The following is a 72,089-nucleotide window of genomic DNA, read 5'->3' on the forward strand; positions in this document are numbered from 1 at the left end:
TTAATAACCAATGAATCCATTGAAACCCTTCAAATGTTAGTGGGTTAGTAATAAACACATGTTGCATTTTACTCTTAAGTTTATCCATAACAGACTCCATATATGGCATTGTTAGTAATGTTAAAACAACATTCCCCTGGAACAGATTTACAGCTTACATGATCTTTTAACAGCAAATAATCGATAGCTGCTCGGTTTAAGAGTACTCCTGAAATAACTTGATCCAATTTTTTAGCTATATTGGATAGCGCAGTAGCAGTAAGATTGATTGTTTTGGTCATCAAACGTGTAAGCCTTCGTAGTCCACAATTATTTCCATAAGCCAATCCAGGAACTCCCACTAGCTGCATAGTCATGGTGAAAGCAGGTCTCCAATTAAGATGACACCATCATCACAGTTCTCAGGTAATGAGCGTCACTGTTGTGCCTTTGGAAATACAGATGTTAGCATTGGGGCCACACGGCCCAATGAGCAGTTGTGAAAATCATTAGGGGCTAACAATGTAAAAGCAAATTGGTTGCATAAAAATACCCATCCCTTAAGAGCCCATGTCCCATACCAGTACTTGATCAGGTCCATTCCATTGATTGGTGATAGGATCCTTTCATTTTACCATTGTTCTTACCCCAGCTGTTTCTGGATGCCACTGTTGAATAGCTGCAAGACGACCATCTTTATCCAATGTGAAAAAATTTAAAATGAATAAAGCACGTGAGAGCCATTTGTTAGGAGAATGGGCAAGAACCCTAAACTCCCCCTTTTGTTTATATTATTAAAATATTGTTTTAAAGTGTTATGTGTATATAGAATATTGTCTTGACCCTGAGGATTATAAGGAATGTCAGTAACATGAGATAGAAAGTTACACAAAAATTTCTAAAAGAGGCAGAAATATAAGCAGGTCCATTATCCGTTTTAATCTGCTTTGGAGTTCCTAGGGAAGCAAAAGCTTGTAAGCAACGGGCAATAACATGTCTTGTAGCTTTACCTGTATGTAAGGAAGCAAAAATAAATTTAAAACAAGCATCAATAGACACATGTATATATGTTTGTTTACCAAATTCCATGAAGTGGGTGATATCCATTTGCCATAGTTGATTGGGGGAATAAATTACGAGGATTAATTCGAAAGTGAGGTACTGGTAACTGGATGGAGCAAGTAGAACAGAATTTTACAATTTGTCAAGCTTGTTCTTGAGTAATATGTTTTAAGCGTAATGTATGAGCATTTAAATGATGTAAAACGTGATCTTTTGTTGCTGTAGCAATAGAATATATTTATAGAGCAGAATCTGCCAAATGATTACCCTCTACCAAAGGTCCAGGAAGGTTGGAATGTGCTTGAATATGACCTATAAAGAAAGGACAGGTATGCTGTCGAATGACAGTGCAAATGCGAGAAAACCTAGGAGAAGCAGCTGAGGATCCAGGAAGGAATGAACAAGTGTCCAATTGAGGCACTGATAGGAACACATATTTGCTATTGGTATATATGTTAACCGCTACATCCAAAGTAGACCGCAATGCAAGTGCAACAGCAACTAATTCAACTAGCTGTAGAGATGAAAAAGAGGTGTTAATAACCGTACGGTGACCATCACAAATTACAGAAGCTTGACCTCCTTTTAGGATATTGAATAAAGGTTTAAGGTCTCCTGTTGTGAGGTGGAGATGTGCAGAAAGCGAATTAATATTCCCTAGAAGTTTTTGAAACTTATATAAAGTCTGTAAAGAATCCAATTGTAAGGTGACTTTTTGTGGAAGTATTTTTCATGGGTACAATTGGAAGCCTAGATATTGATAAGGATATTGAAGTTGCATTTTCTCAGGGGCTATGATAAGACCAAAAGCAGATTTGCTCTCTTATTACTGTATCACCGAAAATTCCTCGGGTCCAGCTATCAAAATATCATTCATATAGTGTATAATACATAAATTGTTATACTTTTTGTAAATATTTTGAAGAGCAGCATCAATGAATTGTTGGCACAAAGTAGGGCTATTAGCCATTTTTTGAGGTAAGATCCTCCATTGGCATCTTTGTATAGGTTTTTTTAAAATTTACTGATGGAACACTGAAAGCAAATCGGGGACAGTTTTCTGGATGTAAAGGTATAGTATAAAAATAATCTTTTAAATCTATTATTGTAATATAAGAGTCCTTTGGAATTGCAGTAGGCAATGGTAAACTTGGTTGTAAAGCCCCCATAATTTCCACAGTAGCATTAACAGCCCTAAGGCCTGGAAGCAATCGCTATCTCCCAGATTTTTTTTCTGATAACAAAAATAGGACTATTCCAAGGAAAATTAGAAGGAACTATATGTCCTGCTGTTAATTGTTCTTTCACCAATATCTGTGCAGCAGTTATCTTTTCCTGTAGTAAAGGCCACTGATCCACCCTCACGGGATTATCTGATTTTTATTTTATTTAATTTTTTGCATGGGGCACAGGCTGACCAGTAGCCATCAAGGGAAACCCAAGCCTCTCTGGTCATGATTGACAGTTACAGTAACTGGAGATGTGATGCTTTGTTGTTGTTTGTCTAAACCCTTACCTGGCAAATGACCTTGTTGAAGTATGTTAATGGTAACAATCTTACTTGGACTATGTATGAAAGCCCCCATTTGAGTTAGAATATCACGTCTCCAGAGATTAACAAGTAATGCAGCCAAAATATAGGAGCGACAGGCTCCAGCATTACCTGCTTCATCCTCCATTGCAGCAATTTAGAACTTTGTGTTAATCTTTGACTCCGACCAATACCTTGCAATTGAGTTATGGTAATTTTCTTTTTTTCCAATTTGTGGGCCAGCTTGCTGCTGAAATAACAGAGACATCAGCTCCAGTATCTAAAAGACCACTGAATAACTTTTTATTTAATTTTAAGAAAAATTTGGGTTGGTCCTTAGTTATGGGTTGTATTCAATAAGCATTAGAAGATCCAAAACCGTTATTTTCTCCTTTATTTAAAAAAGACCTACCAATTGAAGAGAAGGGGAACAGAATCAAGTGAGCAATGCATTGTCCTGGAGGTAAAGTTACATTATTGGCTTGAGTCATAATTTTTATCTCACCAGTAAAGTCAGTGTTTATAACTCCAGGAAAAACCTGTAACCCTTTCATAGTTATACTACTTCTGCCCAGTAGGAGACCAAAAATCCCAGTTGGCAAAGGACCAAAAATCCCAGTAGGGAGGCCTTGTGGGCCCATCTCAGGGGTCAATACTGTATAGGAGGTGGCACTGAGGTCCAGTCCTGCACTACCCTCTGTGACTCCGTGGAGGAAATTGACAGATTTAGGGTGTTCTGTTGAGGAACAAATGTCATGGCCCCCAAAATCTGTTGGGATGGGGCCTAGGGCCAGCCCCACTTTTAGTTTTCTGAACTTTATTTATTTAAGGAATTATCGTTTTAATCAGTTTTGGAGTGACATTTATTGGTCCAATGCCTTTCCCTTTAGCACCAGGGGCAAATCCCAGGAGGAGGGGCTTTTTTGATGTTTGACTTTTGGACAATATTTGTACATGTCCCTGTTGCCCACATTGATAGCACCCTCATTTATCAGGCATAGTCCTCCTTGTTGATTTTTGTAATGACATACCAAGCAGAGTGGCAGGTCCTGAATGTTCTGTTTTTTAAATTAATTTATTTTGTTAATTTTTTATTAAAGGGACTGTTACAGAACACCTCAGCCACAATAGCCAATCGATTCATATCTGTGTTGTACTTATGTTTTGTAGAATTTACAGTACTATGGGCATTACTAGGCAATCTTTACACAGCACCAGAAAAGGATCCATACTGAGAATCAAACATTATTAGTAATCATCACGAGCACGTTTAACGTTCAGCTTGACTGCGTGTTCCCCCGGGATGAAACAGCAGCAGCAGAGGCTTGCTCCGGCTCCTCCTTAAAGCCCCCAAGGACAAGGGTGGCTCATTGCCAAGATCTTAGGCAAGCAGTGCGTCCCATCCCGGATCTTGGCCAGAGAGCCGAGACACGAAGCATGCCCACCTGTTTATCAGAAAACATTCCTTTATCCCCTCCCCAGGAGCTGGCCAGGCTCCCAAGGAGCAGGAGAAGGTCATCCGGCAGACAAGTTACTTGTTTATCAGAGCCAAACAAAGACACAAGCCTCTCCATCCCAAAAATCTGTCCTTACACTTGGCCCTAGAGTTGCACCAAGGTATAGGCATAATTAACATATCATACAAATATAATACAAATTTTCTATACAAATATACATCCAGCAATCAAACACAATAATATTCAATATGTTTCAAGGATAAATTGAAACATATCTGAGGGAACTAGCCTCTTATTATCTGTAATTATTACATTTCTACAGGTGTGTGGAATCTTAACTACTTGTGGCATATTTTGACTGACATTTTTTTTTTGTAAAGCAAACCAAGCATAATCTGCTCAAGCATTCCTATCAATAATAGGGGTAGAGTTAGTACATAAAACAAAAACAAAATGGGTAGTCCGGACACTTTGTCACCACAATTTCTTATTGCACATAGTAATATTAACTTTATAACAGAGAACATTTACTTCAAATGAAATATTTAAATGCAAGGTGAGGGCTGTCCAGTGTACACTGATCTATATTTTTTACTCCCAGTGTTTCTTATCCACAACACCCTCTTCAGCAAACCAAGGACTAATTGTTTCAACAGCACTGATAAGCTGCTCTACGGTTTGTTTCTTTAACCCTATTCTCTATATCTGCAACAAAGTTTTCACAGCCTTTGTCACGGCTTGCTTTGTTTCTTTAAATGCACATTTAAGTTTTTTCTGAGGAAATCCCAATGTTGCTTATTCACGACTCCTTTTGCGAACCAAGGACTGACTATTTTTATAGCATTAATGAACTGTTCTATGGCTTGCCTTGTTTAACCCTATTCCCTGTATCTGTAATGGAGTCTTTATAGTCTTTTTTTTTTTTTTCTTTTTTTTTTTCTAGGAGCCGATTTAGGGAGAGTCAATGGACGATACCGCGGCGGCAGTTCGTCCTCTAAGGACAAATTTGCTAGCCTAGTCAAACTGAGATATAAATGAGATGGCCCCCTCGAGCGCAGGGGCACACTCGATGGGGGATGGTCCTTCACTGAATTTTTCTCTGTCTCATCCGGTGGCTGGTCCCTACAGGGACCTTTGTCCGTCTGTTTCCTGTCCCACTGACTACCACAGTCACTAGACTGACTATCATGCCGAGACTCCTCCTGAACCTTCTCTAGGAGCTCGCATCCTTCATCAAGTGAAAGCCCTATGCTCTCAGTGGGGTTCTGAAGTGTCTGTTCAATGAGTTGCCATAATCTAAGTATTTCTGCCAGCTCTCCGGCTGCTCTCAACTGTCCCCCTACTCTCCGCCACTGTTGCTCATCTAACTCACCACCTTCCACAAACCGTGGTGAAGTCTTGGCAACAGCCCTAGTGAATGCACATACTGTGGCCGCCTTAACGGGCGTCCCCGCAGCTTTTAACAAGCAGCTCAACAGCATGTGCAAACTAGTGGTGGACGGAGAATAGTCCATTTGGAGGTAAAAAGGAAGTTTCTGAGTATTGTCCATTTCGAGGTAAAAAGGAAGTTTCCGCCTATTTCCTGGCGTTTCATAACATTTTGTACTCCCGCCTTTTAAGGGATTCCTTTACCCTTTTTTCTGGCGCTTAATTTCCCCGTCTTTCCTCGACGGAACCGCGGTTTCTATTCTTTCCCCAGCTGGATTTCAGTGCACTCGCACGCTTACCTTTTGTTCCTTACCTATTCCTGCGTGGAGAAAGTGGTCCGGATCCGAGTCACGGCACCACTTGCCGCTCCCTTGCCCGCAAAGGAACGACACTGTTCGCAGCTCATCGGTCTTCAGCAGACTTTTAATGGGAAAATAACAGGGACAGTGAAAGAATGAAAGGAGGAGAGTGGACAGGAAAGCCCCCTCCTTCCTCAGCACATAGCTTATATACAAAATCTGGCCAATTGCAAGCGGGCTCAAGTCCATGCATGGAACACTCCAATCCGCTGTCTGTTCACGCAGTGTGCACGTGTTCTCGGGCCAATCAGATGAGGTGTCACGCAGCAGGCAGGCTCACTGCGCGGTCCTCGGCGCCATCTTGTTGTTTACAACAGTCTCAACTCCTCTGGAACGTCCTGACCGTGGGAAAGCATTGCCCTAACTGAAACTAGCAACATTCGCCTTGTGATAAAGACACAGCAACAGCTATCAGACCGACCTTGACGTGGGGGCTCCATGGCTGCGCATCCCATGGAGCCCCACATCTTTTGACTTTGATTGACTGTGCTTCTGGAGTCTTTTCCAATATGTTTTTGCCTATTCCAACACATTACAGAGTTTCACCAAAGTTCTTCCCTAGTAATTTGATGTTATCAGGTCATAAATTCAGATCCTTGATCTATTTTGAGGGGATTTTTGTACAAGGTATAAGATAAAGGGGACTTCTTTCATACTTCTGCATGCATAGATCCAATTTTCCCATCACAGTTTGTTGAAGACTTTTATGCAGGGATTGATTTTAGCTCATTTGTCAAAGATTATTTGATTGTAGATTAGTAGATTGATTTCTGGACTTTCTACTCCATTCCATTGTCTACATATCCATTTTTGTACCAAATTGAGGCTGTTTTGATTATAATTGTCCTGCAGTAAGTCTTGAAATCTGGTATTATGGTGCCTCCAGCTTTTTTTGTTGTTGTTGTATAAGATTGCTTTAGTTATTCGGGGTCTCTTGTGTTTCCATACATATTTTAGAATTATTTTTTCTAAATGTGAGAATAATAATGTTGGCATTTTGATTGGCATTATATCAAACCTGTCTATATTAATTAGTTTCCACAGAGTGTTTCTCCCCTAAGGGCTGCATAATGTAGGTATATAATTGGCTTCCATTGATACTCCCTTGGGATAAGAACCTTTTTATTTATGATAAACCATCAAATACCCTCTTCCCCATGTGCCAACCTTTTAGCCTCAAACATGCTGTTTTGGAATAGTGGTAGTAGGAATGGTTAGCTTGGAAGGATTATCACATTTTCAGACTCCCAAGATCAATTCCCCTGTTTGGTCGTGTTGTCTGCCATATTGCTTTCTTGGTTTGCAGTGGATCCATCCTTTTAGTGTCCCTTAAACTAAACAACTACCACCTGTTAAGGATGTTGAAGTGCCTCTAAAAATAAGATCAAGTTTTATGTTTTATACGGTAATTTTTTCCTTAAAATGATATTTATTTATTTGAAAGTGAGAGTTAGAGAGAGGAGGAGGAAGAGAAGGAGAGAGAGAGAAAGAGAGAGAGAGAGGGAGAGAGAGATTTTCCATCTGATGGTTTACTCCCTAGATGGCCTAGCTGGGCCAGGCTAAAGCCAAGAGCCAGGAGCTTCAAACAGTTCTCCCACTTATGTGACAGGGACCCACAAACTTGAACCATTTTCTGTTGTTTTTTTTCCATGAGCATAAACAGGGAGCTGGATTGGAAATGGAGCAACTGGGACTTGAACCGGTGCCCACATGGGATGTTGGTGTTGTACATGGTGGCTTTACTCACCATGCCACAATTTCATCCACATTGTGGGCATTATCAGCTGATAACGTTCTCTCTTCCTTTCATATAGTGGCATGGGCATACTGTTTCAGAAATCTGTAACTTAAGTCATTGTACATATTATTTTACTTTTACCCAATTATTATGCCCAAATTTGTGCTATCAATTCTACTTTTTGGGCTGAAGTTTGAGATGGAATACTCCTGCCTTTATAGTGTCAATTTAAATTCACCACAGTGTAGCCTGCCCTCTGAACTCCTCTCTCCATAAAACTACTACTGTCAATGTTCAATTTAGCACCCAGACTGTCAAGGGCTCATCCTGGAGGTCAGGCTTGCTATAGTAGGCTTTTTCTGTAGTTTCTCAAAGCACTGGTGGTATAGGGCTTCTTTGTCTGCAGCTAGAAGGAGAGTGGCTGGGTTTAGAATTTGACAGACTTCTAAGGTAACGTCATGAATATCTAGCAGTAGAATTTGGTATTTGCTAAGTTTTCCTCCTGTTAGCCAATTATGTACTCTGAGCTCTCACACTGCACCTGGTGAGCAGTTTATACCACTACATGTTATCCCACAATAATTTAAAGATCCTATTTACAAACAAAGTGGTATCAGCTACTGCTCTGTGACAACTGAGCCATCCTTGAGCCAGAGGATAAAATCATTTTGAAAAGTAGGCCCTAGCCTTTTAGTCAGAACTCCAAAAGGAATTCCCAGCCTTTCAAAGACATAAAGAGTGAATGGTTTTTTTCTACATTTAGGATTCCCAGAGTTGGGGCATGATCCAGTTCTGTGAGACCCCAAAGACCAGATGACATTCTGGTTTCCAGAATAGAAATTTTCACTCTTTGCCCTTTACAGCCTCAAATAGGGGTTTTGTCATTATCCCACAACTTGTGATCCAAATGTAGCAAAAACCTGCCATTGCCAAAAATCTCTGAAGTTATTTTCTGGTTTGGCACTTATGAAGAATAAATACTTTGTTTCCAGTCAACAACCTGGGCATGAGATTCTTGGGTCAACAAAAAAGCCAGGTATTAGACTCTTTGTGGGGAAATCTGGGCTTTTGTTGGGGTATTTTGAATCCGTATTCGGCTAGAAAACTTATGGTTTTTATAGTGTTGTAACTGAAATTTCACTGACAGGAGACGGTAATCAACAAATCTACATATTATAAGAGGATGCATGTTTAAGGCTGAGTTCTCTTAATATCATTTTGGGAATTTCCAAATTAAGCCTATTTCTGAAACCTGGTGGAGCACAATCTAGGTGTATTATGTGGCTTCCTGAACATCTGAGTTTCTCCATTCAAAGGCAAAGAAAGCATCAGGACTCTGGGAGAAGGAAATAAAAATAGGCATCTTTTAAATCCAAGATAGTTTTTTGTTTTTACTTTTATTTAATGAATATAAATTTCCAAAGTACAGAATATGGATTACAATGGCTTCCCCACCATAACGTCCCTCCCACCTGCAACCCTCCCCTTTCCCACTCCCTCTCCCCTTCCATTCACATCAAGATTCATTTTCGATTCTCTTTATATACAGAAGATCAGTTTAGCATACATTAAGTAAAGATTTCAACAGCTTGCTCCCACACAGAAACATAAAGTGAAAAATACTGTTTGAGTACTAGTTATAGCATTAAATCTCAATGTACAGCACACTAAGGACAGAGATCCTACATGAGGAGTAAGTGCACAGTGACTCCTGTTGTTGACTTAACAAATTGACACTCTTGTTTATGGCATCAGTAATCACCCTAGGCTCTTGTCATGAGCTGCCAAGGCTATGGAAGCCCCCTGAGTTCACTGACTCTGATCATATTTAGACAAGGCCATGGTCAAAGTGGAAGTTCTCTCCTCCCTTCAGAGAAAGGTACCTCCTTCTTTGAAGACCTGTTCTTTCCACTGGGATCTCACTTGCGGAGATCTTTCAGTTAGTTTTTTTTTTTCCCCCAGAGTGTCTTGGCTTTCCATGCCTGAAATACTCTCATGGGCTTTTCAGCCGGATCCGCAAGCCGTAAGGGCTGATTCTGAGTCCAGAGTGCTGTTTAGGACAGCTGCCATTCTATGGGTCTGCTGTGTATCTCACTTCCCATGTTGGATCGTTCTCTCCCTTTTTGATTCTATCAGCTAGTATTTGCAGACACTATTCTTGTTTATGTGATCCCTTTGGCTCTTAGTCCTATCATTATGATCAATTGTGAACAGAAATTGATCACTGGGACTAGTGAGATGGCATTGGTACATGCCACCTTGATGGGATTGAATTGGAATCCCCTGGTATGTTTCTAACTCTACCATTTGAGGTAAGTCAGCTTGAGCATGTCCCGAATTGCACATCTCTTCCCTCTCTTATTCCCACTCTTATATTTAACAGTGCTCACTTTTCAGTTAAGTTTCAGCACTTAAGAATAATTGTGTATTGATTATAGTATTCAACCAACAGTATTAAGTAGAACAAACAAAAATATACTAAGAGGGATAACATATTTAGTTGTTCATCAACAGTCAGGGCGAGGGCTAATCAAGTCACCATTTCTCATAGTGTTTATTTCACTTTAACAGGTTTCCTTTTTGGTGCTCAGTTAGTTGTCACCTATCAGGGAGAACATGTGGTATTTGTCCCTTTGGGATTGGCTTATTTCACTCAGCATAATGATTTCCAAATTCCTAACAGGGATCACTTTTCAGTTAAAATCCAAAATAGTTTAATATTGAGTCTCTTCAGGTGTCTGAGTAGAGGGTATGGGCTAAGGACCATAGAACAGGTGTGGTAAACTGCTTTGTTTATTGCCTATAGGTCCTGTGCAAATCATTACTGCTCATTTGGCTTTTTTTTTAAGATTTATTTTACTTATTTGAAAGACAAAGCTACAGAGAGAAGTAGAGACAGAGATAGAAGTCTTCCATTGTTGCTGTGGATTCATTTCTGAGAGGAGGAGCATGGTGGGGGCAAGAAGTACAGAGTCACCACACATCCTGGTAGTCAGGTGAAAGAAGGCCTAAGGCAAGCAGCCTGCAGACTCCTTTCTCTCAGTTGCTGCAGCTGCTTATATAGCCAAAGCAGCCAATCCGGTCAAGGGGCAGTCTATGCCCTAACCAATCACAGCCTGTTGCCAGGAAGTTTCCAAAGCCATCCAATCACAGCCTGTTGCCAGTCAGGCTCTGTTATCAAGCAGTTTCTGAAACCGTCCAATCACAGCCTGTTGTCGGTCAGGCTCTGTTGTCATGTGGTTTCCGAAGTCACACAATCATGACCTGTTGTCAGGCTCTGTTGTGTGTTTTCCGAAGCCATCCAATCATGGCCTGTTGCCAGGCAGTTTCTGTTGTCAGCGACCATCTTGTCATGATCTTCTCATTCTACCACATTTCCCCCTTTTTGTTTATTTTTGAGCAATAAGAGGCATGATTTTTGGCCATACCATTGTTGACCCTGTTTCCATGTGGTCTCCATACACAGCTGTGCCTGACTTAGGTTGTCCCCCAGGGGATCTTACCCATCATTGAGTAACCAGCGCTCAAAACAGGAGACCCCAGCAGTGCTTGCTCAGATGGGGGTGGGAATGAGGAACAGTGGTAATCAGGAATGGCATGACCACACGCAGGCTGTGGGCCATTTGAGTGGCTGACCAGAGCTAGTGGGGTATAAAGCAGTAATGGATGTGGCTATGGGCAGTTTCTTGGGGTAGGATGATAGGGCAGGTGCATCTGCTAACAAGGCAGGCTCTCAGTCTTGTTCAGCTGGTTCTGATTGGCTGTCAGTTGCAGGCTTGCTGTTTCAGGCTGCTACCCAAATGGGCTGTCCCACATTCTCTGGAAAGACAAAAGCATATCCTCAACCCTTGGTTAGCAGAGGGTGTGGTCCCTTCCATTCTCCTGTCAGGGGGTCTTTCCACCTAACCATAGGAGCTGGGGTCTGGGATGGAAAGGATCCCCAGTGTTTATAAGCTGGGCTGATCCCTTGGGAATCAAAAGTAAGAAAATTGATAGTGAAAAGGACCTCAGTCAAAGCAAGCTGTGGTTCTGGGGGCATATGATTGTTTTTCTGTCTTTGTAAGAGATCTTTAATCGTCCTATGACTTCTTTCAATGATTGCCTATCCCTGTGGGTTGTATGGGATACCTGTGGCAGACTGTATGTTCCAGGATTTCAGGAAGGAATTAAATTCCTGTGATGTATACGCTGGCCCGTTTTCAGTCTTTATGGTCCAGGGGACACCAAGGAACAGCATGGCTGATTTAACCACCTTTATCACATTACTAGCCTTTTCTCTGGATTGGGCTGTTGCAAATACAGCCTTTGAATAAGTATCTACCACCACATGCACAAACTTAAGTTTACCAAAGGAGTTAATGTGGGTGACGTCCACTTGCCAGAGCTTATTAGGAGCAAGGCCTCACGGGTTCACTCCTGCTTGTTGCAGTGGGCCTAAGAGGGTGAGGGGTGCACAATTCTTGCAAGAGTGCACTAGGTGTTTGCATTGGCTCATTGTTAGCTCCAGGAAAAGCAATTTTATGTTGCTTGCTGACATATAAAATTTTTGGTGTAGAATATGGGCTTCTTCTAAGTGTCCAATGGAAGCCATGTTGCAAGAGATAAGACGATCAACCTTTTTGTTGCCCTGGGGAAAATAAAGCCAGGTAACCCAGTATGTGATAATATGTGTGAGATATACCATGGGTGTTTTCTGTTCTCAGTTAGCTCTTTATGTGTTGTGAACATCTGGTCAGTTGGCTTATTGGTCAGGCTAAAGACTGAAAAAGGGATCATCTTTGCTGCCTGTACTGAGTATTTGCTGTCCGAAAATATATTTATCAGCCCATCCTGGCTAAGGAGTAGCACCTTGAATATTGCCCTTATTTCTACCAACTGTACTTATCCCCTGTGGGGTTCTACATGTATCTTATCTTTTTCTGTTGAGGATTTGATCACTATCCAAACAGTGACTTGTTGGCATCCATAAATGCACACGGTGCCATGGGTATAGGTTGATTAGCAGGGAAAGCATGTGTTGGATCATTAATATGGGGATCCTCACTGGGAGTGGATGGGATGACCTCGGATGGGTTATTGCCTCGAGGTCATCTAAGTTCATCCTATGGGTACTTGGTGGGTGGCTGACTAGGCATTGCTGCATTGTCTGCTGTCATGTCATTTTCACCGTCAAAGCTCTCTCTCCCTAAGTCATCAACTGTTGTCTGTGAGACAGGGACCTGGAGTGTCAGGCTCTTAACACTCACAGGTTCACTATGTTTGGTAATCTGTGTGGGATTCTGAGAGGGGGCTGTCTTTCCCATGTTTGAGCGCTTAAGAGGGGCACGACACGCCAACTCTAGCCAAAGGAAAGACATGCACAGAACTGCTGCCATAACAATGCAAATTGCTAGCATCTCAGGTATTGATGGCATTCTGCAGGGATTCCCTACCTTAGACAAACAGACAGTGGTGTATCAGATCATATGTATGTCCTGTGCTTAGTGGGGGACTTCCTTGATTCGTTAGGTCAAGGCCGTATGCCCACACGGTGTCTCCTCACCTCTCTCGAGTGAGGGAAGATGACTTGGTTCCGAATTCTGGGATGATCAGACCCTTATGTGAATTTGCCAGGCGAACCGAAAGTAAAAGGAGGAGCCGAGAAGCAGCGTACACTTCTGGGCCGTGTGTGCCTAACCTGGGGTCACTTAGACCGAGGACAAGGACAAGGAAAGGGGCATAGGAGAGGGTTCTGTGCTTACCCTCACAGAACCAAACAGCACACAAAACACCGAGGGGCCTTCTTGCCGAAATCCAGGGGGGACCTTGCCGAGTCCAACACGCTGTCTCTCTCTCTATCTCTCTCTCTGTCATGTTGGCACACCAGATATTGAAGTTAATTTGTTTCTGAGAGGAGGAGCATGGTGGGGGCAAGAGGTGCGGAGTCACCACACAGACCCCGGGAGTCGGGTGAAAGCAGGCCTGAGGCAAGCAGCCTGCAGACTTGTTTCTTTCAGTTGCTGCAGCTGCTTATTATATAGCCAAAGCAGCCAATCCGGTCAAGGGGCGGTCTATGCCCTAACCAATCACAGCCTGTTGCCAGGAAGTTTCCAAAACCATCCAATCACAGCCTGTTGCCAGTCAGGCTCTGTTGCCAGGCAGTTTCTGTTGTCAGCGGCCATCTCGTCATGACCTTCTCATTCCACCACATTCCATCTGCTGGTTCACTCACCAGATGGCCAAAACAGCCGGAACTGCACCGATCCTAAGCCAGGAGCTAGGAGCTTCTTCTGGGCCTCCCACACGGGTGCAGAGGCCCAAAGACTTGGGCCATCTTCCACTGCTTTCCCAGGCCATAGCAGAGAGCTGGATTGGAAAAGGAGCAACTGGGACCACAGGCCAGGGCGTTAGCCCACTGTGCCACAGCACCGGCCCCTCATTAGGCTTTTTGACCAGGAGAACTGGGGTGATACAAGAAGACTGACAAGGCTTAATAAACTTGTGTTCCAAGAACTTCTGTAAGAGGGGCTGAATTCCTTTTAAGGCCTCTGGTTTGGTGTGATACTGGCTCTTCCATGGATATCCTGCCCCAATCTTAACTTTATTTCTAGAGATAGAACATTATAAGCTAGCCCTTGGATTGAAATGCCCCATACATGTGGGTATACTTGATTTTTTAAATATTCTTTGGATATTGGCAGGATCCAAGTTTAGAGGTTGAGAAGTACAAATAGATGGATGCCTTAGTCAGGAATCAGCATCACCTGTACCTGGTCTCTTTCTCAGGAGACAATGCTCTGAGTTTTCTTAACAGATCTCTACCCAGAAGTGGGGTAGGACATTCAGGAACATATAAAAATGAATGAGTTATAGAGTTAATCCATTCTTATAAGCAAGAGGGAATGTAGACTATATTACCACAGCTGGGCCATCATTGCCCATTATCAGACAAGGAGGCTGACAGCAGTCAGGACAGAATAGGCACCTTTGGTGTTCACCACAAGCATAATTCCTCTCCCTGCAACTTCTAGAGTGACCATAGGCACTGCCTGAGTGATGAAGATAGATCATACTGAAATCAGAGCCAAACGGGCTCCTGGGGCCTATCACTGAGCAACTTCCTTATGAAAGGTAGCTGAGGAGGAGTCTCGCCAGGGTTGTCCAGTTTCCCTTGCCCAGGGTGATCAGAGCACCCCCCCATTAACCCTCTCTACTACCAGGTACACTGGTTGTGTCCAAAGATATTGTGCTCTCTCTGGGTTTTCCCAAAGTGACTGATTCATCAAATCAGCTAAAAACTGTGCCTCTTCAGTCAATCTCTTATCTTTGCTCAGCTTTCTGCCCTGTTGGCTGAAGATCTTGAAGGGCTCCTTTACCAAGGTCAACAATGGGGTTCTGAGGCCCTGTCACTAGTTTGTGACTTTCTTCTAATTTCTTGGGCTGACTGAGTATGAAAATGCAGAAGCAAGTAAGGTTCAGGCCTCGGTAGAGTTATGATCTATGTTAGTGTCTTTCCTAAACGCTTCAGTAAGCTGGCCAAGTGAGACAGCTGGTTCTATTCCATTTCCTGAGTTATCTGCTTAATCTGATCATAATTAATAGATTTTACCACATACTTTTTTTTACTTGCTCTGTTGTACAGGTAATAAAGTGTGCCATCTTAATGGGCTTCATCATCCCATTGAGATTTTGGATCTGGAACCACTTCCATCTCCACCTGGTATACACAATGTTGGGAGTGAGTTGCAAAATAAATAATTGCCTTTCCCATTTGTTACTTCTCTTAAGGAAAACAACCTGAGATTAAAAGGGATGCATAAGTGGAGGAGAGAGACGATTTTACACCTGAGTGGAGACTCACTGGGGAGTGCTCCTGTTGTTCCTTTGATACGCGTTTGGATATGGTGAAGGGTTTGCAGAGGTTGGTGTCTGAAATGTCAAAAGGGATTAGGAGAAGGAGATAGAAGTCCATGTGGGTTGGTGTAATGAGGTTCTGAAGATGGAATCAGTAGGAAGGTCAGGGTCAGGGTCAGGACCTGGGTGCCAGAGTGACTGAGGAATGTCAGCCATGCAAACTCAGCAGGAATTGTGAGACTTGCAGTCCTGATACAGCTTTCTGAAACCCTGAATATAGGGGTTCTCTCACCATTTTCCTTTACATTTGCTATACAAATAAATTGGAGAATAATGTTGCTATTTAGTGACAGTTCATGAATGCTACAATAATAAAAAAAAAAACTTTTTTTTTTCTTTTTCATGCCTCCAATTGAAAAATTTTCTCAATTTCTTGAGTCCCTGGAAATACCTGGGAGTTCCCCATTATGAGCCCTTTGATGGAGTTAGTGGCCTACAGTTAAAAGCGCAGGAGCTGGGTCCATACCCCATAAATAGTCAGCCATACATGTACATGAATGCTTTAGACCCACCTGCAGATAGAAAGTGGCAGGAAGAAAGAGAGGCAAAATCTGAGAGGGAAAACACAGGGTTATTGACAGGTTTGTTCCAGGGATGAAAAGCAGACCTCAAAGACAACTCTGTGGACTCCTACACAGCGTGAGTTTGGTCCACTGAAGTTTCTCAGTGACCACTGTAGCTACCTGTGGTTTGAATCTGGAGCGCTTAAAAGCAGCCTCTAGACACCTCTGTTATTAAGGAGAACCATGACTAGTAGAAAGGATCAAGGTGATATCCTGGGAGGCAGGATGATAGAGTAAATATATGAGGAATGAGGGGTTTTCAGAAAGGAATAAATAAAAAACCCGAATCAAAAGCTGCAGTTCAGGAGTCGGTCATTTCAGTCCATCCCTCTGTGGATGTCTACTGCCAAACCAACGAACCCAAGCTATCGAGCCTGAGGAGTTAACAAAGAAAAGGGTAGAGACAAGTGCCATCTGGGTGGTGGTGGACATGGCTCCCAGAGGACAGAGAACGCACCTGTCACAAAGACACTGAAACAAAGGATCAGGTGGTTCCTCAGCCACTGGTAGAGGGGTTCCTACCATCAGTCCTACCAATCTTCATTTTCCATGAGGGGAAATATCCCCTTTTGAAAGTCTTTGTGACCAAGAAGAGTATGACACCAATCCCAGGTTCTTTGTCTCCCTTGCAATGGAAATTGACAGGAGGGCAACTGTACAACCTAGTAAAGTTTATTGGGGCTTAAGTCCAAATGCAACAGAAATAGCATGCCAAGAAAAGGTTCCACTGACTGGCTCAGTAAATGGAGCGGGGGTGGGGGGGGTTATTCGTGAGGAGGAGGCATGGCGGTGCCCTCAACACACAGCTCTTTGAATTGCACCAGGCCCTGTGTTCTGACACTGTCCCTAGTCACACAATACCTCAGTTTGCACTGGTGCAGTGTTCTGCATAGGCGATTTTTTCTTGCACATGATTTGCTGAAAATGGTAATGTTGCTCATTATTGCCATACCGGAAAGCACTATATGGGTCACTTTGGGTTACTCTGGGCATGTTTGCAGCATGTAGCTGGCCTTTTGCAATTACAGTGTGGACTTTCTTTGCTCCTTATTGTTTTGAAGCTGAGTTGATCAACTTTCAGTCAGAGATGAATAGCGTGCAGGTGGGGGATTGGATAAGTGTCAGATCGGAAGGGGCTTGATTTTGTGAGTCCTGTAGCTAATAAGGATACAGCTCAAATTTTCTGTTAAGAACAGTGTCCTCATAAGCAGAGAGAGAGAGAACTAGAGATGTCTGCGTGCATGCATATAAAGGCACGGCTGTGTGTGAGGCTCAGTAAGAAGGGCACTATCTGCAAGCCAGGAAGTGAGACCTCATCAGTACCAAGTTTACTGGCACTTTGGCCTTGTACTTGGTGTCTTCACAACTGCCATCCAGGATGTGGTATTTTATTAGAGAAGTTGGAGCAGGCTATAATAAAGTGACCTAATTTACTTATGTCATGTTTTAGAGTCAAAACTCTAAGGCATATGAAACAAAAAAAATTAAAGAAATTTGGGGAAGGGAGTAAAGAAATGCAAAAGCATTTTATACCATGACAACATATTTAATAGTCAGCAGTGTCTTAACAGCCAGTTTTAATAGGCACAAATGCCATATTGTGGATCTTGGCTTCATGCTTTTATGGTTTAACCTTGTATGTTATTTAGCCTTTTGGTGTCACTATGTGAGGCCACTTGAAAAAAATACAGTTCAATTTTTTTTTACACTGTAGAATGGTTAAAAAGTCAGTTGGTAGCTTTGTCAATTTCAGCTCTTTGCAAGCTTTCAACATGTGTGGGCTGCTATTTTAAGTAGATATTTATTACCATGTTTAGGAACCCTTTGACCTTAAGGTGAAAAGATATTATTTATTTCGTTTAAATCTGCACAACTGTCATGAATCCACAGGAGATGTTACTTATAGAGCTTAGGAGAGATAAGAAAATAATCACTCATTACTCTGCCATCCAGCAGCTGTGACCTCAGTGGTGGGTGTTTGTATGTGTGCCTGTGTGTTTAAATTTGCTAAAGGAATGGAACAGTAAATCACCAACAATAACAGGAGGATCAATACTCTCCCTCACTTCTTTTGTGAGATCTGGAGCATGGCCTGAATCTGTCAGATGGAATTAGAGGACTCAGGGTGTCAGGGAGGATGCCAACAAATAGACCTGCCATGCTGTCCATTAACAAAAGCCCCAGATCTCTGCCGTGGCCATTGTTATCACATTAAAAGGAAGACATTTGGGACCTGCCATGTTTTAAAAAGAAGGTAGTCTGGTTATTTACAGCAGAGATTACTCTCATTTATAACCAATAAAGTGTTCACTACTTCAGTGATAACATTGAATAACTCCACGGAAAAGCAGAATCATTGTGTTTTACTGTGATGGAGAAAATAACATTTGATCTAAAAAACAGATAAGGGGGTTACTGTGAGACAGAGCCCATGGCTTCCTTGAAAGTTTCCATCACGTGCACAATTTTTCCTTTGGCAAAGGCTAATGCCTACGGCTCTCTGGGTTCTTTTGTCTTTGTACAACAACAACAGCACATCATGCATCTGGCCGATTGTGCAGTGGGACACCACGGGGAGGATTTCCATCCCAGCACCAGCTGGTGATGATTTTATGGCTACCAGCAAGAGGATTGATAGCTTCCATAAATTCACATCTAGCTCATGCATCCACAGATGCCATTCTTATTCCTATCTTGAAACTTTACTAAATTTTAGCCTGAGAAATATCCTGCAGCAGTGAATTCTGAAAGCTGATTATGCACCACATAAAAAAGTCTTTTTATCCATTTTCAATCTGCTGCTTTTTGAATTCCATCCAGTTTGTGCTCGTTCTCAAATTAAGGTGAATGGGAGTATGGTATATAATTAGGCCATGTTATACTACTCATTACTTCATTCACCTTAATCTTATTATCTCCACAGACACGCTAGGTCAATTCCAGCTGCATTTGAACAGAAGATGTGGTTAATTTTAAATGAACTGAATATAACTAATAATATATTTGATTGAGATAAACTCTAAATCGAAAGAAACTGTCATAGGAACTTTATTAACACTGGCAGGCAATTCATGGGCACAGTGCTGGTGGCATGGTATTTTTCAGTATTTGTGAAGAGCTACACAGATGTGGGAAAATACAGAAAGCCATCCATTTTGTTTTAGTTGTACGTGAATAATAGATTGCAAATTTTCAATTGTTTGTAATTGCATGCCTTCCAAATGATGAATCTGTAACAGACATTTGTAATATCAAATATGTAACAAATCAAAATTCTATTGCAAGCCAGTTCTAATACTTGGCATTTCTAGAATAAAATACTTTAAAGAAAATAAGTATTTTAAAGAACTGTGATGTGAAGAACTTAACAAATGCCTATACATTTCCATAATGGAAATCAAGTATAGTTTGCTCTTCTCCAGAAAAATAAAATCAATATTTTGAAGGTAATAAGCACTGTGTTTACTATACACACTAAACACAAATAATTTGGGGTTTAATGTAATTCTTTCTTTTATAGCAGTTTAGATCATATATTCGTGAATACATTCTACTGTAGATTAACAGTGATCCACGTACTGTGTTTTGTATTGGTTTATCCTTTATCCAGAAATTTTTGGGAATTTTTAACCCCAGATTCCTTCTCTGTTTCTCCCTCTCTCCTTCTATTTCTGTCTTCCTTTCTTGTTTGTCAACTGCTATCACAAAATACTATGCACTGGGGGCTGGGAGGCCCAAGATTATGACCCTGAAAGATTTTGCTATCTGGTGAGAGGAAAATTCCTGCTTTTCACAGTACACGGTGAAAGGATTTCAGGATTTCTCTGGGGTCTTCTTTGTAAGGGCATTTAATTCCTCACATGAGGACTCCTCCCTGTGACCTAATGGTCTTCCACAGCCCCCATATCCTAATTCTGTGACCTTGAGAGGAATTTAGGGGAACCAGTACACTCAATCATTCCCCCTCTGTCTGTCTCCTTCCTCGCCTTCTTTATTGTCAACTACACAAGAGATTACAGAAATCCATGCTTCATCTTTACACATTTCTTGCCAGATTTGCTGATTCATTTGTTTTCCTCCACGGATTCTGAACTGCACAAATCCTCAGATCGGTTTCTATTCTAAAAGTGTACATTAAAGCTTCCTGAAGAGGGAACTCACCCTCAAAATTTCCTTGCTTTCAGTAATGCCATTTTTATTCTTTCTTGGTTTCTTTCTACTTGAGTATTTGACCCCTTACTTTGTTTTGTTCTTCAACACCTGTGTCCATCTTACTGTCCTTTGCTTATGTTCCTCTGCTGACTGCTTGTCAATTTTCTGATTCTCCTACCTGAATCTTACGTATCTTTACTCTTGCATTACTAGCTATGTATGCTTTGTTTTTTTGACTCTCTGTCTAGTCTCTGACCCACCAGTTCACCTTAAGTCCAAATTTCTATTTACTACCCAGTATTTCAGCTGTAAACTACAGCTGGACACAATCTTCGTTTCTCCAGTCCTGATTCATGTCCCCAAACGGTTGCAACAGCTGGGGCTCAGCTCGATCAAAGCCAGGAGGCTAAACTCAATGCTGATCTCCTGTGTGGGTGTCAGACGCCCAAACACTTGGGCCAATCTCCCTTGCCTTCCCAGGGTATTGGCTGAGAGCTGGATTGAAAGTGAAGTAGCCAAGACTTGAACCAGGATACCAGCATGGTTAAGTGTTGACATAAACAACTACACCACAACATTGGCCCCATAAATAAAACTCTTATACATATCCTTGCATATAAATATTTAGCTACATCTCATGCACATCTTTTAAACTGAGGCAATCAAATAAAATTATTATTTCAAAGCATATAGTTGTTTTAGAATCCTTTTAAATATATAGCTATATTGTACTATATGAATCAAACAGAATAAGCATTGGAGAACTATGTTTCTTACACAGAAGAGAATACATTTGTGGTTGTGGGAGTGGAGTAAGTGGAGAGCAAAGGCCTTTTTCTATTATTCCATATTATGGGAGAAACAGGTGGTATAAATTCAAACTCAGACTTGACTCTCTAATAACTGATGTGCCATGATATTTTTCCTAGTGTCATGACAAATTTCTTTCCTGTATCCCCTTTTTTAAAGATTTATTTATTTACTTGAAAGTCAGAGTTACACAGAGAGAAGGAGAGGCAGAGAGAGAGAGAGGTGTCTTCCATCTCCTGGTTCACTCCCCAATTGGACACAACAGCTGGAGCTGCACCAATCCAAAGCCAGTAGTCAGGAGCTTCTTCCAGGTCTCCCACATGGGTGCAGGGGCCCAAGGACTTAGGTCATCTTTTACTGCTTTCCCAGACATTAGCAGAGAGCTGGTTTGGAAGTGGAGCAGCTGGATCTTGAACCAGTGCCCACATGGGATGCCAGTACTGCAGGTGGCAGCTTTACTGGCTAGGGCATAGTGCCAACCCCCTGGATTCCTTTTTGTCTAACGTTTGGCTGCATCATATAATCTTGATTTTCCAATATTTTTTCCATTTTCACTTCTTTGTCTCTATTAAATTATTGTGTTGCTTCTTTCCTCTCCTTTATGATCCATCTTTAACTCTGAAGTTCTTACACTACATAACCATTCCTTGATCATCTTTTGCAAATGGTCAGCTGTCCCTGGGTCTCAAGTGTTTCTGATAAGAAATCAGAGTTAAGTTGAAGTTTTATTTTCTTAAAAGAAAATGTGTCACTTTTCTCTGTCTTCTTTTTTCAAGATTTTTGCTTCATATTTGACTCTTAGAAGTTTGAATGGTATTCTTAGAGACATTCCTTGGTACTTATTCTGATCAGGTTTATAAATCTTTATAAATTAATGTGTTTTCTAACTGATAGAATTAAAAAGGAGAGAACGATCCAACATGGAAAGCGGGATACACAGCAGGCTCATACAATGGCAGATGTCCTAAACAGCACTCTGGCCTCAGAATCAGCCTTTAAGGCATTCATTGGCTAAAAAGCCAATGAGAGTATTTCAGGTATGGAAAGCCAAGACACTCTGGCAAAAAAAAAAAAAAAAAAAAGGCAAAACAAAACAAAAACCTAAATGAAAGATCTCTGCGAGTGAGATCCCAGCAGAAAGAACGGGCCATCAAAGAAGAGGTACCTCTTTCTCTGAAGGGAGGAGAGAACTTCCACTTTGACTATGACCTTGTCTAAATAAGATCAGAGTTGGCGAACTCAAGAGGCTTCCATAGCCTTGACAACTCAGGACAAGAGCCTCGGTTGATTACTGACGCCATAAGCAAAAGTGTCAATTTTTAAATCAACAACAGAAGTCACTGTGCAGTTACTCCCCATGTAGGATCTCTGTCCTTAATGTGTTGGTGTTGTACAATGTGAATTAATGCTATAACTAGTGCTCAAACAGTACTTTACACTTTTGTTTCTGTTTGGGTGCAAATTGTTGAAATCTTTACTTAATATATACTAAATTGATCTTCTGTTTATAAAGATAATTGAAAATGAATCTTGATGTGAATGGGATGGGAGAGGGAGAGGGGAATGGAAGGGTTGCAGGTGGGAGGGAAGTTACGGGGAGGAAAAAGCCACTATAATCCAAAGTTGTACTTTGGAAATTTATATTTATTAAATAATAGTTAAAAAAATAAATTAATGTGTTTTGCCAAATTTGCGAGATAATTGGCCCCTATGTCTTCAAATACCTGTTCTGAACTCCACGATCCCAATGACATATATTCATGTCTTTTGGTATTGTCTGACAGGATTCCTGATACACTATTAATTTTGTAGACTTTTTTTTCTCTTATACTTCTAGAGATGGGATTTCTAGTGGTGTATCTTTTGACTATCCAATTATATGTTTGGAGATTTCAATTTTACTATTAAGTACATCCATTTCTTTTAAAAATTAACTAACATGATATACATGTTTGTTGTTATGGGACACAATACAATATTTCAACACATGCCCATTGTATATACTGAACAAATCAGGCCATCAATGTTGCCATCTTCCTATCCTTACTTCAGACCAACCAGCTCCTCTCTTCCAGATCTTTATACAGTGTATGGTACATTATAGTGAAGTATAGTCACCCCACTGTGCTATACAGATACTAGAGTTCTAGTATCTAATTGTGCTTTGGTACCCATTTTCCAAGCCCTATCTACCTCCAGCACCCTTCCCAGGTTCTAGTAATCACTGTCCTATGTTCAGATGGACTTTTTAAAACTTCCACATATCAGTGAAAACATATGCTATTTGTTTTTCTGTGTTTGGATTATTTCAGTTAACAGAATGACCTCCAGTTCCATTCATTTTGCTGCAAATGTCAGGAGTTCATTTTTTATAGTTGGATAATATGAAATTGTATATAAAACACAATTTCTTTATCCATTCATCCATTCAAAGTGTCTAGGTTTATTCCATAACTTGCCTATCTTGAATAGTGCTGTAATGCATTTATCCCTTTGATAAATACAACAAAAACCAAACACTTCAATTAAAAATGGACAAAGAGAGGCTCGGTGCTGAGCCCGGGGAGGGCCGGGTGGCTGCCCTAACACCGAGCCAACCCTGTGCTCCTTGGCTCCTCTCCGCCCACGAGGGGAATGCAGCTCCCGCAAAAAAAAATGAAGTTCTAATAACTTGCAATGAACTGGAATAAAGGAATAGTTTAATTTTTGGTGTTAAAAACTTCTCAGATAGAATTGCCTGATTTTTCTTTTTAAGAAAAGGTGAATCATACTTTGTTGTACTACAGATTGTATACTACGGATGGGAACTATTCAGATTTATGATGTCAAACACTTTTCTTAGACCAAAGGTATCTTCCACAAAGGTAACAGACTGGGTAGACCCATCATTCGATGATTGTTTGGAGAATTCAGGCATTTCCACTATTCCTGCCACATCATTAGGTGTGAATAACTCAACTCGTAGAAGAAAAAATGTGTCTCCCACATTAGAAAGTAGCAAATTTCCAGCTAGAAGAAAAGGAAAGCTGTCTTCCTTAGAACTGATTTATGGTCTAGAAAATTCAAAGGAATATCTATCTGAAAATGAGTCATGGGTGGACAAATACAAACCAGAAACTCAGCATGAACTTGCTGTGCATAAAAAGAAAATTGAAGAAGTTGAAACCTGGTTAAAAGCTCAAGTTTTAGAAAGGCAACCAAAACAGGGTGGATCTTTTTTATTAATAACAGGTCCTCCTGGATGTGGCAAGATGGCTACTATAAAAATACTGTCAAAGGAGCATGGTATACATGTACAAGAGTGGATTAATCCAGTTTTATCAGACTTCCAAAAAGATGATTTCAAAGAGATGTTTAATCCTGAATCAAGCTTCCCTCTGCTTCCATATCAATCTCAATTGGCAGTTTTCAAAGAGTTTCTATTGAGAGCAACAAAGTACAACAAACTACAAATGCTTGGAGAGGATTTAAGAACTAATAAGAAGATAATTCTGGTAGATTTACCTAACCAGTTTTATCAAGATTCTCTAGTTTACATGAAGTTCTAAGAAAATTTGTGCAGATTGGCCGATGTCCTCTTGTATTTGTAATCTCTGACAGTGTCAGTGGTGATGATAATCATAGGCTGCTGTTCCCCAAAGAAATTCAAGAGGAATGTTCTATCTCAAATACTAGTTTTAACCCTGTGGCACCAACAATTATGATGAAGTTTTTTAATCGAATAGTAACTATAGAAGCTAATAAGAATGGAAGAGAAATTGTTGTCCCTGATCAAAGTTCTTTACAGTTACTGTCAAGGATGTTCTGATGATATCAGAAGTGCAATAAACAGCTTCCAGTTTTCTTCTTCTAAAGGAGAGAACAATTTATGGCCAAGGAAAAAAGGAGTGTCATTAAAATCAGATGCTGTGCTCTCAAAATCAAGAGGAAGGAGAAAACCTACTAGGGTTTTTGAAAATCAAGAGGCCCAAGCTATTGGTAGCAAAGACGTTTCTCTCTTTCTCTTCAGAGCTTTGGGGAAAATTCTATATTGTAAAAGAGCACCTTCAACAGAATTAGTCTCACCGCAATTGCCGTCTCATTTATCAGAGCATGAACGGGATCCAAAACTTGTTCACCCTGAGGAAGTAGTGGAAATGTCAAACATGCCAGGAGAGTTTTTCAATTTGTATCTTCACCAAAACTTTGTAGATTTCTTCCTGGAAGTAGATGATCTTGTGAGAGCCAGTGAACTTCTCAGTTTTGCAGATATCCTCAGTGGTGACTGGAATATGCGCTCTTTACTCAGGGAATACAGTGCATCCATAGCTAGGAGAGGTGTGATACATTCCAACAGAGCCCGAGGATTTGCACATTGCCAAGGAGGGGCTTCAAGTTTTCGACCCTTGCACCAACCCCAGTGGTTTCTAATAAATAAAAAGTATCGGGAAAATTGCCTGGCAGCAAGAGTACTTTTTTTTGACTTCTACGTGTCAGCTTTATGCCTCCAAACTCAGCTGTTGCCATACCTTGCTCTGTTAACCATTCCAATGAGAAATCAAGCTCAGATTTCTTTTATCCAAGATATTGGAAGACTTCCTCTGAAGCGACACTTTGGAAGGTTGAAGATGGAAGCCCCGGCCAACAGGGAGCGTGGAATGTTGGACCCTGAGAGTGGAGACAAGGTGCAGCTCAATGAAGGGCAGTCGGCTGAGGAGATGCCAGCTGAACCGACTGAGACCGCCCAAGCCGAAACCTGGTCTCTTCCTCTGAGTCAGGGCAGCGCGACGGAGCTTCCTGCCAGCCAGCCGGAGCCCTTCTCCTCCCAAGCAGACATGGAAGAGGACAGCTGGGTGATAGAAGTGTGAGAGTGACGGCCCTAGACAGCAGCCTGCGTGATGACCCCTTTAAGTGGTGCTCGGTGGTCCCTGAACAGGGTTAAGATGCTTTTCTAGTGAATTTCAAAGTTTGTTAATTCTTCACTCTGTAGAACTTCCTCACAGGGCACTGACGCTTCTGTCCTCAGCAAAGATCAAGCCTTCAAGTGATCTATAATGTTTCCTCTAGTATTTATTTAGTTTTGCGAGTGGTTTCGGGAGAGGAGGTCAGTGTGTATGAAGTGTGTTTGAACCTGATGCCAAATACCAGAAAATGTGAAGGACGATCCAGGACACGGAACTCTGGGGGGTTGTAAATATGAATAAAGGCAGTTCAGGATGCAGTTATGAATGTAAATAAAACTTGGTGCCTTATTTAAAGGTTCTATGGTCTCTGTCTTCTCAGATACCCTTTCTGTGTGTTGTACAGTGGAGTATTTTAGATACTTTTGGGAAAGTACTTGCATAATTTATATCAAAATTAAAATGTTGAATCACGAAAAAAAATGGACAAAGAAACTGAAGAGATAATTAGCAAGAAAATGACCAATGAGTATATGAGAACATTCTCAGTATCATTACTCATGAAAAAAATGCAAACTAAAACCACAATAAGGTATCATCTCACTCCAGGTAGTATGGCTATTATTAAAAAGACAAAAAATAATTGCAAGTGAAGGTATGCATAAAAGGTAATTTTTATAGTCTGTAGGTGAGAATATAAATTATTACATCAATTATAAAGAAAAGGTTTCTTAAAAAACAGACTAAATAGATACATCATATAGCCATGTTTTTACTTCTGCACATATATCCAAAGGAAATGAAATAAAAATTTAATCTATATTAGACTCTAATTTTTGTCCCTGTACTTTAGTTTTTGAAAAGTTTGAGAGGGCTGATGCCATGGCATAGCAGCTAAAGCTGCCATCCACAGTGCAGCATCCCCTATGGGTGCCAGTTTGAGACCTGGCTGCTCTACTTCAGATCCAGCTCCCCGTTGATGTACTTGGGCCCCTGAGTTCATGTGAGAGACCTGGAATAAGCTCTTTGCTCCTGGCTTCAGCCTGGCCCAGTGCTGGCTGTTGCAGCCATTTTGGGAATGAATCAGTAAATGGAAGATCTCTCTGTCTCTGTCTATCCCTTCCTTTCTCTCTCTCTCTCTAATACTGCCTTCCAAATAAATAAAATAAATCTTTCAAAAGTCTGAGAGACAGAGAGGGGCAGAGCAGAAAGAGTTTGAGAAAGAGTTTGAGAGAGAGAGAGAGAGAGAGAGAGAGAAACACCAGCTCCCATCTGCTGGACCATCTCCCAAATGCCCATATTAGCTGGGGCTGGGTCGGGGCTGTAGCCAGGAGCTGAAAACTCTGCCCAGGTCTTTCATGTGGGTGAGAGGTACTCGATCACTGGAGCTACTACCTATGATTCATGTGATCCACATTAGCAGAAGACTGTAATTGGGAGTTTAAATGTGAATTGAACTTAGGCAGTAATCTGATATGGAATTCTATTGTTTCAGTTGGGATCTTGACTGCAAGGTCAATTGCCAGTCCCTGTGTTTTTCTTTCTTTTCTTTTCTTTTCTTTTCTTTTCTTTTCTTTTCTTTTCTTTTCTTTTCTTTTTCTTTTTTTTTCTTTTTTTCTTTCTTTCTTTTTCTTTTCTTTTTTTTTTTTTTGACAGGCAGAGTGGACAGTGAGAGAGAGAAACAGAGAGAAAGGTCTTCCTTTGCCGTTGGTTCACCCTCCAATGGCTGCCGCAACCAGTGTGCTGCGGCTGGCGCACCGCGCTGATCTGAAGCCAGGAGCCAGGTGCTTCTCCTGGTCTCCCATGCGGGTGCAGGATCCAAGGTCTCAGGCCATCCTCCACTGCCTTCCCGGGCCACAGCAGAGAGCTGGCCTGGAAGAGGGGCAACCAGGACAGAATCCGGTGCCCCGACCGGGACTAGAACCCAGTGTGCCAGCTCCGCAAGGCAGAGGATTAGCCTATTGAGCTGCAGTGCCGGCCCTGTGTTTTTCTTTTAACTTCTAGAAATTCCATTTTGTCAATTTTTTGACAAAAAAAAATCCATTTTTGTCAATTTCTCACTGAACTTTTCTATTTTTTAATATATTACATGCATATTATTTTTTACAAACCTCATTGAGAATATTTAAAATAGCTGCTTTAAAAGTCTTGCCTGATAATTAAACCCCCTGCATTATCTTGAGGTTGGAGTCTGTTAGTTGTTTTTCCTTTAGAAAATGGGTTCTATTTCTCTGGTTTTAAAATATCATGTAATTTTTTCTCTCTCTCCACTCACCTCTCAAGGGCGAGCACGACAAAGAGCAGGCGCCATCTTGGACATACGTCATAAGCAGAGCAACCTCAGGTCTGCACCGGCCCTGAGCCTAGCAGAAAAACGTGACTCTGGGCGGGGCGAATTAACAGGAGATTAGGACCTAGTAAATTTGTGGTGCTACTGAACTGAGACTGTGAAAAAAGAGACGGTGGGGGAGAGAACTCACGGAATTAACGTGAGTACTCTCCAGAGACGCTACAATTCCGTAACTTTGGCAACCCAGTGGGAGACTGAAGGAGAATTTGAGCCCACTCTGAGGGCAGAACAGATTCCCTGTGTGGTCCTTGGGAAAGAGCTTCCGATCTCTGGCTCCTGTGGGTATATCATTTGCCTGCTAACTACCTCCAACTTCGTTCAGCTATGTGGAATTACTTCCCTTTTGAATCAAAAAAAGAAAGAGAGAGAGATCTATCACGCCTAACCTGGGAGTGTCACCTTTGGCACACCAAACAGAGCTCTCAGGCCACACCCATCTCAAGCCTCTAAGGCTCCATCAAAAACAGACAGTCCACTTAATCTAGAGTCATAGTATAACAAGAAAAAGCACCACAGTGAAGAAACCAAATATCTCCAATATGCCAAATAACAAACGCAGGTAATAAAAACCAAGGTAATAAAAACAAGGAAGTCACCATGACGCCCCCAAATGAAAAAGACATCCCAATTCAAGATTATGAAGATGATGACATAGAAGAAATGCAAGAAGCAGATCTCAAAAAATTGATAAGAACATTAAGAAGTTCTCAAAAACAATTTCTTGAACTGCAGAAATCCTTAATGGACAAGGTAGAAAATCTCTCTCGTGAAAATGAAATATTAAGGAGGAATCAAAATGAAACAAAACAACTAGTACAACAGGAAACTGTGATAGTGACGAGAAATCATAATGAAGTGAAGAATTCAATAGATCAAATGAAAAACACAATAGAGAGCCTTACAAACAGAATGGGTGAAGCAGAAGAGAGAATATCACACTTAGAAGACAGAGAACAGGAAAGGATACAGTCAGACCAAAGAAAGAAGAGGAAATTAGAAATCTAAAACATATTGTCAGGAATCTTCAGGACACTATTTAAAAACCCAACATTCGGGTTCTAGGAGTTCCTGAAGGCATGGAGAGGGAGAAAGGATTAGAAGGCCTTTTTAGTGAGATATTAGCAGAAAATTTCCCAGGTTTGGAGAAGGACAGAGAAATCCTAGTACAGGAAGCTCACAGAACCCCTAATAAACATGACCAAAAGAGATCCTCACCACGACAGGTTGTAATTTAACTCTCCACAGTGAAACATAAAGAAAAGATCCTAAAATGTGCAAGAGAGAAACGTCAGATTACTCTCAGAGGATCTCCAATCAGACTCACAGCTGACTTCTCATCAGAAACCCTACAAGCTAGGAGGGAATGGCGAGATATAGCCCAGGTACTAAGAGAGAACAACTGCCAGCCCAGAATATTATATCCTGCAAAGCTATCATTTGTGAATGAAGGTGAAATAAAGACTTTTCATTGCAAACAGAAATTGAAAGAATTTGTTGCCACTCGTCCAGCCCTGCAAAAGATGCTTAAAGATGTGTTACACACAGAAACACAGAAACACGGTCATCAATATGAAAGAAGGTAAAGGAAGGAAAGCTCACAGCAAAAGATCACAGGGAATTCAAAGCATATATTAGAACTTATCTTTGGCAAATGGCAGGGCAAAGTTACCACTTATCATTAGTCACATTGAACGTTAATGGCCTGAACTGTCCAGTTAAAAGACACCGATTGGCTGACTGGGTTAAGGAACAAAACCCATCTATTTGCTGCTTACAAGAAACGCATCTTTCCAACAAAGATGCATGCAGACTGAAAGTGAAAGGCTGGAAAAAGATATACCATGCCAACAGAAATGAAAAAAGAGCGGGCGTAGCCATCTTAATATCGGAAAACATAAACTTTACCACAAAAACTGTTAAGAGTGACAAAGAGGGACACTATATAATGATTAAGGGGTCAATACAACAAGAAGATATAACAATTATCAATGTATATGCACCTAACTACAGGGCACCGGTTTATCTAAAAGATTTGTTAAGGGACTTAAAGGGAGACTTAGACCCCAATACAATAGTACTGGGGACTTCAATACTCCACTCTCAGAAATAGACAGATCAATAGGACAGAAGATCAACAAGGAGACAGTAGATTTAAACGACACTATAGCCCAAATGGATCTAACAGATATATACAGAACTTTCAATCCTACAGCTAAAGATTTTACATTCTTCTCAGTAGTACATGGAACCTTCTCTAGGATTGACCACATACTAGGCCATAAAGCAAGTCTCAGCAAATTCAAAAGAATTAGAATCATACCATGCAGCTTCTCAGACCATAAAGGAATGAAGTTGGAAATTAGCAACTCAGGAATCCCTAGAGCATATGCAAACACATGGAGATTGAACAACATGCTCCTGAATGAACAATGGGTCATAGAAGAAATTAAAAGAGAAATCAAAAATTTTCTGGAAGTAAATGAAGATAACAGCAAAACATACCAAAACTTATGGGACGCAGCAAAAGCAGTGTTAAGAGGAAAGTTTATATCAATAGGTGCCTACATCAAGAAATTGGAAAGACACCAAATAGATGAGCTTTCAATTCACCTCAAGGATCTAGAAAACCTACAGCAAACCAGACCCAAATCTAGTAGGAGAAGAGAAATAATTAAAATCAGAGAAGAAATCAACAGGATTGAATCAAGAAAAACATTACAAAAAATCAGCCAAACGAGGAGCTGGTTTTTTGAAAAAATAAACAAAATTGACACCCCATTGGCCCAACTAACGAAAAAAAGAAGAGAAAAGACCCAAATCAATAAAATCAGAGATGAAAAAGGAAACGTAACAACAGACACCGCAGAAATAAAAAGAATCATCAGAAATTACTACAAGGACTTGTATGCCAGAAAACAGAGAAACCTATCAGAAATGGATAGACTCCTGGACACATGCAACCTACCTAAATTGAACCACGAAGACATAGAAAACCTAAACAGACCCATAACTGAGACAGAAATTGAAACAGTAATAAAGGCCCTCCCAACAAAGAAAAGCCCAGGACCAGATGGATTCACTGCTGAATTCTACCAGACATTTAAAGAAGAACTAACTCCAATTCTTCTCAAACTCTCCTTGCAGATGATATGATTCTTTATTTAGGGGACCCAAAGAACTCTACTAAGAGACTATTGGAACTCATAGAAGATTTTGGCAAAGTAGCAGGTTATAAAATCAATGCACAAAAATCAACAGCCTTTGTATACACAGACAATGCCATGGCTGAGGAAGAACTTCTAAGATCAATCCCATTCACAATAGCTACAAAAACAATCAAATACCTTGGAATAAACTTAACCAAGGACATTAAAGATCTCTATGATGAAAATTACAAAACCTTAAAGAAAGAAATAGAAGTGGATACCAAGAAATGGAAAAATCTTCCATGCTCATGGATTGGAAGAATCAATATCATCAAAATGTCCATTCTCCCAAAAGCAATTTATAGATTCAATGCAATACCAATCAAGATACCGAAGACCTTCTTCTCAGATCTGGAAAAAATGGTGCTGAAATTTATATGGAGGCACAAGAGACCTCGAATAGCTAAAGCAATCTTGTACAACAAAAACAAAGCCAGAGGCATCACAATACCAGATTTCAGGACATACTACAGGGCAGTTGTAATTAAAACAGCATGGTACTGGTACAGAAACAGATGGATAGACCAATGGAACAGAATTGAAACACCAGAAATCAACCCAAACATCTACAGCCAACTTATATTTGACCAAGGATCTAAAACCAATTCCTGGAGCAAAGACAGTCTATTCAATAAATGGTGCTGGGAAAATTGGATTTCCACGTGCAGAAGCATGAAGCAAGACCCCTACCTTACACCTTACACAAAAATCCACTCAACATGGATTAAAGACCTAAATCTATGACCTGACACCATCAAGTTACTAGAGAACATTGGAGAAACCCTTCAAGATATTGGCACAGGCAAAGAATTTCTGGAAAAGACCCGGGAGGCACAGGCAGTCAAAGCCAAAATCAACTATTGGGATTGCATCAAATTGAGAAGTTTCTGTACTGCAAAAGAAACAGTCAGGAGAGTGAAGAGACAACCAACAGAATGGGAAAAAATATTTGCAAACTATGCAACAGATAAAGGGTTAATAACCAGAATCTACAAAGAGACCAAAAAACTCCAGAAAAACAAAACCAACAACCTACTTAAGAGATGGGCCAAGGACCTCAATAGACATTTTTCAAAAGAGGAAATCCAAATGGCCAACAGGCACAAGAAAAAATGTTCAAGGTCACTAGCAATCAGGGAAATGCAAATAAAAACCACAATGAGGTTTCACCTCACCCCGGTTAGAATGGCTCACATGCAGAAATCTACCAACAAGAGATGCTGGCGAGGATGTGGGGAAAAAGGGACACTAACCCACTGTTGGTGGGAATGCAAACTGGTCAAGCCACTATGGAAGTCAGTCTGGAGATTCCTCAGAAACCTGAAGATAACGCTACCGTTCGACCCAGCCATCCCACTCCTTGGAATTTACCCAAAGGAAATGAAATTGGCAAACAAAAAAGTAGTCTGCACCCTAATGTTTATTGCAGCACAATTCACAATAGCCAAGACCTGGAACCAACCTAAATGCCCATCAACGGTAGACTGGATAAAGAAATTATGGGATATGTACTCTTTAGAATACTATACCGCAGTAAGAAGCAACGAAATCCAGTCATTTGCAACAAAATGGAGGAATCTGGAACACATCATGCTGAGTGAAATAAGCCAGTCCCAAAGGGACAAATACCATATGTTCTCCCTGATTGGTGACAACTGACTGAACACCAAAAAGGAAACCTCCTGAAGTGAAATGGACACTATGAGAAATGGTGACTTGATCAGCCTAGCCCCGACTGTTAATGAACAACTTAATACATTATCCCTCTTAGTAGTTTTTTTTTTTGTCTGTTCTACTTAATATGACTGGTTTAATTCTGTAATTTATACACAGTTATTCTTAAGTGTTGAAATTTAACTGAAATGTGATCCCTGTTAAACATAAGAGTGGGGATATGAGAGGGAAGAGATGTATAATTTGGGACATGCTCAAGCTGACTTGCCCCAAATGGTAGAGTTAGAAACATACCAGGGGACTCCAATTTAATCCCATCAAGGTGGCATGTACCAATGCCATCTCACTAGTCCAAGTGATCAATTTCAGTTCACAATTGATCATAATGAAAGGACTAAGAGTCAAAGGGAGCACATAAACAAGTCTAGTACCTGCTAATACTAACCGATAGAATAAATAAAGGGGAGAGTGATCCAACATGGGAAGCGAGATACTCAGCAGACTCATAGAATGGCGGATGTCCTAAACAGCACTCTGGCCTCAGAATCGGCCCTAAAGGCGTTCCGATCTGGCTGAAAAGCCCATGAGAGTATTTCAGGCATGGAAAGCCAAGACACTCTGGCAAAAAAAAAAAAAAAAAAAAAAAAAAAAAAAAAAAAACCTAAATGAAAGATCTCTGTGAGGGAGATCCCAGTGGAAAGAACGGGTGTTCAAAGAAGGAGGTACCTTTCTCTGAAGGGAGGAGAGAACCTCCACTTTGACTATGACCTTGTCTAAACAAGATAAGAGTCGGAGAACTCAAGGGGCTTCCATAGCCTTGGAAACTCATGACTGGTGCATAGGGAGATTACTGATGCCATAAACAGGAGTGTCAATTTGTAAAGTCAACAATAGGAGTCACTGTGCACTTACTCCTCATGTAGGATCTCTGTCCTTAATGTGCTGTACATTGAGGCTTAATGCTATAACGAGTACTCAAAGAGTATATTTCACTTTGTGTTTCTATGGGGGTGCAAACTGTTGAAATCTTTACTTAATGTATACTAAACTGATCTTCTGTTAAAAAAAAAAAAAGAAGAAATTATCAATTCCCAACTTGACTCTCACTGGGATTAAACATGATAATAGGTCTGATCTGATTTCATCATCATTCAAAAAATCATCTATTATTTTTCACTTTGTTTGTGTGGGAGCAAACTGTTGAAATCCTTACTTAATGTATACTAAACTGATCTTCTGTATATAAAGAGAATCGAAAGTGAATCTTGATGTGAATGGAAGGGGAGAGGGAGTGGGAAAGGGGAGGGTTGCAGGTGGGAGGGACGTTATGGGCGGGAAGCCATTGTAATCCATAAGCCGTACTTTGGAAATTTATATTCATTAAATAAAAGTTAAAAAATATCATGTAATTTTGGATTATATACTGAGTATTAAGAATCATATGTTGTAGAGGTTTTGGGTTCTGATATATTCCGCAAAGAGAACTCAAACTCCAAGTTTTCAATTTACAGTTCTTTTTGTAAATTTGTAGGTTGTTTTTAACCATAACTGGGCTGCTTAGAGGCTGCATTTTGAATGCGTAATTCAAGCATGAGCCAAAGATTTGAGCAAGAGTTATTTACAGAATTAGAACTCTATCTCTGTTTGCTCTCTTCTTGGCAGGATTTCCCACTTCACTTTCTAGTTCCTGTAGGTGTCCTGTACTCAGCCCTGTGAGTCCTCTGGGATCTCTGTCTGGTTTTAGCCATGTTACACACTAACTGGCCTGCCCTTAAGGCTGAAAACCATAAAGAATGGTAAACTCACTTCATAATATTTCTTTCTTCTACATCCTGGCTGTTCTCCATAACTCAGGATTTTGTTTTCTCTCCAGTTCCTGTGGTAGTTGTTTTCCATATTCCTTTCAGAATTTATAGTTGTTATTTATATGAGCATGGTTTTCTAGGAGATACTCATCCATTACCGAAAGTAGAAGCTTAGCCATGTTTTCTGAAACAAATTCATATTTATTTATGTCTGACTTTCCTATATCCTGTGGAGGAACGGCCCTGAGAAACCATATTTATGAACTGAGGAACACTGAGAAAATAGCTGATATTTCCTTCTTGGAGTGAATCCACCTGCTGAAGAATACACTGCTTATTCACATCTTTAGTCAGCCAGAGGCATTCTAAATAGATCAAAATAGTGCTGTTAGCATTTTGATAAATTAACTCAAACCCTTTGTATTTGCAAAATGAGGTGGACTACAGGGAGTTGGAATATAAGGAATATCACCCTTCTGATTTCTAGAAGGTAGGATTCTTTTTTTTTTTAAACTTTTATTTAATGCATATAAATTTCCAAAGTACGACTCATGGATTACAGTGGCTTCCCCCCATACCGTCCCTCCCACCCACAACCCTCCCCCCTCCCACTCCCTCTCCCCTTCCATTCACATCAAGATTCATTTTTGATTATCTTAATATACAGAAGATCAGCTTAGTATACATCAAGTATGGATTTCAACAGTTTGCTCCCACACAGAAACATAAAGTGAAAAATAATAGATGATTTTTTTTAAATGATGATGAAATCAGAGCAGACCTATTGTCATGTTTAATCCCAATGAGAGTCAAGTTGGGAGTTGATAATTTCTTTTTTTTTTTTTACAGAGGATCAGTTTAGTATGCATTAAGTAAGGATTTCAACAGTTTGCACCCCCATAGAAACACAAAGTGAAATATATTGTTTGAGTACTCGTTATAGCATTAAATCTCAATGTACAGCACATTAAGGATAGAGATCCTACATGAGGAGTAAGTGCACAGTGACTCCTGTTGTTGACTTTACCAATTGACACTCCTGTCTATGGCATCAGTAATCTCCCTATGCTCCAGTCATGAGTTTCCAAGGCTATGGAAGCCCTCTGAGTTCTCCGACTCTTATCTTGTTTAGACAAGGTCATAGTCAAAGTGGAGGTTCTCTCCTCCCTTCAGAGAAAGGTACCTCCTTCTTTGATGACCTGTTCTTTCCACTGGGATCTCACCCGCAGAGATCTTTTGCCAGAGTGTCTTGGCTTTCCATGCCTGAAATACTCTCATGAGCTTTTCAGCCAGATCGGAATGCCTTTAGGGCTGATTCTGAGGCCAGAGTGCTATTTAGGACATCTGCCATTCTATGAGTGCTGAGTATCTCACTTCCCATGTTGGATCACTCTCCCCTTTATTTACTCCATCGGTTAGCGTTAGCAGGTACTAGACTTGTCTATGTGAGAAGGTAGGATTCTTTATGAACTCTACAAGCCTGGCAGAGTAGCTGGTCTATTCTATGTTCCTATATCTTAGGGTGTGGTCACTGGGGAAGAGGTTCAGAGACATCTTAAGTATTTGGGTGAAACAGTGGGCTTTTTAAAGATTTATTTATTATTTTAAAGGTGGAGTTACAGAGAGGCAGAGAGAGAGAGACAGAGAAAGAGAGAGGGAGGTCTTCCATCCACCAGTTCACTCCCTAACTGGACACAAGAACTGGAGTTGGGCCAGGCTAAGCCTGGAGGTTCTTTCTGGTCTTCTATGCTGGTGCAGGGCCCCAAGGACTTGGACCATCTTCTATCGCTTTCACAGGACATAGCAGAGAGCTGGATTAGAAGTGGAGTAGCAATGACTCAAACTGGTGGTCATATGAGATGCTGGCACTGCAGGAGGTGGATTTACCCACTACACGACAGCGCCAGCCCCAACAGTAGGCTTTTATCCCACCCCAGACCTATGGAGTAATAAGCTCTGCAGATACTTGCATTCACATGTGGGTAATACCCACATTCATTAAAGTTTGAGAATCATTGCCTTGTGCCCACAGTCCTTAAGTCTGGTTGCACATTACAATCACCTGGAAAGCTTTGAAATCTTAGATTCTTAGAGTTTCTCTTTCAACTGTTGTGTTTTCAGACACAGGCTTTGGTACTTTTGAAGCTGCCTGGGCAATTTTAATTTGCTGTGAGTATTGAAAACCATTGCTTTTTTCAAATACTAGTTGCATTCTGGAAGGTCAATGGAGTGAAGTCTTTCAAGACATCAAGGGTAATAAAAGAAAAGTTACACTAACTAGTTTATCTCCCAGGGCATTTAGACAGAAAGTAAAACTAAAAATATGGCACAGACTTCAGGGTATCATCTGACATATTTGAGGATAAAAAGATGCTCTGAGGTCATTCTTCAATGGCGTTCCTGACTTGGAAACACTGAGATTGAACATGTTGATTCAGTCTCCCCATGATTGAAACTGACTAGGCCAACTTGGTAGTAAATCCTGTAAAACCCACTTAAAAATAGTAATTAGTAACCTGACTTTCACGGCTGGAACCCACTGTTAAAGAATAAGGCTCAAAAGGAACAAAGAAGCACAGAACAGGGGGCTTTTGAGTTTCAAGGATGTCAAGAAGAGTCTTGATTAAGAGGGCAGCAACTTAGTTTACTTCTCAGATGTGAAACCAAGAATTTACAGAGATTATGCTGTGCAAAAACATTAGTCTTTTGAAATCTATCAAAGATTAAAAACAAAAAATTGGGGCTGGCGCTATGGCATAGCAAGTAGAGCCGCGACCTGCAGTACCAGAATCCCATATGGGCACCGGTTCGAATCCCAGCTGCTCCACTTCTGATCCAGCTCTCTGCTATGGCCTGGAAAAGCAGTAGAAGATGGCCCAAGTCCTTGGGCCCCTGCACTCATGTGAGAGACCTGGAGGAAGCTCCTGGTTCCTGGCTTTGGATCGGCGTAGCTCTGGCCATTGAGGCCATCTGGGCAATGAACCAGCGGATGGAAGACCTCTCCTCTCTCTGCCTCTTCTCTCTCTCTGTGTAACTCTTTCATATAAATAATAAAAATAAATCTTTTAAAAAATAAATAAAAAGTGAACACACCAAAAATATTGATCATGTTTCTTCATTACAGAAGTTTGCAAAACCTCAACCTTGGTAGCCTACAGAGAGACCTAGTATGCTGTATTTCTCAAATGTATTTAACCGTGCAGTCATTTTAATTGCGCAATACCCATTAACGTCTTGTACCAACAATTCTGAAAGTATTCATTATATTAGGCATTCTTTTTTTTAAAAAAATATTTTATTTATTTGAAAGGCAGAGTTACAGAGAGAGGTAGACATAGACAGAGAGAGTCTCCCATCTGCTGGTTCACTCCCCAAATGGCTGAAATGGCTGCAGCCGAGCTGATCTGAAGCCAGGAGTCAGAAGCTTCTTCCAGGTCTCCCACATGGGTTCAGGGACCCTAGGACTTGGGCCATTTTCCACTGCTTTTCCAGGCCACAGCAGAGAGCTGGATCCAAAGCGGAGCAGCCAGAACTGGAACTAGCACCCATTTGTGATACTGACAGTGGAGACCAGGACTTTAATCTACTGTGCCACAGCACTGGCCCCCCAAGAGGCATTCTTATAGAACATACACACTAGTAATTAATGCAAACTTGGAGCATTATTTTTTACAAAATTCCCGATTACCTTTTAGTATTTACAATTTTTTTAATATATTCGAGTTGCTGGAACTGGATAGGCAAATTGTTTACTCACAACACAATCTCAGCCTTGGTATATTTTGCCCCATTGGGGTACACAATGAGGGCATATGTCAACTACATGTGCAAAAGGGAGTTCTTCACTCTCCATGTGGTACTACAAAACTGTAGATTTCAGAACTTATACAGGAACTTCACTATCAGAAAGAGGAGAGGAAATTTTCTCTATAATGAAAACAGTTCTTTATGAGAAGAGATGCGGAAGATCCCTGGGTGTTTCCAACAACCTTTTAACCTGTAAACAAATAGCTCCACAGTTTTTATTCTATTATTAATGAAATATAAGTGCAAGGAAATAAAGCTTTACATTTTTTCTAGAAATTTCCATCTCAGTATTTTTAATGTTATTCATTTTTAAAGACTTATTTATTTATTTAAAAGACACATTTACAGAGATAGAGGGAGAGATGCACAGAGAGGTATATTGTCCATCTTCTGGTTTACTTTCCAAATAGACACAACAGCCAGGGCTTGGTCAGACTGAAGCCAGGAGCCTGGAACTCCATCTGTGTCTCATATGTGGGTGGCAGGAGTGCAAATTGCTTTACCAGGTGCATTAGCAGGAAGCTGGATCAAAAGTTGAGCAACTGGGACATAAAGTGGCACTCAAATAGCATGCTGGTTTTCCAGAACCACAGAACCACACTGTCAGCTCCTCTTCATTTTTTTAATCCATGTTGTTAACAACATTTTCTCAGAGAACCTAGATAAGATAAAAACATGAAAATAATCATAGTTTTTCAGACTTTCATCTACTATCAAATTGGAACATCTTCATTCACTCCACATATTTTACTGACTTTACATGCTTTCCAGTGTATATCCTAGAAAAGTTCTTCCTACAAGAGATGACTCCCCAGAACAACTTCAGGACATTCGAGCAAACTTGCAAAACACCTTTACCTTAAAAGATTAAGTAATAATAGATTTTCAACCATTCCAAAAAATGTTAGTTTCCAGTCAATGATACTTATCAGTCTTATCTCTAAGATTGCTCCTCACCCCAAAGAAATGTGAAAATTGGAATTGTCTCAAAGTCTTTATGTTATGAGTTGAAATATCTGAAATTAGAATGTGAGGATCAGGAGATTGATGAAATGTATGAAAAGGAATGAAAAACAATGATCATAAGATGACTCAAAGATATAGAGAAGCAAATACATGAGTTTAAGAAATCCATGACGAGGACAAAGAAATTCTGCCAGGAGATAGATATATTAAAGCAAAAGCAAACTGAAATAATAGAAATGAACATTTCAATATGAAAAATAAAAAAAATGTAGTGGAAAGCTTTATCAACAGGCTCAGTGAGATGGAAGAAAGAATATCTAAGCTAAGAGACAAACCTCTGGAAATATCTTAAAAAAAATTGAAAATAGTGTTTGAGTTTTATGGGATACTATTAAACTACCAAGCATATATGTCTTAGGGGTACCTGAAGGTATGGAAAGATATAATGGATTAGAAGATCTATTCAGTGAAAATATAGCAGGAAATTTCCCTAATTTGGAGGAAGATATAGACATACAAGTACAGGAAGCACAAAGAACTCCTATTAGACACAATCAGAAAAGATCTTAACCAAGACACAAAATAGTGAAACTTTCAAAAGTAAAAAAAAAAAGAAGAGATCCTATGTGAATTAATGGTAAAACTAGTATTCAAACAGTATTTTATACTTTGTGTGTCTGTGTGGGTGCAAACTGTTGAAATCTTTACTTAGTATATAGTAAGTTGATCTTCTGTATATAAAGATAATTAAAAATGAATCTTAATGAATAATGGGATGGGAGATGGAGTAGGAGATGGTATGGCTTGTGGGTGGGAGGGTAGTTATGGGGGGAAACCACTATAATCTTAAAGTTGTACTTAAGAAATTTATATTTCTTAAATAAAAGTTTTTTTAAAAAAATAAGAGATACTAAAATGTACAAGAGAAAAATTCCAGATCAACTTCAAAGCATTGTCAATTAGACTGACAGCTGATTTCTTACCAGAAATCCTGCAGCCTAAGAAAGAATGGAGAGACATAGTCCAAGTCCTAAAATAGGACTAAAAAGTCAACCCAGAATACTGTACCTAGTGAAGCTGTCATTTATAAATGAACGTGAAATAAAGACCTTCCAAAGCAAACAGAAACTGAAAGAATTTGTCACCATCAGGTCAGCCCTACAAATGATACATAAGGATGTGCTAACACAGAAACAAAGACAATCAGCATGAGGAAAGAATGTGAAGGCAGAAAACCTCCTAATAAAATTACCTTTTTTAAAAAAAAATTTATTTATTTATTTGAAGGCAAGAGTTAGAGAAGTAGAGGCAGAGAGAGAGAGAGAGAGAGAGAGAGAAAGGTCTTCCACCTGCTGGTTCACTCCCCAATTGGCTGCTACAGCTGGGACTGTGCCAATCCAATGCCAGGAGCCAGAAGTTTCTTCCAGGTCTCCCATGTGGGTGCAGGGGCCCAAGCACTTGGATCATCTACTACTGCTTTCCTAGAACAGAGCAGAGAGTTGGATCAGAAGTGGAGCAGCTGGGACTCGAACTGGTGCCCAAATGGGATGCCAACACTGCAGGTAGCGGCTTTACTTGCCACACCACAGTACCAGCACCAGTAAAATTACCTTTGAAATGCAAAGCGAACAATTGACATATTTACAGAAAAGTGTGAAGACCAATTTTATTTATCAATAATAACCCTAAAAGTAAATGACCTAAATTCTCCAATTAAGATTCAGACAGGAGGGTGACAAAGGTGACAGAGTGTGAGTGGAGAATGGAGAATGGCGAATGGAGAAGGGGGCTGCATGTGCCAGAGACTTGAGCTTGTTTCAGTTGCCTTTAAAGGCAGAAAGCTCATGGTGAAAATTGTTATTTCCAGTATGGGGGCTCAGGACTAGCAGAATGGATGCTGATTGAGCTTCAGGGAAATATCAAGGCTCATTACATCACCAAATTAGTTGAAAACCTCCTGGGATACCTACATTGCTTTACTGAGAGAATCCCATTGTGATCGTGGGGCATCATATTCTGTTTGGGAAAATCATCCACTGGAGAAACATTTTGCAGTCCTTGTCAAACACACTCCAGGGGAGCAAGACTGTGATGAGCTTGGTGGTAAGATTGGTACCCAGTACCTGGTGTAGCATTCATCAAAAACACAATCATTTTCAAAACCTGCATTAAACCCATTATCACCAGTGCCACTAGAGTGTATGAAAAAACTTCTGATTTTCCCTAGAAAGTTGTCAACTCCATGGGCTTATGTACCAGTGCCACCTCAAGGATGGCTTGCCTCTTGTTTCTCATTGGTGTCTTATTCTTGTGGACTTTTCCTTGGGGATACATTGCCCACAGGTCCCATTTCATTATCACAGCTTTCCAGAAATGTTGGACTGATATCATGCTTAGCTCAGATATGGGCATCTTCTACTTCCATGCCTTTCCCTCGGAGCCTTGAACACAGAATTGGGACTTGGATGACCATCAACCATTTCAAAAAGACCACAATGCATCAAAGATCTAAATCTAAGACCTTAAATCACCAAATTACTGGAGGAAAACATGAGGGAAAAGAGAAACAACTGCAAGACATTGGCCTAGTCAAGGACTTCTTGGATAAGACCCCAGAAGCACAGGCAATAAAAGGAAAACTAGAAATAGGATTATACCAAGCTAAGAAGCCTCTGCACAGCAAAGGAAACATTCAGCAAAGGAAGTGGCATTAAATAGAATGGAAGAAAACATTTGCAAACTATACAACTGATAAAATATTAATATCCAGAATATAAAAGGAACTAAAAAACTTAACAACAAAGCAAATAATCTAGTTAAGTATGAGTTAAGGATATTAACAAGCATTTTTCAAAGGATTAAATACAAATGGCTAACAGGCAGATGAGAAGATGCTGAGGATAACTATCCATCAGGAAAATGCAAATGAAAACCACAGTGAGATACCACCTCACTCCAATTTGAGTGGCTATTACCTCAAAATCGAAAAATGTACCCTAATACACTGCTGGCAGGAATGTAAACTAGTACAACCATCACAGAAAACAGTATAGAGATTCCTCAGGAATCTCAAAATAGACCTACCATATAACCCAGCCATCCCACTATTGGAAATTTACCCAAAAGAAATTAAATCAGCATTCAAAAGAGTTGTCTGCACCCCCATGTTTACACCGGCCTAACTCACAATAGCTAAGTTATCAACTGATGACTTAATAAAGAAATTTCACTTTATATAAAGACAGAATACTATTCAGTCATAAAAACAAATGAAATTCTCTTTTGCAACAAAATGGATGCAATTGGAAAACATCATGCTTAATGAAATAAGCTAGCTCCAAAAGACAAATGCTGTGTTTTCTCTGATTTTTGGTAAGTAATATACAGGAAACAAAAAATATAAAGTATATGAGTGAAATTATCATTTTGAGATTTGATTATAACTTGGAAGACTTGTCTATCCTCCTAAGGAATAGTGGTTTTTCTTCTTTCTACATGTTGAATTCTTTATTTAGTGGTACTTTAAGCTTCTGATTATAAAGTAATTTGAAAGTATGCCATTGTAAAAATTATAATAAAAATAAGAAAAAAAAGGAAGGGGGAGTTGGGGGTAATGGATTGAGAGAAGGACAATAGGGTGGGGAGTGTCATTAAGTTCCTTAGAGTATATATATGAAATACATGAAATCTGTCCCCTTTATATAAATAAAAATATTTATGTTTAGTAAACCCTAACCCCAAACCCTGACCTCTCAAGTTCACTGCAGTGTTTTGTTGTTACTGTTCTCATCAATGTGACACAACTTTGTACTATGTGTACTCATAATTCACACACCACCATCTGCTCCTTTGATATGACCAAATATTGCTACTATATGATTGAGTTGTCTAAAAATTATTTCACTTCTGTGTGTATCAGCCTGGGTTTGAAGTTTTTTACAGAAGTGAAACTAGAGAATACAGATGAAAAATGGACAAGCACCTCAATTTTGTGAAAACCTTGGAAACTTTCTGAGATTCTACCTGTTAGAGATTCTCTAATTAAATTCAATCTAAATCTGGAGATCTACAAACACATCAGTTGAGTCTCTCATCCCCCTTAGAATCTAATTTTTTGATGAGAACAAAAAGGCATGTTAGTGTTAATGATATATTGATGTTCTTTAGAAAATTATAATTATTAATCATAAATTTGCATATTGTTCTCATAGGACAATTATAATTTCCTTAATTATTTTCAATTCTCAAGAAGATATCTTGACACGCAGTGATCAATAAGGTGACTTCTGACCACAAACTACCAGGGTTCAAATCCTAACTCTGATGTTTTCTTGCAGTAGAGTGTTAGTTGGTATATTCTTTGTCCTTCATTTTCCTTATTACTAAAATGAGATTGTTTTACCTGAAGAGTTGATGGAGAATTAAAACAGTTAAAGTATGTGAAGTGTTAAAACAGATTATTTCTCAGTACTCATTAAATATTTATCATTTAAGTCTAGATTCTCTTAATTTAGCTCATTAATTTTATCTGATTGTATTCTGATTTTACAATTGCTGTATCTGTAGCTACAGCACTTTCCCCAGATAATCTGGAAAGCAATATAACACAGGCATAGTTTATTAGTCAGCTTTTCTTTACTGTAATTTCCTTTCCTGAAACAAGCTACATATGAGGGAAAGAGGCTTGTTTTGTTTTGGCTTATCATTCTGGAGGTTCACAATCCAAGCTCAGTCAGGCCCAGTGGTTTGGCATGTGATGGCAAGGTTCTTGCTGACAAGAATCCTGAGGCAGTGCAAAGTGTCGTGTAGCAGAAGCAGGCATGTTTCTATCTCTACGTGGCCCCGGTCAAGTCGCCAGGATTCCACGATTGAGGATCCACCCTGGAAGTGGAGGATATCCACATTGTGTAAGACAATCACCCTGTCTTACTGATTCCCAGCTGCAGGCACCATCACTGGATTAAGTTTCCATCTTCTTAGTGCCATTAGCATATGACTTTGAAGACCAAATCTTTAACACAGGGGCCTTTGGGGAACACTCAACATCCAAAGCAATATACAGAACACAACACATAGTTTAAGAAATTGAAATAAAAATGGAAATAAGAAATAGAAATGAAAGTGGAAAATTGGGTATTGGACCTATTGTGTGATGATTTAAGTAGGGATGAAAGGAGTAAAGAGTAGAAAATGGGTGGGGGCCAAACAAGCCAGACAGCAAATCAGCAATAGATTTTTTTTCCATGAAAAGAAATTAGCAAAATTTTGAATAATTTAAGTCATAAGTCTCAAGTAAGGGCAAACAGTTAAGCTGGACAAAATGAGTCAGATAGGGCAGTGGATATCAGAGAAGGGACTGTGTTGATAGGTGTTGGTTCTTACTGTTCTAACAGCATGTAAGATACATCCCCCCCAAATGTTCTCACTGGTATTTCACAAACATAGAACCTGTGGTAAAGGTAATTTGGTGGAGAGAGTCTTGATATTTTCCCCCACAAAGAAGAAACATTCACACTGCCTGAACTTGTCTGTCCTTGCCTCACTTGTTCCCAAGGCACTTCGCATGTTGTGACCACGAACCATCTCCACACCTCTTCTGTGCCTGATTCCCTCCCCTGATTTTATTTAAAGTGCTTTTACCAGCATGTGAGTAGGACAATTCTCAATTTATTGAAAATTTTATTTATTAATTTATCACTGCTTTAATTTCTAGCTTGTTTTTGATTTTGAGCAATTTGAATGCATTCCTTTTCTCTGTGGGTAAGTAGTATTTCTGCATTTTAAAAGCTTTTTTCTCCATTTTAGTCTCACTTACTTTCAATAAACTAAGCAAAATTGTACCATTTATTTATTTAGGTTTATTTATGGTTGTCATTTTTATTTGCAAGTTAATGTTTGTAATTCATTTACCACTTATATATGTTGGACCTCCAATACAGTAACCTGGTAATAATTCTATGTATTTTTCACTTTTTATGTAGTATCCTTTTGGGTAATGCATAATATTACTATTTAATTATATAATATTAGTGTATAATATATAGTAGATTATCTTATAGCACAATATTAATATATGGCATAGTACATACCCATATATAAGTATATATATATAATATTAGCATAATACCTATTTACTTCAAATTTAAATTGCTGTCCTGAATAATTTAATAAGTTCCTTTTTCTCAAGCAAAATTTCACTATATACGTAATGAGAATTTATTGACTTAATGAAAATAGCTTACAATGTGCAAGTATTCTATGTAATAGCTATTGTGAGCCCTTCTAAGGCACTATGCATAAAGGGTAATGATTTAAAATTATTATTATTACTTAATATTCAAATTAATACTTCAAATTAGTATTCTGGGTAATGGCAAACAGAGTGTTAATCAAGTAGATTTGATTCTGATAAAGAATTATCCACAGCTGTTGTATCATTTGACCTAAGGCATGACTGGACAACTCAGCATCAGAAATCTCAGATTGTTGTGCATTGATAAAAATGAAATAGACTGCAGCTGTGACCTTAAAGTTTAGAAAGGCTCTTATTTCTGATGTAGACCACCAACACATGGTGTGCATATTTCTATAGAACAGTCACAGGTGACCCAGCTGGCTCCTAAGAGGCGTTAAATTTAAATTGCAGACTGATTAGTAACAGTATCTTTAGGAATACACTGTGTGTGCATGTGTGAAGATTCCCATGACTATGTGCACTTCTCAGGGGAAGAGAGCATGGAAGAGATTATAATACAGCTGGCCAGAGAGTTACATTTTCTATGAATGCTTTCATGTAAGAGATGGGGTTTTATAACCACACCCTCTTTGGATATGTCCTAGAAATTTATTAGATACAATTTTTCCAAATCAGTTTAAACTCTGTATCTCAAAACATTTGTGCTTGCATCCTCTGGCTCTAAATAAATCTTCTATTTTCATAACTCTACCACAACAGTTGGCCAACTCATACTTCAGAATAGCATTAGATGGCCAAATAAGTAGCACCATCTGCTGCAATTTAGAGGAATCCTCAGTGGTGCTGTGACAGCTGTCTGGTTCTGAGTCCTGAACACCAAAACTCATTTGTCAGAGAGCACACACATTTTGTGTTAGAATGGCCATTTTCTATAAAAGGAATGATTTTTTTTTCTAACAATATTATACCCTATTTTTATGGAGGTCAGATTTCTGGAAATTATCATCTATGATTGCAAATACTGCCTCCAAATGTAGACATTGGAAAAATCGTGCCTCTGAGCAATAAGATATAATACCCAAATTTTTAAGTCATGCTTTAATGCATGAAAGTCATTATGCCCTCCCAAAGAAACTAATTATACTTATTTAGTATACAATCCCAAATAAGCTTGATTTTTGGTTTGTGAGCAAAGAGTATCATACAAGCTGCAATCTGAAATTAGATATACTGGGTTTATAACTGACTCAAACTCAGTAATTAGAAGTAAGTAGAGAGTATAGTGACTTGTTAAGTAGAACACATTAAAATAGAGACCATGATTTTATAAATAGTACAATGAAATATTTATATATTTACTTAATAGTACCTATCTGCTAGGATCTAGGCACTTTTCTAAATACTGGAGTGCATAAAAGGGATAGTAAGATAAAGTTTTTATACACAAAGAGTCTGAAATCTAGTCAAATGAGATACATCATTACTAATTCAAGGAAGATTATATAAACAATAGTAGAGGGACAGTTAATTTGACATGAGAACTCAGCTGAGGCTGATTATTTAAACCTCAGGACGGACTCTTCAAGGGTATGGCATTTATAATTGATTTTTTGGAAAGTTTGAATGATTTGAGCGTACAGCCTACTGAGTACATGGCATTCTATGTAAATAAAAGAATGTGATCCAGTTTGAAAACACAGAGAACTATGGGAAATAGAAAGGTCCACTATCTACTAGGGTGAAGCTCTATTTATGACCAGATCCCAGCAAAATGTCTGGCATATGCTAAGCTCTCAATATTTTTGCAATGAATGAATGAAGTGGTAATGAAGTTATATTTGGCGCAAAAGATTTAACATCAAATTAACAGCTTAAAAGTGTATGATTGTGAAGAACTAAAGGCAAAGTTTAACAGCAATGGAACCATCGTCAAGATGGTTCTAAAACATATTCCCATACGCTTCTGTATACTCAGTTCCTTCCATCACAATTGGTCACAGCTGTCCACTCATCTATTGCCTCTATAGATTACATTCCCTTTTTTGATAATTTGTATATACTTTGTTAAAAACATACATGTAGGGGACCCACCTATGGAGTGAACAGGCATAGATTTTGAAATACCTAATTATATGTTTAATAAAATATTTGACATGATAAGGAATTTCAGCTGAGCTATAATTTATTTTATGAAGAATAAAATGAGTATTCTAGAAATAAAAGCCAAAAAGTTGAGATGGATTTTAATGGCAAATTCAAATAGCAGAAGGAAGGACTAATATATTAAATAGAATACTAGGTCCTAGAAAATTTCACTGATGAAATGGAAGGACACGAATATGTAAAAGCGAACAGTGAGCTTAAAAATCGGGGAAAAAAGAAAGTCTCAGGTTTGTGTTTAAGCTTCAGGATGAGAGTGTTTGTGTGAGCATTGCTCTGCCCCACACATGCTCCTAAAAGAGTTTCACAGGTAAGTAGCCTGCTCCCAAGCATGTGGGGAGTAAAAGTTTCAGGATTCTTCTCTACCATAAAATAAATTTGAGCCAGATGTTGAAGCTAAAGCTGAGGGAAGAGCACAAATAACCTTTTAAAAAAATGAGGCCACTAGTAAAAGAATTTATATTTCCTTAGATCAAATGAGTAATTTTATATATGCTTTTAATTAATATAGCTTACATACAACAAAATACTCTCACTTAAAATGTCGATGTATTAAAATGTATGGAATATTTCCATCATTTTTTTATTATTTGTTTCTCTATTTGTATGAGTGGCAGAAGAGAGGGAGAGACAAGATATAAAGACAGCTTTCCCATCTTCTATTTCACTCACCAAATGGCTGCAATGGCCAACGCCAAAGCCAAGAGACTGAAAATCCAAGTCTCCCACAAGGGAGCCATGGACCAAAGTACTTGTGCCTTCATCCACTGCTTTCCCAGGTGCATTGGCAGGGACCTGGATCAAAAGCAGAGCAGCCAGGACCAGAATATTGCAAGGCTGTGTTGCAAGCTGTGCCTTACCCTGCACAATGCTGGGCCCTGCTATCATAACCAAAACTCCCGCATGCCTCACTTAGGTAATCCTCACACACTCTTGGTCACAGTCCACTGATCTACTTTCTATCGCTATAGATCAGATTACCTGTGGTTTTTTTCTTCTTTACATTGGGTTTGACTTCTTTTCCTCAGTAAAATGTCTTAGAGTTGTATTTATGTTATTCCACTTATAAATAATTAATTACTTACTGTCTGTGTAGTAGGATTCAGACATTTGATTAGTTTCTAGAGCTTGGATATTATAAATAGGCCTGACATTAACATCAACTCATAAGTTTTTCTGTGAATACATGTTTCATTTCTTTGAAGTTATTTGAAGAATAACTATGGTGTAATATAGTAAGTATGTTTAATTTGATTTTTGTAATAATCATTTTCCAAAGAGGTTGCATCATTTTATACTCCCATGAGCAATGTATGAAAATTTTAATTCCTCCATAAAACTGCTACACAGTCTTTGTCATATTAGTCACTTGATTGAGGATAATGTGGTATCTCATTTCAGATTTAATCAGTATTTACCTGATGGGTAATAATGTTGAGCATTTTTGATGTGCCTATTGATCAATATTATGTTTGTGCAGGATGATACGGTTGGAAGAAGGCACCTCAATTCTCAGTTTCTTCCCTGTTGACCTGGAAAAAAAGTGAAAATTGATTGCAATGTGTTGGTTTACATGGGGCATCCAAAGGATTAGTGGCTTCTGCATTATTTTATTGCAGAGCTCAGATGAGATCCAAAGTTTGGTTTGGATTTCAGGTTGGAAGCCACAGAGGCAGTGGTGGGCATGATAGTCTGTGAAAACTTTCCAGGAGACCACAGACCTGTGGATACCTTGGTGAAAGAGATTGCAGGCAGAGGTGTATAATAGAAAAGTTAAGCCCCTAGTGAGAAGCTAGGGAGAGATTTTTCAGCAAAATTAAGAGATTTAAAAACAATCATGTATTTGGAGTAATCAGAAAGAAGCACACATGCAAAGGCCTAGAGAAAATTCATACCCAGAAAAGGCCTGAGGAAATCCTAAGCTTTCACATCCAGCTGGTTAAGGAATGCTTTCCCTCTCACCGTGCCAGACTGCAAAGACTGCACAGGTGATGGCTTTCACAAATGTCTATATTCAACAAAATATCAGAAAGCATACAAAGAAACGGTGACACAGTGCCTATTGAAAGGAACAAAATAATATTCAGAAACCAACACTAAAGATACATAGACTTCTAACTTACTTGCCAAATACTTAAAATAAAAAAACTCAAATATTCTCAAAGTGAAAGGAAAGCACAAATAACTAAAGGAAATCAGTAAAATTGTATGTGGACAAAACTGCAATGTCATCAAAGAGAATTATTTTAAAAGAGTCAAACAAAAATTGTGGAACTTAAAAAATAGAACAATTGAATTTAAACTTTCACTAGATGAGTTCAATGGCAGATTCAAACACAACAGAAAAAGAATTATTGACCTTGAAGATGGGTCAACTGAAATGATTAATTATGAGAAGCAGAAAGAAATAATGAAGAAAAGTGAAGAGAACCTAAAGGGCTTGTGGGTTAAAATGAAGTGCACCAATATATGAATTATGTACATTTCAGAAAGAGAAAAGAGAGAGAAATGGGAAAAGAGCTTATTTGGAGAACTACTGGCCAAACACTTCCCAAACGTGAGAGAAAAAACAAATAGAAGCAACTCAACATGAACCAAGTTAGGATACATCTGCAGTGATTCACAGCAATCCACTTAGAACTGTAACAAGCCAATGTCAGTCTTGAAAGCAGCGTGATGAAAGGGATTCAGCACAGGCAAAACCTTCTCAATAAGGTTGTGGGTGGATTTTTCAGCAGAAACCTTGCAGACCAGATGTCATTTAGACAGTAGATTACAAACTGAAAGAGGGGGAAATTCCCTGTCAATTAATAATTTTCTATCCAGAAAACTGCTCTTCAAAAATGAATGTGATTGGGACCTGCATTGTGGCATAGTGAGCAAAGTGGCTGCCTGCCATGCCGGCATTCGATTTGGGCACTGGTTTGTGTCCAAGACCTGGGAGAACTCCTGGCTCTTGGCTTTGGGCCTGGCCAGGGCTGACCTTTTCAGCCATCTGAGGATTGACCAAGTGGATGGAAGACCTCTCTGTCTCTCCCTTTCTCTCTGGAACTCCAAATGTCAAATAAATAAATAAATCCTAAAAACAAAAACATAATGAAAATGATGGTAGAAGTAAAAGACTCCAAAATCAACAGAAGCTGCACTTTCAGCAATGGAGAAATGAAAATGGAGGACCCAACAGCACAGTACAACAATTAGCCCAACAAGCACATACAGAACATACAATCCAACAATAACAAAATACACATTTGTCTCAGCTGTACATGGAGCACTCTCCAGGGCTGGTTATATAGTTGTCAGAAGCCTTAATAAATTTAAAAATATCGAAACTTTAAAAAGTATCTTTTTTCTTCATAACAGTGAAATTAGGAAATAATAGCAGAACAAAAACCAGAGAACACACGAAAATATCAAAGTTTAACAACATATTCAATGAATATGAACAACCATGAATTAAATAGGAAGATGTAGGGGAAATTATAAAACATCTTGAAACAAATCAAAACACACAATATACCAAAACTTATTGGATACAGTGAAAGCAGTGCTGAGAAAAATTTATAGCTCTTAGTGTTTATAAAGATGAAGAAAAATCTCAAACTAGCAAGTTCACATTGTAACATAAGAAAGCAAGAAAAGGAGAAAAATGTAAGCCCAAAGTCATTACTATGCCCATTACCAATAAATAAATAAATAAGTAAGTAAATAAATACCTAGTATTGATGAGGATGTGAAAAAATCGTAATTTTCTATCACTAAAATGGGAATGTATAATAACTGCTATGGAAAACAGTCTACTGTTTCCTCACATAATTAAAAACAGAATTACATTATTATCCAGCAACTTCACTACTTGCTATAGATGCCAAAGAATTGAAGTCAATGATTTTAATAAATAAATAAATAGATAAGTAGAGGCCGGTATTGTGGCATAGATGGTAAAGCCTCCACCTGGGATGTTGGAATTCCATATGGGCTCCACTTTGTGTCCTGGCTGCTACACTTCCTAGCCAACTCTGTTATAACGGCCTGGGAATGGCAGTGAAAGATGGTCAAGTACTTGGGCACCTGCTGCCCACGTAGGAGACCCAGATGGAGCCCTGGCTTTGTGCTGACTCAGTGCTGGTTGTTGCAGCCACTGGGCAGTGAACCAGCAGATGGAAGATCTTTCTTTCTTTCTACTTGTCTCTCTCAAACTCTGACTTTAAATAAATAAATAAAACTTGCAAAACAAAACAAAAATTAATTGATGGCAATACCTTGAACAGATATTTGTACATTGCAGTTCATAGCAACATTATTTACAATAGCCAAAAGGTGAAAGCAATTCAAGTGTCCATTGATGGATGAATGGATAAACAAATTAAGTTCTACATGTATGATGAAATATTAAAAGTTTAAAAGAAATAAAACTATGGACACATACTGTGGTATGTATGACCCTTGAAGACAATATGCTAAGTGAAATAAGCCAGTCACAAAAGGATGTTTGTGGCATGATCACTTATATCAGATATCCAGAGTGGTCAAATTCATAACAAAAAGTAGTAGAGTGCTTTTTGGGAGAGCAGAGAAAGGGAGAATAAGAGATTATTATTTAATTTGTACAAAGTTTTAGTTTTGCAAGATGTAAAGAGTTATGGATATCAAAAGTGGTAACAGCTTCACAGTTCTTAATGCCATTGAAATGTACACTCAATGATGATAAAACGATAAACACTATCCACTCTCACGTTTTTAAGTTATTTTTTCCTTTTTATTATGTTTGTCAATTTCTAATGAAATTTCCACAAAATTGCCTCCTGTGAATTTGACTGGAATTGTCACTCAATTTTTTTTTTCATGCAATGTGTGGGTGGGAGCATTATTGTCTTTCCTCTGAATTATTTTTTCAAGAATGATTCTATAGTGAACAACTGCAGTAGATTAGGCATATGTTATCTCCATTTAGAACAAAGGGCAGATTTTCAAAAAGGCTTAGAAGATAACCACAAAGTGTTTCTTGGAACGCAGGACATACATGTTCAGTGTCCCTCAGAAATGCTTCAGATTCTCTTATCTCATAACACAAAATGCACTGTGTCTATTTGTTATCTAATAGTCTTTGTGTGACCAGGAGATGTCAGGGCTGAGGTAACTGGCAACAAAAAATGAAGAAACCCTGACTGCTTCTGTCACTGTGAATAACTCCTTAATCTCTAAGCAGGAGTCTTGTGTCTTCTGCCAGCAACCAAGAAACAGTGATATGATAACTTTTTAGTTTGCAAGTAGGGCAAAATCCTAGACCCTTCATCGTTCTTATCTGAGATTGCACAGAATCTGTAGGTTCAGTTGGGCAGAACCGGCATCTCTACATTGCTAATATTTCTCTGTCATAAGCATGAATGCTTCTTCATTTATTTATGTCTTCTTAATTTGCTTCAGCAGTAGCTTGCAGTTTAAATAATACAGATTTTACACATAATAAGAGCCTTCAAAATACATGAAAATTCATATTATGAAAAACTATACATAGTTTCAATGATTTTTGCACCAAAATACTTATTTGTAATTCCACTTTTCCATGATTCTCAAAGTCTTCTTGTATTTGTCAAGTTTATCACCAACTGACTATAGCTTTGAATGCCACTGTAAATAGTATTTCAAATCTTATTTTCCAGTTGTTTGCTGCTGGTACGTAGAAATACAATTGGTATTTGTGCATTGATATTGTACCCCAACAATATAAAGCAAACCATCAGTTCTAGTAGCTTTTTTGTAGAATTGGAATTTGTTTCATAAGCATAATTGTGTGAACAGGTAATAAGTGATTTTATTTCTTTGTTCATATTGTATCAATTTTTTGTTCTTGTGTATGGGTTAAGACTTCTAGTACAATGTTGAATAGATGTCTGAGGAGACAACTTTGCCATGTTTCTAATTATAGGGGGAAGTGTTTAGTTTTTCATCACTATGTATGTTACTAAAAGTTCCTCATAAATACTTTTTATCAGGTTGGAAGAATTCATTAGCGAAGCTATTTGTGCCTGACTGATTTGGTAAGTAATTTAGTTTAAATAATAGATATTAAGCTATTGAACTATTTTATTTCTTCTTAACTAGCTTTTTATTCTGTCTACATCAAAAAATTATCTATTTAGGGGCTGGCATTGTGGCACAGAAAGTTGTTGGGCAGCAGCCTGTGATGCCAGGATCCCACATCAGAGCATCAGGTTCGAGCCTCTGCTGCTCCATTTCCAACCAGTTCCCTTCTAATATGCTTAGGAAGGCAGCAGGGAATGGCTCAAGTACTTGGGCTGCTGACACCCACATAGGAGACCCAGATGGAGTTCTGAGCTCCTGGCTTCAGCCTAGGCTGTTGCAGTCTTTTGAGGAGTTAGACAACAGATGGAAGAATTCTGTCTCTGACTCACTCCACGCGTCACTTTGTCAACTAAATAAACAAAAAAATCTTCAAAAAATGTACATTTCATCTAAGTGGTAAAATTTATTTGCATAATTTTTGTTATATTGTTATGTTGTCTCTTTATAATGTGTGTGCTATTTGATTAATGTCATACCTTTTATTCCAGACATATTTTCATTTATTTTTAATGATTAATCTAGCTATAGATGTCTCTATTTCATTGATCATTTTATAAAACAAGCTGTAAGTTTCACAGTTTTTTCCTATTGTTGTTTGGTTTACAATTTCTATTTTCTATGGTTAACTTTTATAATTATTTTGTTTTTTTAAATATCTATTTGCTTATTTGAAAGGCAGAGTTACAGAGAGGGAAAGAGAGGAGACAGAGATAGAGATCTTTCATTCACTGGTTCACTCCCCAAATGGGTACAATGGCTGGAGCTAAGCCAATCCAAAGCAGAATTCAGGAGCTTCCTCCAGGTCTCCCACATAATTGCAGGGATCCAAGTACCAGTCCATCGTCTGCTGCTTTCCCAGGCACATTAGCAGGGAGCTGGATGGAAAGTGGACTTGAACCAGCATCCATGTGGGAAGTCAGGGCTGCTGCTATGCTATAGGTCTAGCTCCATTTAATTTCATCTTTCCACTCATATTTACTAACTGTTGCCTTCTGGTGTGCTCTTTGTGTTTTTCTATTTTCCTGGCTTGTTAATGTGACACATTCAATATTTGATTTTAGACCTTCCTTTTTTTCTAATAAAAACATCTACAGCTATAAGTTTGCTTCTAAGCACTATTTTAACTACATCACACAGGCATAATTCTGAAATATTGTATTTTCATTATTGCTCAATGTAAAGTATTTTCTATGGTTTATTTTTATTATGATTTGATTTTGTTTTCTTGACTCACAGTAATTTATAACTATGTTAAATGATCTTCACACGTTTTAAGATTTCAGGTATGCAGATTTAGATATATCAGTCAACCTTTACATTTTTAATCTCTTTCCACTACAGTCAGGTAATATAGCTCGTGTAAGTTCAAATATGTGTGGATTCTCCGAGGTTTATCTATGATTCATCATATTCTCCCAGTGAAGTTTTGTGCCCATTTAAAAGAGTACATTTTCTGTTGTTTGATAAAATGTTCTATAAACGTCCTTTAGTTCAGTGGGTGACTAATGAAGGTTAAACCACCCATATTCTTACTGATTTGCTCTCCACGTGTTCTATTGGAGAAATGACTGTTAAGTTTCACATTATAATTTTGCACTTGTGTGGGGAGCAACTGGGAGCAACTCGGACTAGACTAAGTTACTGGAATTAAGACTTATTCTATGCATCTGCTCTCCCACAATATGGCGCTGGGAGAGGAGGAAACAGCTTCTACACAGCTGCCTCCAGTTCAACCAATAAACTGCAGGACCTGCTCCTGATTGGAGGAGAGCAGCGTACTCGGCATGTGGGTAGCAGAGTTGGGATTGGTGGAAGAGGACTATAAAGGAGGAGAGAGACAACATGCATCAGGAACATCTATCTGAAGGAAAACCTGAGCAGCCCCCGAGAGAGCCGGCCGGTGGTGTGCCGCTCCCCTGCGGAAGTGGGGAAAGTGGCAGGGGGCCCGCCCCTCCACGGAGGTGGAGGGACGGTAGCCAACCCGGGAAGAACCAGCAGCAAACCCGGGGAGGGCCGAGCAGACAAAAGAACAGCGCAGGGTCCTGTGTCGTTCCTCCACGAAGACAGGGAGCGACACACTTGCCTCTTTCCCTTTAAGCTCTATCAATATTTACCTCATGAATTTTGGAGCATTTTTCTAGGTCCATACCCGTTTGGGGCAGTTATGCCTATTTTTTCCCCCACTGATCCTGATGCCCTGTTATTTGAAGACCACTACCACAATCTGAATGTCATCAATTTCCTGAATATAGAAATAAAAGCTTTTATGATTTTAAATACATAGACATTTATTTAAAGTAGTATCTCTACAGAACAAATAATTCTTATGTTATGTTTCAGGTTTAACCAACTTAAAAAGTACATGAAGGAGGACGTTGTTGTGGCGTAGCAGTTAAAGTCACTGCTGTGATGCCAGCATCCTACCTGGGCACTGGTTTGAGTCCCGCTGCTCCAATTCCAATCCAGCCCCTGCTAATGTGCCTGAGAAAGCAGTAGAAAATGGCCCAAGTGCTTGGGCCTATGGGATATCTGGAAGAAGCTCTTGGTTTCTAGCTTCTGCATGACCCAGAGCCAGGAGTTACTTTAGAAACATAGTGATTCTTCCCTCACTACCCTCACTCCCAACCTCTTCCACCTCCCTCTCTTATTCCTATTCTTACTTTTTACAAAGATCTATCTTCAGTTAACCTTATATTCACAAGACTAATCCTCCACTAGGTAAAGAATTCAACAAATAGTATGAAAAAAAAAAAAAACAACACATGTTTCCTCAACAGGCAAGAGGATACACAGTCTGATGTTTCTTTTTATTTCTATGATGTCTGTTCTTACAGTTCCTTTGTCATCTCTGATTTTATAGATTTTTGTTTTCTCCATGGTTCTTTTGGTTAGTTGGGTCAATGATGTTCAATTTTATTTATTTTTTCAAAACACAGCTATTCATTTGCTTAATCTTTTTTATTTTCTTTTAATTTTGTTTTTTTTTTTTCTTCCTACTAATTTTGGGTTTGGTTTGTTGTCTTTTTTTTCTAGGTTCTTGAGATGCACTGATAGCTCATTTACTTGGTGCCTTTCCAATTTCTTGATGTAGACACCAGTTGCTATCAACTTTCCTCTTAACACTGTTTTTGCCATATTTTATGAGTTTTATATGTTGTATTGTCACCTTCATTTGTTTCCAGAATTTTTTAATTTTTCTTTTGATTTCTTGTATGACCCATTGCTCATTCAGGAGCATCTTGTTCAGTCTCCATGTGTTTGCATATGTTCTAGAAATTTTTGAGTCACTTATTTCCAGCTTCATTCCAAATGTAGTCAGAGAAGATGCATCATATGACTGAATTTTCTTAAATTTGCTGAGACTTGCTTTGTGGCCTACCATGTGTTCCATCCTAGAAAAAGTTCCATGCACTGATGAAAACAATCTGTGTTCTGCAGCTGTAGGTTGAAAAGTTTTGTGGATACCAGTTAGGTTCATTTGGTCTAAAGGTGTCAATTAACTGCTGATTCTTTGCTGATTTTCTGTCTGATTGATCTGTGGATTGATGAAAGTAGGGTGCTGAAGTCTCCTATTTCTATTGTATTAGAGTCTATGTCCTTGCTTTATTTCTTTCAAATAGCCAGGCACACTATAATTGGGTATATATACATGTGTTATAATCACATCTTCCTGTTGAATTGATTCCTTAATCATTATGTAGTGCCCTTCTCTCTTTTTTTTTAAGATTTATTTATTTATTTATTTAAAAGTCAGAGTTAAACAGAGAAAGGAGAGGCAGAGAGAGGGAGAGAAGTCTTCTATCCAATGGTTCACTCCCCAATTGGCTGCAACAGCTGGAGCTGCACTGATCAGAAGCCAGGAGCTTCCTCCAGGTCTGCCACATGGGTTCAGGGGCCCAAGGACTTGGACCATCTTCTACTGCTTTCCCAGGCCATAGCAGAGAGCTGCATTGGAAGTGGAGCAGCTGGATCTTGAATCAGCACCCATATGGGATGCCAGCATTTCAGACCAGTGCGTTAACCCGCCACACCACAGCGCCGGCCCCTGCCCTTTTCTTTTTAAACAGGTGTTATATTAAAGTCTATTTTTTATGATATTATGATGCCTACACCAGCTCTTTTTAGCTTTCCATTAGCATGGAATATCTTTTTCCATCCTTTCACTATCAGTCTATGGTACAGTTAATTTCTTGTAGGCAACAAATAGATGGATCTTGTGTTTAATCCATTCAGCCAGTCTGTATCTTTTAGCTGGAGAGTTGAGGCCATTTACATTCAAGGTCACTATTGATAAGTAACTACTTGGCCCAGTCATTTTCCCTTCAAATATCCCCAGAAAATCTTTCTGTGTTTTGGTGTGTAGAAGACCTTAAGCATCTTTTATAAACTGGAAGAGTGGTGACAAATTATTTCAATTTTTATACAAGGTCTTTATTTCACTTCATTCATAAATGAGAGCTTTGTGGGGTACAGTATTCTGGGTTGACAGGTTTTTTCTCTAAACACTTGGTCTATGTCTCACCATTCTCTCCTAGCTTATAGAGTTTCTAATGAGAAATCAGCTGTGAGTCCAAGTGGAGATCCTATGGAAGTAATCTGACATTTTCTCTTGCACATTTTGGAATATTTGTTTCATATTTTAATGCAGAAAGTTTGACCACAATGTATCATGGGGAAGATCTTTTCTGGTCATGTCTATTAGGACATGTGCTTCCTATACTTGGAATTCCCTTTTTACTTCAAATTGGTGAAGTCTTTAGTAATTATTTCACTAAATAGGCCTTCTAGTCCATTATTTCTTTCCATGCCTTCAGGAACTCCTAAGAACCATATGTTGGGTCATTTGATAGCATCCCATAAATCTCCATCACTATTTTAACTTGTCTGATTCCTCCTCTTCCTCCTCCTCCTCCTCCTTCTTCTTCTTGTTTTTTCTTTTCCTCCTCCTCCTCCTACTCCTCCTTCTTATATTTTTTTGCCTGATTGAAAAATTTCCAAATATATGCCTTCTTGTTCAGATATTCTTCTTCCTCACCAAGTCTGCTGTTAAGACTTTCCACCACATTTTTATTTGCTCTATTGAGTTCTTAATTTCTAATATTTCATTTTGATTTCTCTTTAAACATCTCAATCTCATGGGGAAAATTTTCACTCACTTCATATATCAATTTCTTTTCTTTTCCTTTTTTTTTTTTTGAAAGTCAGAATTGCATACAGAAAGAGGAGAGGCAGAGAGAGAGATCCTCCATCTGCTAGTTCACTCCCCAGTTGGCTGCAACAGCTGGAGCTGCAGTGTTCCAAAACCAGGAGCCAGGAGCTTCTTCTGGGTCTCCCATGTGGGTGCAGGGGTCCAAGCATTTGGACCATCTTCTACTGCTATTCCAGGCCATAGCAGAGAGCTGGATTGGAAGAGGAGCAGTCAGGACTAGAACAGCGCCCATATGGGACCGGCACTTCAGGCCAGAGCGTTTACCTGCTGCAATACAGTGCCAGCCCCTTGATTTCTTTAATTTGTTGATTTGCTTCTCGTTGCTTCTGAGTAATCATATGGTTAATCTTTTGAATTCTCTTTAAGGCATTTTATCAATGTCTTCATCTTCATGTTCTAATTCTGATGTGTTATTTTGTTCCTTTGGGGCAGCCATGTTGTTTCCCTAATCTTGTTTCTTGAATTTCTACCTATTTTTAGGCATTCGTGGAGTTATTTTTTTTCCCGCTGGTGGCTTTTATCTTTGAACCGTGTCCCTCTGGCTTACTGGAGTGCCTGCTCTTTCAGTGAATACCCAGAGGAGTGTCCTTATTGTAGCTAGAGAATTCTGGTCTGTGCTCCAGAATGGGGTGAGTATCAAGGGTGATACCTGTTCGGGGCGTGGTAGATGTCCTCTTGTTAACAGAATGGTTGTGCTGTCACCTCTATTGGCTTGATCATGCCCTTACCTCCTCTCTTCCAAGGTGATTAATGCCTAGGTGTTAGCTCTCAGTGGGTGTATATGCATCCGTACTTCTACCTGGACTGAACAAAGGATCTGTACAGTTCTCAGTGTGAGCATGGAACTCTGCAGTCATCCAGCCCAGGAATTCAGGAATCTCTGAGCATGTGAAGCTGGTCACAGGGATTTCCCAGAGGCCCAGCTACAACCTGCACCCTCTCGTATAGTCACAGTGTTCTCACAGTCTCAGCACTCAGGGTTCTCACAATCATGGGGTGCAGAAGACCCACTCCACCCCGCCAACCTTTCCCATCCACAGGGAGGCTGAGAGGTTCCCAAAGCCCCCTGCTTGTGGATGTTCCACCTAGGTGGATAGAACCCTGGGGCCTGTGATTTGTTGAGAGGTTGGGAGCACCTCACATTTGTATGTGGGTGCCCAGCCTCCTTTTAATCCTCCTAGCCAGTCTCAAAGTCAGCAGGGAATATGGAGTTTTCCTTTGGGATCACACATGTGCACAATACTCAACAGCAGCAGCCCTACTCATTTCACAGTCATGCTTGGCACATGCAAGAGTCTCTGCAGGTGGTACTAATGTCAGAATGGCTAGTTCTCCCTGCCCGTTGCTGGATGAGTACAGTGAATGTACTGCCATTGTCTTTGCTAACAAGATGGAGACTCTCTGCTAGTTGCTGGATGTGCACACAAGTGCTGCAACAATTGCTGCTTACTTATATCCAACATGACACCTGCCCGCTCACAGCCAGTTGCTGGGTGCCACTGTTGGGGGATGGGGAAAGAAAAGCATCCCCCTATTATTTGAGTGAGCAGGTGCCCTGTTCCCCTCAGGGCTCTGGGCCAGACTCAAAGACAGTGTAGTCCCTCCAGCTATATCAGCAGAAGCACCAGTACTGCAGTCTGATCTCACCTTGCCCTCCAAATCTGGTGCTTTCTCTGGCTCAAGGCTGCTGTGGTCATTTGTTGTGTCCATGCTCATTACTGCACATCTGTACCTGCCACACAGATCCATAGTATCTCTCCTACTTCTGCCGAATCTCCATTGCAACTTTCCCCTGAGAATGAATTTTCTCCACTTCTTCTTATAAACTATTTTTGCCTAGCCTACAGCAGACAGCCTGTCACTATTCTGCCATCTTGGAATGTAGTCACTGCTGTGCCTCTTAGTGGATTGACTCTTTTATCATTCTTCAATGCTTCTCTTCTTGGATGGCCACTTTACAAATATTCAATAGCCACTCCCACTTTCTTATGATAAATAAATAATATCATTTTCATTTTTGTTTTAAAACATATATGCTATACATTTTAAATGCATTTCTTGTCAATACACATAATTGGATGTTGCCTTTTATCAGTCTAATAGTCACTGTGTGTTATTTGCAATACATAGTTTTTTAAAAAGATTTTATTTATTTATTTGAGAAGTAGAGCTACAGACAGTGTGAGGGAGAGTCAGAAAGAAAGATCTTTCATCTGCTAGCTCACTCCCCAAATGGCCCCAGTGACTGGAGCTGTGCTGATCTGAAGCCAGGAGCCAGAAGCTTCAAATACTTGGGTCATCTTCTACTGATTTCCCGGGCCATAGCAGAGAGCTGTATCAGAAGAGGCAGAAGAGGGGCAGCAGGGACTAGAACCAATGCCCATATGGGATGCCAGCACCACAGGCGGGGATTAACCTGTGCCACAGCATCGGCCCCAACAGTACATAGATTTAAAAAAAAATGTTGGCCGGCACTGCAGTTTACTAGGCTAATCCTCCACCTGCGGCGCCAGCACCCCGGGTTCTAGTCCTGGTCAGGGCACCGGATTCTGTCCTGGTTGCTCCTCTTCCAGTCCAGTTTTCTGCCATGGCCCGGGAGTGCAGTGGAGAATGGCCCAAGTGCTTGGGCCCTGCACCCACATGGGAAACCAGGAGAAGCTCCTGGCTCCTGCCTTTGGATCAGCGCGGTGCACCAGCTGCAGCAGCCATTGAGGGTGAACCAACAGAAAAGGAAGACCTTTCTCTCTGTCTCTCTCTCTCACTGTCCACTCTGCCTGTCAAAAAAAAAAATGATTAAAAAATGGTTTATTTATAAAAAAGGAACAAACTTCATGTATTTTATATGTATAGTTTAAGAGTATAATGATGCTGGATTTTATATTTAAATTTTGGTCTGGAACTACTTAAGTCTGCCATTATCCAATTTATATGTGTTGGATCCATTCGACACACATTTTTTTTTTTTTTTTTTTGACAGGCAGAGTGGACAGTGAGAGAGAGAGAGAGAGAGAAAGGTCTTCCTTTTGCCATTGGTTCACCCTCCAATGGCCACCGCGGCTGGCGCACTGCGGCCGGCACGCTGCGGCCTGCGCATCGCGCTGATCTGATGGCAGGAGCCAGGTTCTTCTCCTGGTCTCCCATGGGATGCAGGGCCCAAGAGCTTGGGCCATCCTCCACTGCACTCCCGGGCCACAGCAGAGAGCTGGCCTGGAAGAGGGGCAACCGGGACAGAATCCGGCACCCCGACCGGGACTAGAACCCAGTGTGCCGGCGCCGCAAGGCGGAGGATTAGCCTAGTGAGCCACGGCACTGGCCCTCGACACACATTTTTTTAAAAAAAACTTTTATTTATTTATTTGTATTTTATTTGAAGGGCAGCAAAACAAAGAGAGACAGAGAGGCAGACACAGAGATATCTTCCATCAATTAGTTCACGCTCCATATGCCCACAATGGCCAGGCTTGGGCCAGGCCAAAACCAAGAGTCTGTAATTAATCGGATCTTCCCCGTGGATGGTAGGGAATCAGCAACTTGAGGCGTCATCCCCTGAGGCCCAGGATGTGTTAGTAGGAAGCTCTGAAAGTGGAGAAACCATACTCAAACATTCAGATACAGGATACAGGCATCAAAACTTGTTCCTTAAGCGGCTGCACCTGACAACCACACCTACATTTTTCTCCTCATTTTCTTGTATTTTCTATCGGCATAATTGGATTTTTTTAAAAAATGTAGTGTTACATTTTATGTTATATGGGTCTTCCATTAAATAGCATGTGTACTTCCATTTCCACACCATCCCTACTCTTCTGCTAATATTAACACATTTTAAAAAATCTTGAAATTCATTGATATTATCCTTGTGCTATAGCCTCTATTTTATTTTAATGAATTATAAAAAACAATTTGGAAAATAATATTTTTATAAATATTTCACATTTTTATTATTTCTCTCACCCTTTGTTCCTTTTCAAAAGTCCAGGTTCCCATCTGAAGAAATTTCTTTAGCGTGTTTTGCACTGAAGTTCAACTGTTTACCTTGCTTAGAGTCCATTGAGCTCCTTGGAATTGGGGATTTGTCATTTTCATCAATTTTCAACAATCTTTCAGATGTTATTCTTTCACATGCTGTTTTGGTTCACTTTTTAAAAACTTGTAATCAAATAACATACATGTTTCCCCACTTGATATTTCTCTGAAAGATGAAGTTTCATAAAAAATAAATAATACATTCTATGCAACTCTGTTTCTCAAATTTTACTCTTTGACTATTGAATAGTTTCAGGAAAAATCCTATAATGTTTAAGGGAATTACTAATATAATATTTTAATGTACTTAAAAATTAGTCCAATACTAAAAATACCAGCAAAAAATAAATTGTAAATTTAATGCAATTCTTTTTTAAAATTATTCTCTTTGACCATTGAAGAGTGTCAGGACAAATTCTATGGTGTACAAGAATCTGGAAGATACCTCTAAGAAGCAGATTTCTTTTTTTATTTTTTTAAGACTTATTTATTTTGAAAGTCAGTGTTACAGAGGGAGAAGGAGAAACACACACACAGAGAGATTCCATCTGTTGGTTCACTCCCCAGATGGCTGCAACAATCAGCACTGACCCAGGACAGGCCAGAAGTTTCATCAGGTCTCCCACATGGGTGGCAGGGACTCAAACACTTGGGCCGTCCTCCATTGCTTTTCCCAAGCCATTAATAGGTCATTGAATCAGAAGTGGAGCATCTGGGAGAAGAACAGGCACCCACCTGAAAAGCAAGAGTGGCACATGGCAGCTTTACCCACTATGCCCCAACACTGGCCCCCAAGGACCAGAGCTCCAGATATTATAATTAGTGACGCTTTGGTTGGGGACAGGATATCACCATATTTATCTTTACTCTGGTTGATTCTGATATAAAGTTCAAAATAAAATTCACACGAAATGTCCTTGTTTTGTTGATTTTTTCCTTCTTAGTGGCTGTTTAATGAAAAATAATCATATTGATTGTGTAAGATGAAAGCATAATTTAAATGTCACAATATATGGAGGCTATGTAGGTCTTATGTTCAAGTTTGTTAGGCTAGAATATTTAGACATATCCAAGCTCTTGTCAAAATTGGAAAGATAATATAAAAATAGGTTTAGGTTCCTAGACTTGTGTGTTGAGAATTCTAGATGGGTTTTAACAAATTCTAAAGTGGGAAATGCTTAATTCATATCCATACTTATTTTTCTCTTTCTAATTTATAAAATTTAACTGTCAGTGAGCTGTTACTATATAGCCAGACATAGAGCACTTTGCATATTTTTCTCATTAATTCTTCACAGCATTCTTATGAGGTAGATACTATTTTTATGCTCATTTTATATGCAAGCCAAATGGGTATAAATCTATTAAGAAATGTGTTTAAGAGCAAAAGCTGACATACAATAGATCCAATAAATGGCAAAGTCAAAATCTGAATCAAAGATGACCTGACTCTAAGAACTGTGATCTTGGTGGTAACACTGTATTTCAACATTGTAACTCAGGCTGCATTCTGTCAAACTATTGGTTATATAAGTTCCATTCTACCCTGTCAGTCTGCCCTAAAGTGTATCATCAACCTTATTGAGTGTGGAACTAAGAATTTTTTTTAGGCTTTTCAGTCAGTGCTCCAAGCCATATCTGATGAATCCTTTGTTTGACTTCCCTTGGATACCTCTTAAACTTTATTCGTTATCAACCAAATTTCAAGTCCAGTGTTGTAGACATATGATACCACTATTTTTCCCAAAGATGCATTAATTAGTTAGTTCCAGAAACACTTTTCTCTTCCACTATTCACCTTCCCTGGAATTCAGCCTGGGTTTTTTTTCTTCTTCTATCTATTGCCCTGGTCATGCATGATTTTAAAAACCGAAATTTTATTCTGCACCCTAGGGTGCTTGGCTTTTATATTCCTATTGTCTAGGACTAGGTTTTCTTCTCACTTAGCTATCTTCACAGTTGGACATCTTCCTCACATGAACAAATGTTTTAATGATGATCACCACCTTGAGTCCCTACTATTATTGTAGGACTGTATTTCTTGTTGACACTTGATTGGATACCCTTGAACAAATATATATTAAGCATTTTCTGAGTGCTGGGTCTATGCTGGGGGCCTGAAATATGAAGATATTCAAAAGTTTATTGGAAAATACATATTATTAAAAACAAATTGATTGTATATATCACTTGTAGTATATATATTATATATATCACATATACATGCATATCAAACATTGCTGCATCAAAATAAGCATCTTTTATTCCAGTTTCCACAATTTTTGAAGTACCCTAACATACAAAGATATAAATTATTTGTGATTATACTTATAGTCCTTTGGCTATGTCCTATGTTAAAATTGAACTGAGTATTCTTTTGGTCTATTACAATTTTTCCCTAATATTTCCTTAGAATTGCCAGTCTCACCTCATTAAAGTGTCTGTACTTGATCTATAGTAGTTGTATTTCCCAACACAGATTTGCAAGAGATCTACTTTGGCACATGCATGAGAGTCTGGGCAACCACACCTTCCACCTCAGTTCTTCCCTTCCTTCGACTGAGAGGTGACTATTACAATCACTTGCCTTCATCCTCTTAGGTGTATGCTTTTATGGTGTGGTCTTCTGTGTTCTATCAACCATCAGAGAACATGCAATTAAATACCAGATTATGTTCCTTCATACTTACCAGACATGAAATTCCTAAGGAAAGTGGTTCAGATATTTAAGACAATGCTTGGAAGACTATATCTGGTTAGTCAAATCCAGTCTACCACTCGTTTTTAATACATAAAGTTTTATTGTAACAAAGCCACATTCATTCATTATATGTTGTCTATGGCTGCTTTTGACCACAATAGTATGAAAAGATGGTTAGTAGTGATAGAGAACCTATGGCTTAAAAAGCCTGAAATATTTCCTGCCTTGGCCGGCGCTGCGGCTCACTAGGCTAACCCTCCGCCTGCGGCGCCAGCACCCCGGGTTCTAGTCCTGGTTTGGGCGCTGGACTCTGTCCCAGTTGCTCCTCTTCCAGTCCATCTCTCTGCTGTGGCCCAGGAAGGCAGTGGAGGATGGCCCAAGTCCTTGGGCCCTGCACCAGCATGGGAGACCAGAAGGAAGCACCTGGCTCCTGGCTTCAGATCGGTGCAGCGCACCGGCTGTAGTGGCCATTTGGGGGATGAACCAACGAAAAAGGAAGAACTTTCTCTCTGTTTCTCTCTCTCTCACTGTCTCACTCTGCCTGTCCAAAAAACAAAAACAAAAACAAACAGCAACAAAAAAAAACCTGAAATATTTCCTGCCTTATCATTTATAGAAAAGTTTACTCATTCTTTTTTTTTTTTTATCTGTTCTAATTAATATGACTGGTTTAGATCTGTAATTGATGCACAGTTTACTCATTCTTATCTAAGATGTCATGAAATTCTTAGGGCTCACATTAAATAATAACGCATGATTTTCTTAAGTGCTTTAATGATTAAGAGTAAAATTAAGATGGATGTATAATGAAAAGAATATATTTTTTAAATAACATTTATTTATTTATTTCAGAGCTAGAGTTACATACAGAGAGAGGGAGAGACAGAAAGAAAGGTATTTAATGCTTATGATAATCATGGCAGTAAGCATTGTAATCTTAAGTGTTAATAGGTTTGTATGATTATTATACATTATATATGGGAAATGGTTCTAGGTTCTGCACAAATTTTAATTGGGGTAGGCCTCATAAGATTTTGTCAATCTGGTAACAGAATCCATACTTTTAATCATTATGCAAAAGACATGTTATTAGGGAGTTTTCTGTTGATTTTTCAAGATGAGCAGAATTATAAGGAAATAATGTTTCTAGTTGAATGTATTTACAGGACTCCCTAAATAGAAAGAGTATTTTCTAAATAATCCTTGGGTGATGTAACTCCTTGGTATTTCTATTTTGATATTTTCATGTGATGAAAATAAAAGTTGATTTGTTAGCAAAAATGTCAAACTTTCTGATACTATATATAGTCTCATCAATTTCAAGTGCCATACTTGTTTGCAAGTTGCCAGTGGGTGTACTATCTACAAGTATTACCCATGTAGTAGAATGTACTCTTTTGAGTGATAACCTCCAGAACTGCAAAAATCATAAAACTGGGACACCCCAATGAGCTTATTGGTACTAGCAGGCCAGCCAGAGGCAAGAATAATTGGAAACTTCACTGGCAGCATTCCAGCTACTATTTTCCTGTCCTCAAGCCTCTCTGTTGGTCAAATATTAGATCTTAAAATCACATAACTATTACAAAAAGATGATACCAAAAAAGATGCATTGATAGATGGTCAAAAATGCACTTGACCAGTTAGACTCTTTATACTTGATTTTCTGATGGAACGAGTCTTTAGCTATTATGACACAATGAAATATTATTCAGCCAAGAAAAATAAATTCTGACATTTTCTACAAAATGGGTGAAAATGGAGGTTGTTATGTTAATTGAAATAAATCAGACACAGAAGAATAAATACCACATATACGGAAGCTTTTAAAAGCTCATTTGAGTTTAGAATCATGATCACCAGAGACTTGGAAAGGTGGGGTGAGTTGGGATAAAAAGAGGTTGAATAACAGGTACAAAATTCGAAGTAATAGTATCTAAATCTGGCTCCTGAGTTTGACCACTCATGGAAATAACCTAGAGATGCAAAAAAAAAAAAAATACTAATGTCTAAATCTAACCCTAAATGTCCTATTTTCTCTGCAGTATTCTTTAGGCATTAGCATTTTTAAGATTTATTTTGTTCGACCGGCACCGTGGCTCACTTGGTTAATCCTCTGCCTGCAGCACCAGCACCCTGGGTTCTAGTTCCAGTTGGGGCACCGGATTCTGTCCCAGTTGCTCCTCTTCCAGTCCAGCTCTCTGCTGTGGCCTGGGAGGGCAGTGGAGGATGGCCCAAGTGCTTGGGCCCTGAACCCGCATGGGAGACCAGGAAAAGCACCTGGCTCCTGGCTTCCGTGCCGGTTGTAGCGGCCATTTGGGGAGTGAACCAACGGAAGGAAGACCTTTCTCTCTGTCTCTCTCTCTCTCACTGTCTAACTCTACCTGTCAAAAAAAAAAAAAAAGATTTATTTTGTTCATCTGACAGGCAGAGTTGACAGAGAGAGGGGGGGAGTGAGGAAGAGAAAAGGACACTTCCATCTGCTGGTTCAGTCCTCAGATGGCCACAACATCAGGGGCTAGGCCAGGATGAAGCCTTGTTCCTGGAACTGCATCTGATTTTCCCACATGGGTGTCAGGGACCCAAGCACTCCAGCCATCTCCTGCTGCCTTTCAGGCACATTAGCAGGGAGCTGGTCAGAAGCAGAGTAGACAGCACTCAAACTGGCACCCATATCGGATGCCAACATTGTAGGTGGTGGATTAACCCACTGTGCTAGGTTGCCTTCCCAGAGCATTAGTATTTAAAAATAAACTTAATTTTAAAACATACTTCCAGTTTTATCTAAAAGTTGCAATGATAATATAGCAAGATTTCATGTGTCTCTCTCCCAGCTTCCCTTATTTACATTTTACATCGCATGTGCATGTGTCACATCTAAGAAGCCAACACTATACATTACTAGGAACTTAATTCCAGTCTTCTTTCAGTTTCCTTGGCTTTTCCACTAGTATCTTCTTTTTTGCTCAAGAATTCCACCAAAGATATAATACAACCTGCTATAGCATATTTTTCATTGACACTTCATTGTCTTCTTTGTGTTCTCAGTTCTGTGATAACCTCTTGGTTGTTGTTGGTTTTTAACGAACTAGAAACACATTTGAGGAGTATTAGCTAGATGTTAGGAAGAATATCCCTCAATCTGGGCTTTTCTGATGTTTTACTCATGGTTGAACTAGCACTAGGGGCTAGGAAAGAATACCACAGTGAGAAAGTGCCTTCATTTTTCATATCAGGAAGTGAATTTAATGAATATGGCTTATCACTGAGGATGCTAATCTTCATCACTTGCCCAAGATTGTGTTTTCCTCTTTCTTCCCTGTGATGTCTTCTGCTTTCTAATTCACGTTCCCATATGCAATTTTTTGGAATCAGATCCCACAATGGGGGGAGGAGAGGAAGGAGTAAAGGTTCGACTTATACAGGAGAGAATTGCTACATAAATTCTTTGTGGGGTAAGGCCTCTGGTGACATGGTTAGGCAGCTGCCTAGAATACTTATATCTCATAGCACAGACTGTGGCTCCAGTCCTGTCTCTTCCACTTTCAATCCAGCTTCCTGCTAATGCACATCTTGGGAGGCAGCAGATGATGGTTCATGTACTTGGGTCTGTATCACCCAGGTTGGAGATCCAGATTGAGTTCCTGGCTCCTGGTTTTGGTTTGGCCCAGCCCTGGCAGTTGCAGTCATTTGGAAAGAGAACCAGCACATGAAAGATTCTCTCTCTTTCTCTCTTTCTCTCCCTGTCTCTCACTGTCTCTTTCTGTATCTGTGTATATGTATATGTCTACCTTTCAAATACAATGAAAGTAAATCATATTAAAATAGTTTAATTTAAAATTCTTTATAATTTTAATAAAAAAGAGCTGATCTATGTCTTCCCTTCCACACTCATTTACTTAATCTTGTATTTATATTAATGTAAACATGTGAAGATTTATTTTATACTTTTGTTATAACCCTAAATTAAATGATTTTGTTACTCAACTTTTTCTGAATTTGGTCGATGGGGCCTCTTTAAGTTTGGCTTCATTAATGTTTAAAAGCCCCTCAAGTGATTCTCAAGTATATCACGGATCACTCTGATCATATGCTGCAAACCTGTGTTTCTCAAAATGTATTCTCTAGATAAGTAGCATCTCTACCATCTGGGAATTTGTTGGAAATGAATTTGGGGTGGAGCCCAGGTGAATCTGATGTGCACGAATTCTTGAGAATAAATGATACAGATTATATCAGAGATGCCCTCTAGTCTTTAAAATGTATTAATACATTCAGCATGAGTATTGCTCCATGAAATACACATATAGTTTAATATGGGTATCATATTTTATGTCTAAGGGTTGCAAGGCTAGCACTTTAGAAGTGGCCTAATTTTTCCCATGCAATGTGGATAGATTAAGAAAGAATTGAAAGAGAAAATATCTCTACCCTGACACAGTCATTGACAAGTATAAATGGCATATGCACATAATCAAATAACCCTCCCCCATTTATTGTGATGTCATAAGTATTGATGCACAACTAATTATTAAAATGTGCAAAATTACTGTGAAGAAAGGGACCTCAGCTAACCCCAGGTCTTTTTTTATTATTCTCAAAGCAGAGCTATTAACTTTCTCTAACTTATGCTTCAGGTGTTGAAAAGCTAATTCACAGCTCCCCAGCTGCCTACTTGTGGGGACAGCTTTCCTCTGCTACAGGCAGTAATTGCCAAACTGCTAGCCTAAATTGCCCTAGAGAAGAAAGCATAGCTTTGCTTGCTTTATCCTGTGGATTTAAAGCAGTGCCTGTACTTGCTTTGCATAGAGGAGAACTCTTCTACAGATATTTTTGCTCTAATCCATGCAACACTTTCCAGCTCAGACATGACAAACAAGATTATGAGGACACATACTAATACATTTTGTTTGCACTGATAATTTATTGGAGACAAATCAGGGATTGTGAAATAGGATTGGGAGGGCGGCAAAAACTACCTTCATTGATCCAGGTTAGTGGAGATTAACTATATATGTGTGTGTAAAAATTCAAGTTCAATTGGATGTACCCATAAAAATCATCTAAATGGATAATAAGAATTTGATTTTTTTCAAATAGGTGGACTTAAAACCAGAAAATTTTATTAATTTAGTCTATTTAACCCAGAAAAAAGTAGTTCTATAGGTATAATGAGGCACTTAAGATTAATTAGTAGTATTCCCCAGTTCTTTTCTTGGGCTTTATTTTATTTTATTTTAAAAAGTTAGTAACCGTAAATGTACATACTGGTGTGCTATAGTGTGACATTTCAATACATGCGCACAATGTGCACCAGACAAACAGAATAACTAACATTAATTATGATTGGAGGTTTGGAGCATCTTTCATTTATATGCTTATATGGTATCTACTAGGTTATTGTTAACTATAGTCTCCCTACTATGCTGTGTAAAACTGGAAACTTCTTCTTTTGACCAAACTGTGATTTGGTACCCATTATCAAAACTCTCTATCTTCTCCATCCCTTTCAGCCTCATAGTAATCATCATTCTAGGTTCAGATCGAATTTTTTATTAGCATCCACAATTGAGGAATAACACATAGTATTTGTCTTTCTTTGCTTCTATGTACTTAAAAGGTAGAATGAGAAAGAGAGACACACATATAAATACATATGCACATATGCAGAAAGAGAGAAAGAGAGATCTTCCATCTGCTGGTTCACTCTCCAAATGACTGCAACAGCCAGGGATAGCCCAAGCTGAACCCTGAGACAGGATTTCTATTTGGGTCTATCCAAGCACTTGGACCATATTTGGCTGCCTTCCCAGGCACATTTGTAGGAAGCCTAATGGCAATTGGAGCAACCTGCATTTAACTGACATCTATTGAATGCTTGTGTTTCAAGTGTTGGCTTAACCCACTGCCCTACAACTCTGACTCTTTCACTGTCTGACCCAATTCATTTAACATCATGTCTTCCAGTTCCATTCATTGTGCTACAAATGAAAGGACTTCATACTTTTTGTGCTATAAAAATTATGTTTAAATACCACAGTTTCTGTATC

General features: G+C 39.3%; 2 pseudogenes; both read left to right on the forward strand.

Moving 5' to 3' along the window:
* The first annotated feature begins 23,794 nt into the window (after positions 1 to 23,794).
* LOC100344167 (cell cycle checkpoint protein RAD17 pseudogene) lies at positions 23,795 to 41,470 on the forward strand (annotated as a pseudogene).
* A 34-nt stretch (positions 41,471 to 41,504) lies between these two features.
* Positions 41,505 to 41,887, forward strand: LOC100343914 (chromosome transmission fidelity protein 8 homolog pseudogene; annotated as a pseudogene).
* The last annotated feature ends 30,202 nt before the right edge of the window (positions 41,888 to 72,089 follow it).

The sequence above is a fragment of the Oryctolagus cuniculus genome, chromosome 4, assembly GCF_051225735.1.
Source record: "Oryctolagus cuniculus isolate XC-2025 breed Fujian yellow rabbit chromosome 4, ASM5122573v1, whole genome shotgun sequence".
Classification (NCBI taxonomy): domain Eukaryota; kingdom Metazoa; phylum Chordata; class Mammalia; order Lagomorpha; family Leporidae; genus Oryctolagus; species Oryctolagus cuniculus.